Source organism: Numida meleagris, chromosome 5, assembly GCF_002078875.1.
Source record: "Numida meleagris isolate 19003 breed g44 Domestic line chromosome 5, NumMel1.0, whole genome shotgun sequence".
Lineage (NCBI taxonomy): Eukaryota > Metazoa > Chordata > Aves > Galliformes > Numididae > Numida > Numida meleagris.
In genome coordinates this window covers 23150133-23222221 of record NC_034413.1, presented here as the reverse complement: position 1 = coordinate 23222221, position 72089 = coordinate 23150133, and positions in this window count along the sequence as shown.

Genomic DNA, 72089 nt, shown 5'->3' with positions numbered 1-72089 from the left:
TAAAAGATAAGAAAGCTGACAGAACTACTGAAAAAGGAGAAGAGAGAGAAGAAAAAAAAATATATTTATAAAAGTCACTAAATTCAGTGTAATCATAAATGTTTCTTTTGTAGTGATTCCTTGCGACCTTTGAGATTTTGCAAATAAACTTGATGTTAGAATACAGGTAAAATATGGCAAAAGGAAAGGAAGGAATTTCAGAAGGAAATACAGAATTGTTCTGTGATCATCTCAGTTAGTGAATATACTTGCTTTTTTCTTTGCATCCTAAAGCGATGCATGACAGAAGTTTCCACTGGGCAGGATTTTTTAGAGTGTTTGAAAATATTGCAATCAAAGTGATTGATAGTCTTAGCTTTGAAATGCTGCGCTTATTATGTCAAGAGGAAACCAATGCTTCCAGCAGTGACTCTGGAGCAGTCAAAAGGTGGAAATGTCTGAAGAAAATATTGACCAACAACTTCTTTCCCAACATTGCCAATGATATTTAAAATAAAAATAATTCTGTAGAAGTACCATGGGATGTTATAAACTATCATCTCACGAATTATTTTTCAGTTATGAAAAATATGCCAAATGTTAAAGAACACAAATGTGGAAAACAGTTGAAAAAGTGACAATGAGAAAGTTATACATTTGTTATATGCAAAGTCTATTTCTAGGTGTTATTTAATCAAATTGCCTAAGAGTTAAATCTTAGGATGATATCCAAGTCCCATGTAAAAATTACAATGAGTACAGATTTGCAAAATGGAACCTGCTCTGCTTTCCACATCAAAAGAGTTGTCAGTGGAGATGGAACCAATAAATGTTTTTGGTGAAAACGTCCAATAATGCAAAGCAGTAGGTTGGTTTTCAGACACTTCACGAAGTATGCAGAGCCAAAATCTTTGGAAAAACTGCAATAATTGCATTTTAGTGTAGAGTGTGGAATCTGACAAGCCATTTGAATAGAAACATACGTTAAAAAGATCCTTTATAGCTCTTCATTTAAGCAATGCCTGAGAAATCTTCCTATGTGCTAATTACTGTGGTTTTAGTCCCTGCAAATGAACATATTTTGGAAGCTGAAAATAGATACATCCTCTAGAGTACCACTAGAAAAACCCACACCCAGTTTCAAACTTAGAGGGAGATTTTAATTTAGAGGGTCCTTTCTGCACGTAACATTGAGTGTCTTCTGCATCATAACAGTCCAGAAAGTACACCAAGATCTTGATGGTCATGCACATGCCATAAGATTAAAAAAACATTTGCCTTAAAGATTTTCAAACTTTTCATGGATCATCTTTGCACATTTTTTTAGTATCTATTTGTTTATCCTCTCTGAATGCAAATGAGTACTTACATGTGGTAATGTGCAGTTTAATGAAAAAAGATGCATTTGGGGAGCAGCAACAGATTTTGTGGGCATATTTAAGAATATTAATTTGAAAATGTGTGCTATAAACTTTGATAATTTCAGAACAGACCCTGGACAACTGGTAAGTGGCAAACACAGAACACCTACTCAAAAAGGAAAAAAAAAACCAAAGAGCTCATCAATTCTGTTACAGGAAAGCAAGATAAGAAGAGCAGGAAAATTACTGGGATGTTTTTGCAAACCTGAATAGAAGAATTCCTTGAAAGCCATCACTTTATCACCAGTCAAGATTGGACTGTGGTATGTGAGGCCACGCTTAGCTAACATAGAGGGAAGTTTTGTTTCCATTGGTCACTGCTAGAGAAAACAAGGAACATATACTGGTCACTGTACGTCTTTATTTTCCAGAAACCTCTGCCACTCAGTCCCAGATCAGAGATCACTGGTTTTGGTACTGAGACAAGAGATAAAGCACAAAACTGTCTGTTGGCCAGGAAGCTGCATTTCGCAACAACTGTCCCAACAGAAACCTCAAGAAAAGATAACATGGGATTTAAGAAAGCATCCCTCCTCTTTGGGATAAATGCAAATGATTGAGTCAAGGAATGACACAATGAACTATGAGCTAATGACAACTATAATGTTACAAACAAAAGAAACCATGTCCCAGAATATTCTCCCCATCGTGCTAGTTGTACCAGGTAAGGAAATGCAATACAGGACTTCAAATATTTTATGTATTCCTTCCATAAAAAAAAAAATACTCATGCATTTTAAAAGATGGACAAAGCAAAAACCTTATTCTTCCTTGTAGATATTGAAACAAAGTTCATGTAAATAACAAAGCTGAAACTGAAATACAATAGAGGCTTTTCTGAGTAATCCCATCTATTCTTCATGGAATCAACATACCATTACTATTTCCCTGTTAATGCAAATAGAGACTAGAGCCATTTGTCACATTAGCCACATAGACTTTACAGTATTTTCAAACTGAATCCACGACCTCCAAACTTTCTACATCCACTATCTTTGTAGAAATCTTTAAGTAGTATGAATGTTAGATGTAAGTAATACAATCTTTCTTCTAGAGAAAATAGAGAAAGAAAATCATTTTGCTTCTCTGAGATCATAGAAGAGGGGATTATAGAAAGTCAAAGGCTTTTATCTTGACTGCTCTGATTATGTTCTAATCTTTTTTTTTTAAATTTATTTTATAAAACACAGGAGTTGTATCTTGAATGTTTGTTACTAGTAAAATAAATTATTTAATTTAAAAAATGAGAGGTATATCTAAGATAATGCCTGCCTTAAAGGCACAGACTATTTATAAATCACTGTTATAAAATATATCTCAGGCTATTTAGTTGAACTTGTAGAAATTCTCCCAGGAGTACTTGCTCTCAGAGTACCTTTTCCTCGTGCATAAGTAGGTTATTCTTTTACTAAGCTGCTAACTGCTTTTTGCCTCATCAGGAGTTACAGGCTGCTCTCTTTCTTTGAGGGGGGTTTTAACAAATACAGTCTTTGAGTTCAAAGTTCCTCCCCACCTTTTTTTCTAAATCTCCGTAACATTTATCAGCTCTTTCTTTTCTTACTTTCTTTTTTTTTTCCCTATAGAGTCAGATTTTATTTTTGCTCTTCAAAACCCAGAAAAAAAGGGAAAGGACAAGTTCTTATACTACAACACAGAGGATTTGGGTAGAGATGAAGCATGCTAGCAGATGTTAACTAAAGCGCTTTTCAGTATCTCTAGAAGTCTCTCATTTTTGCATCGAAATGTAAAATCAGCTCTGCTCTCAAACCCCCATCTCATGCACATTGATTCTAGGCAGGCTCAAGCAAAGACAAATGAAAATTTACTTAGGTTCTCTATGACCTGAAGCCAGGAGAACCGGTAGAGCCTCTGCTGACTGATGGTATTTCTCTGCTGCGCTTGGCTCCATGATAAAGGTGACAAGTAGGTAGTCATCCCTGCTTTCAGTACTTTCCTAATGATCTATTGCACACCTAGTCAACTGGCAGAGAAAGTAGAAATTTCAGATGATCTTGCCCCAGGGAGTGAGTGCAAAATATACTCAGCTTGCACAACATTAAAGAGATGCGGAGACTAAAACATCTTCATGGAACAATACCATAAAGACAAACAAACAAACAAAAAAACCCAATAAAACAAACATAAAAGCAAATGTTAGATTACTCTCAAAATCAGTAGCTGATCTGCTTCTCTTTTCACAACTAGCATAGCTCCTGCTTCTTTGAGTGTTTGGATTGCACCATTGTCAGGTATGTATGTGTCCCAATAAGTTTATGCCTGTGAAAAGCTTGCAAAAATTACTTGTTATTGAGCACAATCCCTCAAAAAGCTTTTGCTGAAAACAGAGCTAGCAGCTACTTGAGGCCCCCAAGACCTGTGGAAATAGCCCAGATCCTGACCAAATGTTGAAGCTGTGTGGTGGAGCTACACTCTTTTAAAGGATCATTGCCTTACAGGCATCCAAGAAGACACTTCAATACGTGCATGAAATTGCACAAGCTTGCATTTCTGCCATGCCTTTCTTTCTGTGCTCCATAATCATAGACAAATATCAAACCTTCTCCCACTGGAAGCCAGATGGAAGTCCAGGTAGTGTAGGGTAGTACCTAACAGTGCTGAGCAACTTTAGCATGGCAGTAATACAGGCTGGAGGCTCAGGGAAAGGTGTCAGAGAGGTATTTCTGGATAGACACAAATGTCCTGACAGCCAGTGTGCTCCTTGGAATTGCCAGAGAAGAAATAAGACAAGTCTGGGCAAAGCTGTGGCTGAACCAGCTGTCTGAATGCTTTTAAGAACTCAGGAAGAGTGAATTGCTTTGATGAAATCACTTAGCTGGATTTGTGAAATGTGATGCTCAAAAGCAAAATGAAGGAAGAATGGGAGGAACTGATGTGATACTCTCATCTAAAGAAGAATCTGTCAAGGGTGTCCTGGAGCAGCTCCTGAACTCCAGCAAGTACTTGGTTGAAGAACAGAAATCAGGAAAAATGTGGATCCACTGCTGGTTTTAGTTACTCCAGCCGCTGTATGGCAGTGGGTCACTACCAGCGTCAAGTCAGAGTTCAGGACCTACTTTGGGTCAGGCAACTGGGAGAGTGCAAGATTTCTCACTATAAAGAGAAAACTAAAGGGCTTAAGTAGCCACCTGGATCTGTGCAGAAACACAGTAACTATGAAAAATCTACCATAACAGACTAGAAATATAGCTTCTGCAAGGAGGGAAATTCCAAACTACAAGGTCAAAAGCCCATCTCCTGCATGCAGTCTAATAGCCCCAAATCAAGCAATTTAGCTGCCACAAACTCATGCTTAAACATTTACATCCCCAATGGACAGCCATGTGCAACTTCATTAGATTCTGACATACCATTTCACCTTAAAATTCGTATGTATATAAACAAAAGGCACTACAGGAAGGAAACTAGAGAGATCTAATACCAGGCAGCAAACCAAACTTGGCTTACAACCACTAATGCAGAAAGCAGTTTTAGATACATTCTAACCAACTTGTGAATGATTAAAACGAACAAATGAAAAAAAACCCACACCAGCCAAAGAAAACACACCTCTCCAAGCCTGTTGAGACTGATTTATTTCTAACAGTGTGAAGCAGGTGCATTTATCAAAATATGCTTCTTTTATTTCAAACTAAGAAAACTTGCACATGATGCAAGAGTATTTAATACTATCAAGAGGATGAATACAATGGTAATATGATTAAGGTTATAGCTGTTCATAATTAAATGAAATGAAAAATAGCTGGTCAAGATACTTTCTAGAATTAAAGTGTGAAAGTCTATGAACATACTAATCTTGGCCAATTCAAAGTGAGAGATATTGATCGCACTAGGAAGAGATGCCATTAAGGCTGACATCTGCATTGTATACATTTAGCAATGTGGAATCAAAGAAAAAAATACTTGCTAACATTCATTTTCACACACACACACACACACACACACACACAAAGAAGAAAAAGTAGCAGTGCTTTCTTTTACAAAGGTCTGGTATAATTAATCCAGAAACTTAACCAACTGCCTGAAGACCAGTTAAAATATCCTTTAGAAAAAATAACACACTGCTAACTTGCTGCTCTGGAAATCTTGTCTAACAGTAATCAGGAGCCTAATGAGCAGAGACAAGCAACAGGTCCTGCTCCATCCTTCTGGGTTACAGAAAAAAGCTACTATTAGACCTTTCACAAAAAACTAGTACAGTATCAAGACATGACAGAGAAGCTTCAGAGTCTGCGTTATACCTCCTACAAGGGGTGTGTCTAGTCATGCAAGGGCAGTATGTTGATCTTTTGTTCTGACTGTATTTCTGAGTGAACCAGACCCTGACTTTTGAAGGCATTATAAAGCAGGAAGAAAGAAGGCAAAGATGTTCAAGTAAAGGACTTGAAGTCCATACCATGGCAACCCTTTCCCTTTAGGTAATGTCTGAGCAAGCTCTTCCCACGAGCACGTTACCAGCTCAAATCCATTATTCCTGCCCAGATAGATACACTCATATCTCCTCTGACATTTCTGGGTCCATTGCTTGTCACTAATAGGGATAGTTCCGCTATAGGGATAGATCCTAACATAGCACACTGAAGTAACAAGTTAATGACTCCCCTTCCTGACACACGAGATAGAAAAAAGGTACTGATAATTTGTGTTATAAATGACTAAAAGGAAACCACAGCAGCAATTTCTTCTTGTGATATTATAAGGCTTTAAACATCACATCTGTTCTCAAGATTTACCAACCCTGCCACCAATAATGATAATGAACCTTCTTTGGAAACAACAACAACAAAAAGATCATGACCTCATAGTTATTCCTAAAACAAAAAGATTTTTTGGTGTGTGTTTTCACATTGAAAATACATGGTATTAATCTCACACCATAAACAATGCATCTACTCTACTCCTGCATCACCCAGTAGTTTCTGTATCAGTGAGAACAGCAATAATCTTGTACAACAAGTATGCGAAGCAGTATTGCTTAGGCTCTTGTGTTTCCAGAAAGCTTTTCTTTTTTCAGAAGCTTGATTTTAATACCAGGAGTTGAGTAAACAAAGGAGAATAATATTTAAACTGGAAGAATATAGGATCAAATCTGCGGTAGGTGGAAACTAGTGCAGCTTCCCTGGTATTTCTGCATTCAGATCCTGGAGAGGGAGCCTGTTTTGCTCTGTTAATACACAAGAATCATCATGCCAGATGAGAAATATGATCCATTCTAGACTTCAGGCCATGGAATTTCAGGGGACAGTGTAATTGCTTTGCATTAGGAACTTGGAAACTCCATTCTCCTCAATCACTACTTGTTGGAAATCCTGGGGAGTTTAAAGATTGTAATGTCGTATCTGTTACATTTTGGTGCTTCTAGGAGTTTATTTGACTTGTTGGAAAATGTTCCATGTGAAAAAATAATAATTTCTTGAGTAAAGATTTTTTTTCCCTCATAAATAGCTATTAGCTAGATTATTCTGTTACTCATATTTTCATAATTTCATAACTGAAATTAAAATTGCAGCACTTATTTCAGTGGTGAAATTGAAAATTCTGTGGCCGACCAAATTTAGACAGAAAGACTACTATATTGCTGGCAAGAAGCCTTTTGATACAATTGAAAGCCACTGATGAATTTCAGTGAGGTAAAAAAAAAAAAGAAAAGCAGATAAGATAGTTCATACAATATGACAGTCTCTCAGGAAAAGCCATATAGATAGCACAAGTTGCAGAAATATATTTCACCATCACCCATTTACACAGTATCTTGGAATTTGAACGTGAAACTTGTTTTAAGGAAAATATTGTCATTGATAAAAATATGGCATTTTACAGCAGACATCCAAACAACATCACTTATATTGATATCTTTTTTTGAGTTAATGCTTGCTTTAAATGATTTTTATGTTCCCATAGACTAAAAATCTTGCTAATATATTTTTCCAATATACATTCGTTCGCTTTCAGTAAATGTAAATTCTGAAAAAAGAAAGACAAAAAATACAGCTGATGAAAAGATAGAAACCTACAATTTTCCCTTATGATAAAAGTATTTTTTCCTGCAACTTCTGATGTCAGTTTTGAGTGGAATAAGTTATCAATGTACATCTTTACAAACGTAATAAACATGTCAGAGACAGAAAAGGTGATCTAAAGATTACTAACTCCCATTATCTTTCCTTAAACTTCAGTTTTTTGACTTGGTTTAGGCTATACACTGTCTGTACTCCATTAGCTTTCTATAGATTTCCTTGCCAAGTACTCTGCTTCTGTATGCTGTGTGGTACATGGGGACTAGCAACACTGTTGAAGAAAAGGCAAGGTACAATTAATTTCTGTTTCAGCCTTTGAATTCCCTCAAATTAAAACTTATCATCAATAACTTCAAAGTATTGCTCTATTAATGCTTTATTAATTCAACATTAATCCAATTTTAGCACTAAAAAGGCTCCTTATTTGCTTGAAAGAGGCTTTCAGCAAGATTTGGGAGCATGAAAAAGAGGAATAACATGATGTAATTTATAACTAGCTTTTCTCAAGGACAATTTCTTAGACTGTTTGTCTTAGCTCCCAATTTATTTCTGAGGGTAACTAATCCTGAGGAATTTGAACTGTATTTCTTTGACTGAAACAACAAGGCTGTTGCTTCTCTCAAATGGAACTTTCCCTTTTGTTCAGTTACATATACCTTTGAAAATGGTTCATAACAAAAGCCCTCGCATACCAAGTCTCACAGTACAGTTCTACTTATGGCACTGCTGTAATCCAATTGTGAAGGATGTTTAAGAGACCTATGGACTAAATTTTGTTAACAAAATAGATCTGATTTAATCACATTGTTGGAGGTCCCCTGTTGTGCCTTTCTTTCAACATAAAATACTCAAAGATGGTATCACAATTTTCAGAAACCAAAGAGAGAGTAGAATGAACTCTGTATTCCTAGCACAGCAAGGAAAAATACATAAAGCATGATGACTCTTTCTTCTTTCAAAACCTGAACATACAAAATCAGTAATTTCAATGTAATTCTAGTGTTAACTGACACTGAGAAATAAGACCAAGAATTTAAACACAGTACACAAGCTCAAAAGCAGCAAATCTGTACCTTCAGTGTAGTTGTCTTGTGTCTTCTTTACTAGACCTTTACCAGAAATGCAAGAAGTACTTTACCAGTGTTGGGTACATTTTTCCCTGTATCCTTTTTCTCCTCCTATGCATCCTACTCAGAATTCCTCAGAGTGGAAAGGAAGAGACCTCTTGCTCCCCTCTTGCCTCTGTCTTTGGGTTTGAATCTAGTCTTGCTAAGGAAGAATTTCTGTTTGGGACAGATGTACAATATCTAGAATATTGTGATTTGAACCCCTTAGAAATAAATCCCACAGCAACAGAAGGTTCTGGATTCTTACAACTGCCTTTGCTGCAGAACACTCCCCAAACATGTGCCTCTTTTCAAGCAGCTGCCTCTCCCTCATACCCACCACCACAGGACCACCTCCATCTTGGTAACTTCAGCCTTGTTCTGCACAGTTTTTCCCATTCACATTTCATGATCAGTAAACAACATCCAAATTGATGCAGCTGATGGAGTACTTCTCCTTCATGTCCCCCGTTTCCGACTTTTCCTCAATAATATTCATTTCCACAGCCATAACTGTGCCACCCTTGTAATGTGCAATGAACACCAAGTGGTGCTGCAGTTGGCTCTGAGCAGCGAGCTCCTTAGCAATCAGCGGTGCTCATGCTGACAAGTGGTGTGAGTCATTTCTGAGTGCTGGTTAAGGCAGGTCACTTATTGACAGGGGACGGAAAATGTAAACTCTTAACACCCTGCCGTGTGGAAGAAGTAAAGAATTATATAAGAAAGGGAACATTTCTCTACAAAAAATTTCTTTAGCCAACACATGCAGACAATCCTCTGCAAAGGTTCAGAGCAGGCTGCTGGAGTGATAGATTTCAGGAGTGGGTGGTTCATTTAAAAGATTCAGTCTAATTTCTGTTAGCAAATCCTCTTACATAAGCAATATATTTTTAAAAGCGCTTGAGGATTTGGGTATTCCTTGGTCTTGAGGTTCCCATTATAGTAAGCTTTTAAAAAAAATCATTTTTCACAAGAATGATTTTTTTCCAGCACTTTCTGTAAAAAAAAAAAAAAAAAAAAAAAAAAAGAAATAGGCCACTTGGATTTATGTCAGATTGGGAACAGAGAAACAGAGCTTAAAACTTCCTAAATCAGGCAGCTCTGCGGTGTGCGGCATTGAGGCAGCAGCTCCAGCCAGCATGGTGGGAGTGCACTGCAGGAAGGGCTGCCAGACCTGCTGCCCACTGCAGGGGATGGAGCTGCCATGGGGCAGAAGCTTTGGGGCAGGACTGGGAGAGCTGAGCCTGGTTGGAGATGTCTGGAAAATGACTCATCTTCTCCTGGGTATTACAAATCACCTAGGAACCAGCCCCTTCTCTCCTTGAAGGGGATGAAAATTTTGCCATTCACAAGAAGAACTCGATATGTAGGTCACATATTTAACTTCAAATGTGTAGCTTCATTTTTTTGCTCCACAAATAATTTACACTACTACATTTTACCATTTGTCATCACTCTGGTAAAGTGAGCTTAAAAGCAAAAAAATATAATCACTTCTAACAAAGTGCTTATTTACACCTCCAGAGCGATAGAAAGTAGCCTTAATGCAAGTAAAAATCAAGTCCCACATATTGGCTTATCTTTTTTTTTTTTTTTAATTAACAATCTCCGTAGCTATAAGAGAGAAATTAATTACGCCTGGCCTTACATCATACTCAATGTGTGCCGATGCAAATGCACCCTATTTTAATTCCTCTGAATGTTAATAATAGAGTAAATGAGCACTAGATTATGTTATACAAAAGCAATGGAAGTAATTAAACTTCATTTAATAAAATCATCAGGGATACGGAAGCATTAATGACTTCTATTCTTCCTCTGCGGGGAGTGGAAGATGTGTTGGTACATAGAAGCCTGAGTAGCACTGAGATGAGAGCAATGTAAATATATAAACAGGAATGCTAAGGTAAGTAGTGTATCATACATGAAAAGTCTCAGAGTGAAAGCCCCAAGCTACAATAAATTATTTACTTCAAAGCACCAGGAAATAGTACTATCTCAGGCAAACGACAGCAAAAAATATTTTCCATCCTCTGAGAGGCAAAGCATCAGCACTGAATTACTTTTTAAGTGCAAAGCTGGTTAAATGTTGTGCTAACAATGTTTGAGAAAAATTGTTTGAACTGCGAACGGCTGTTCGCTTTGTGCAGGCTTCTATCGCTTTCTGAATTTATATTCACAAACAGCATTGTATTTGTATGACTGTCTGGAATTGCTGCTAGCTCTCTGAATGCTCTCACTTGGCCACAAAATCATGTATTCATTTTTTATGAACATGAACACTGGCTGATCACCATTTATATTTCTCATTTTCACACATCCCCAGTCATTATTTTTCTGTTAAAATTATATATATAATATAATAGGTAATATTATATATGAAAATATTAAAAAATGTATAAATACATATTTATGTTATAAATTGTATATATACAATTATATAACAACTATCTCTTGGAAGGAAGGAAAAACACCGTCTAACTTTGTTGATCAATAGCACATCACAATAACCAATAGAAACTGCATATCAGAAAGATAATTTCAAATCAGGAGGTAGATTTGAAACAAAAAATGAAAAAAGCAAACCCCACACATTAACAACAAGTAGCATTTTATCTTCATTGAAGTAATGGAACCCAATACTCCACCACAAAAGCATTTCTTCAAAGCTTCCCATGGATATAAAACCTCCAATGAAAGCAAGAATCTGCAGAAGATAGATCTAAGTCATAATAAATATTTATTTTTCTTCACATTATGTGGTTTTATCCTAAGTGTCCTGTCTGCATGTAAAGGACTAATGACAGCTGGCGGTAGCACTATTTCTGTATATCTTTTTTCCCCACAGAAAAATCTTCCCTTATATATGAATCATCCATGGGAGAGAAAGGCCTAGCCAGGCAGAATTCAGCACAATGTTTCAGCTTTTTAAAGCTTGTCCGTAAGTCTGCTTGCAAATTATTTTCATTAAATTTCCAGACAGTGCAATACAGTCTAATTCAGTGCAGGCGCAACTTAGCTGCTGTGGCTTGCCATTGTGCTAAGAAAGAGATCTACTTTCTGACTTTTCATGAATAAGATAACCACTGAGATAACTGATGAGAGAATCTGCATTTTTTTTTTAATTATAGAAAAATAGCTTCTAATATTTTGTACGTCACCATTCTGTAGATCATTGCATTAATGGACGAGATTTTTAGTTTCTCCCATCTCCCCTATTTCCTCCCTTTTTTTTAACGCATAAAGTTTTTGATGCTTATCTCAGCTCAAGTTTAATCCATATTTTCAGCCGAGTATGTTCAAAAACCCCAAACAAGATTTTGTGTGGGGGAGGGCTTGTAGGGATTTGTCCTGAGTTTAGCTATGTCTACATCCGGCACTTTCTAAAAAGTCACAAACTGAGCATAAAGCATCTGTTGCAGAGTAAGTGATGGCTAAGTTATGAAATGAGGTTTTATGTGATTTCCTAGAGAAAAAAAAAATGCTTTTATGAAAATTAAATGTTGGTATTAATGGTCATAATGTCTAGCAGAAATATCAATACATTTGGCATAGATATGACCATTAAGAAAATGTATTGAGACTGTGACATACATCAATGTTTTGCTCTATAAACATCGACAATAAATAACAATAAATTTTCACCTCTGCCAAGGGGCTCAGCACTCTCCAGCAGTGGTGCCTTAGATCTGCCTTTCCCCATTCCACAAGAAATAAAGCCAGGAGTCAGTGGCTGCCATCTGACCCCCATTTCACAGGCCAGAGTTCGGTCATCCCTCCGGTTCCCAGGAGTTACTTTTAGTCTGCATCACTGTGATCAATATCTGTCCCCACAAGTACAGCAAGGGGTGATTTTCCTTCACTTGACGTGCAAAGAAAAAGGGGTCATGCTAGGAACACCATTCTCTTGAGGAAAGACAACAGCAGAAAAATAACAGTGGGGAAATGTTCAATCAATCCAGCAGCATTAAGGTGGCACATCAATTTGTGCAGCACTGGTTGTCCCCATGTGGAAGCTGGCATCTGTGCCATTGCTTATCCAAACAGTTTTCACTCACTGTGTGAGCAGCAAGAACTCACAGCAGCTAGGACCCCGCTCTCAGCTATGAGCAAGCTGTATTATTATTTCTATGACAAGAGAGATCTATTTAAAGCTTAAGGTAGGCTGGATAAAAGTAAGGAGCTCAATCAATAACAGGATTCCTTTCCACTTGTATTAAGAAGTGATTGAGGAGCTGTAAAAGGCAAGCTGGATAAAGACAATTTCAACAACATTGCTGAACTGCTGAGAGACAAAGCCTAGCTCTTTCAGCTCCCTCTGATCAGGAATTAAGCATCTCCTACTTTGTCAAACAGGCAGTGCAAGAGACAAGATCGTGGAAGTGCCTGAGAACTACTAATTAGTCTTGTAATTGTAATGGTGCTGCAGGAAACTTGTCCTGACTAGCCAGCTTCAGGAGTTACCTCAGATTTACAATGTGTGTGTCAACTGCATTATTATTAGGATAGTGCTTTTATATTGCTGTTCTTCCCACTAAGGGGCATCTGTTTGACTAGATATAGTAAATAGCACCTATTTTGAGAAACTCCTTACATTTCTCTACTTGAAATATTGATGAGAAATTCTTATAATAGCATATCATACTTCATGAAAGTATTGCAAAACTACTCACACCTAAAGTGATCCTCAAGTTAAAAAATTACAGAGGTATTCTTAAAAGAATAGCAAGAAATAGTACTTAAGAGAGCTAGTGCCATTGGTATGACTCATTTCAGAGTCTCTCTGATGAAGTTCTCCTCCAACACAGGTTGTCCTCAGCTGCCCTGGTGCTGCAGCACACCTGGTGCATAAGGTACCCACAGCTTGGGGAACCCTTCCAGTTCTGTCCAGCAGAGGAACAAAGGATTCATTGTCAGCTGCTCGGTCTGAACGAGGTAATTCTGCATTTCTGAAGGTTTAACACTCCCATCTATTATTACCTCATTTGTAACTCGTGAAATTATATTGCACTACTGTATGTTTCAGAGATCTTGAAAGGGTGGGTGATCTCACAGACCATATGTGCTCTAATCTATGGACACAGCATGACATATTATGGATAGAGAACTAGATGCAGTCCTCACATGGAGCTTTTGGTTGTCTTGTTTTTGTGGGTTGAAAACAGATTCTCCATAAAGTGAATTTTACTTTCATAGGTCTTTACGCAGATGGGCAAGACTTCTTTCATGCAATTTGTCAAGAATGACTTACAAAGGTGAGATAGCCAGCAAAGAATTGTTCAGATTTCAGCCAACACCAAGCTAAATCATTAGTTCTTAAATCACTTTGAAAGCTTCCTCTTCCACTTTGCCACCAGAGTACACAATACGTAGCAGATGTTATTAATTTCTATTTTTGTGCATCCTGGCATGCATCATTGGCTCATGAAGCGATTACTGTTTTAGACTACAATATAGAAAGAAATCAGTGTTACAGTGAAGACAACCTATTTTAGAAGCAATCGGTAGCCAAATCTTTTTTGAATTTTTATAGAGAATCTCAATTTTAAAGCATTATCACAATTTAAAGAAATTCACATACATTTTAGTGAACTAACTGAACCATACAGGATTCTCTGCATGGATCCCGGCTCATTTGTTTTCATATTTGGATGTGCATAATCAAGGAGAATGGCATTTTTCATGTTTTGTTTTTATAGATCTTCATAATAAAAAAGCAAAGATTTCTCATTTAATCAATTTGAGGTAGTTTTTTGAAATCTCTGTAGATTTCAAGACGATATTTCTGTAGGTTTAAAAAGGTACTGCTTGGAAGATCCATGCATAAAAGATCTGGTAAAGACAAATAGTAGGTCATCTTCTAACAATTTTGCAAGACTGTTTACTATCACTATTCTATTACAGTAAGCATGCCAATGCCATTCAGACACAGCCCTATCCTTCACCCCAGACCAAAATACAGAATGTGAAATATTGACCTTATAGACGTTAATAGTCTCTATTTGTCTTATCTTTTTGGTTCATTTTCATAGCCTTTACTTATCTAAGCAGTTTTTTTCCTGCTTTCAATAGGACTGTTTCCAGAATACCAATTCCAGTGTATGAAATGTTAAATGTGTTCTTCTAAGACAATTAACTCAAAACACTAAAAAGCCAATTCAAGGTGAAGACACACAGAAGCAGAAAGCTGTGAGAATATCGTAAGATTGCAACCTGGGAGGATTAAAGAAAGCAGATAATTTTCATATAGAATAATAGAACAGTGAACTTGGAAGATCATCAAGTTCATCCCCTTGTTGAAAAAAGGAGGCTAGATGTGATTATTTAGTGCCCTGTCCAATGGTGTCTTGAAAACCCCCAGTGATGAGGATTCTGCCACATCTTTAGGGTGGTTGTTCCAGCAATAGATGGTTCTCAGTGTAAACAATTTCTTTGTCATATGTGTGTTTGGAAGTGGGGTCACTACTTATTTGTACTAGAATCTATCCACAGTAGGCCTGAAAAAAAAAGCTAAATAACTTCAATTAATACAAACTTAACTGGGATAATTGTAAGCACAAATTTAAAAAGTGCATATTGAATTTGTTCAGCAAGTTTTTGTTTTTTTTTTTGTCCTTCAATCCTTCACCTACACTTGCCTATTGTTAAAATTACAAGTGACATAACTTTGATAGCCCTGTCAAATTACTGACATTACTTATATTGTCTTTAATGATTACAAGTGCAGTGGGGTGAATGAGGAAATTACATCACAGGAATATATCCGAACTAAGTTTCTAAACACATATGTCTGAGTGACACAGTGAGTATGCATCCTCTGTTGCAATGATTAAGCTTTAGTTATAAGACTAACTTTAGTTTTAGGCTTTAGTTACAAGACTTTCTTTCTACTAAGAAATCATGAACAGAGTTGATTGCATTTATGAAAACCAAAACAAGCAATCAACAGAAAATGCCCATACAACCAAATCACCCGTATGATCACCTACTGCTTCTTGAATTGCCCTGCACATGTATAAGCAAAATAGAAAAAAAAAAGAGTGTAGGAGACCTACTCAGTGTTTCACATCCACCACTGTAATACCATTATTAGTACTTGAGCAGATGTACTAGGGGGAAGGAACTGAGCTTTGCTCCTTTCACTGAGATATAAAATACTGCCAGCTGAGCTACTCTTGTACACTGAACCAGGCCATCCATTTCCTGCTAGATGATAAGCACACACATATTCGTGGACAGAGATCTGATGCTGCTGTTCCAAATTCCAAAAGCCAGCACTACTAAATGAAGTCTTTAAGCAGTTTTTACCAATAAAGACCATGTGTTAATGATCTTACCCACCAAAAATATGTGAATGTAAACAGCATCTATCTATTTATTATTGAACACAGGGAAAGTGGTGTTAAAAAGCTTACCAAATCTGCATGTGAATGGCAATGATCTAGGCAACAGCATTTCTATCCAGTTTAAGTGTTAATAAGACATCCATTACCCTGGTACACAAGTGGTACATAGACATTTGTGAACCAGTACTATTTACAGAGGCATTTTTGCTGAATGCATGCATTTGGGCAAGACAGTTCATAGATATTCTGTATGAGAGTTTTCCTGACTATGCAAGAACACTTATAGGAAGAGGCACATTTATATCCAAGCAACATGAACTGATGCAGCTCCTTCCTGCATGCTGCAGCCAGGAGACAAGGCAAGGTGTACAGCCACGGATGAGAAGGCCTCACTCACTCAAGCTATCTGACGAAGTTACAGAGTACCTGTCAGCTTTGAGTTGGTCAAAGTTAGCTGGGTTTAATGAGACATCGCTAACATCACTTATATCTGATTTTTTGTTTTTGTTTTGCTGTTATGCTCACAAATACAAACTAGTATTTGTATTATATACATGTATATACTTGCATATATACAAGTGTAGCTAGCTGAGATGATGTTTTTACCTTTTAATGTTATTTTAGATTGATAATTGAAAAACTCAGGGTATAACTATTTCCTCCCTGTTTCCCATTAGAAACAAACTAGATGCTAGGTCCTAAATTTGTACATTTTGAAACTAGGAAAGGTAAATCAGTGAAACCCCATATGGATACTTTTATTTTATGCTAAATACCTTTGGAATGGGTTTTGGCTAGAGTAGGAGAAGCTACCCTTTCAGTATGATCCAGGGGATTTACATCTGCTGAATCGATTCCACAGAAAAACATAAAACTCAGCTGATGAAACAGTTGACAAAAGCCCTTAGCGCAGCTATTTTCATGACTTCTAGTGTTGGTTCAGGTGGTTTCTCACAGTGTACCTCTTGTCCCAGAGTACATATGGATTTAAAAGCTTTTATTCTGGTGGTGTGAAGCAAAATGAAGGTAAAGAGGAAACTTCAGAAAAATTTCAGGAAAACACTTAGGCTAGACATTACGTGGTACGGATGCCCCCACTACATTTAAACATATGTTTATCTATCATTTGTGAACTTACAGGAACAAGGGAATATTATTTACAGCATGAAAAGATAGAAAGAGAGAAAGACAGTCATCATGAGCCATGCCCACAGTAAACTAGACCCACCCAATACACTTGCAATTATTAATTACCTTTGCAAGTGCTCCAGCAGCACATTCAAAAAATAGCAAGGCAAAAGACCATTCCCTTCAGACTTGTATCTCACGGTTCAGTCATAGGATTCTGAGACCCACAGATCCAGCTGATACTTTAATAGAAACTGAGCTGTGAGTGTGTTTGAGGACTTACCCTTGTCAATTGGCACTGGAATTCAGAAATAATGTGTCTAAAATCTGGATTAAAAAATTGGAAAGAAAGGAGGAAGAGAGGAGAATACCAGTAATAATCTATACTTGCTTACACGTACGGATTAGTCATTCTATTGAATGCTGCTAATCTAAAAAATATATACATATATACATGTGTACTTGGAGAGAAATATACTTAGTCCAAGTCACAGATATAACATTTTAGGAGGGTGTGGAAGTCCGTGATCAAGAAAGTATTGTAGCTTATTAGTTTATGTTTACAGTGATCAATATTTAGCAAAGCTTACTGTAACACATAGGAAGTCTAACTGACATTAATACAGACTTTGTCAATCACTCATGATCTGAGCATGTATTTAGCTGACCTGGATGCACAGAAGGATGAAGCTTGCAGATGGGCTTGGGGAATATATCTGTTAATGGTTTGGCATTTAAGAACAAAAGGAGATGGAATTAAATTTCTGTTCAGCCTTAATATTCTTTTTTATAAAACTTAAATACAAGCTATATTCATGTTAGAAAAAAAGCCACACGAGAAATTTCCTCCAGATTTCATTCCTTAGGGGTAGGTTCTTTGCTGGTGCAAATTTTCATCATTCAAATGAGTTACAGCTGCTTACACCAGCTAGAATCTGTCCATTTATCACCTCCATTATCTAGATAATATAGAAAATAATTTGTTTAGAATTTTCATTTCCAAAACAACGTCATGTTACAATCCTCCCCAGAGTCAAAAGGCTTCCCAAAGCCACGCTAGAAGAATAAGCTGTAACCTTTCAAGATTTCCAAGCTATGTGATAAATAATACTGAACTAATAATAACTCAGAGAGCAAGAGAAGCGCTGTTTGTCTTATTTTTTTCTGCTTTAGGGGAAATAATCTAGGTAGCAGATCTTGTTGTGATTTTAGTGCTCATTTTCAGTTTTGCAGGTTTCTCTGTTTGTGCTTATGGATTTTAATGACTCTTGCAAGAGGAATAAATTGTATTTCCATGGGAGCATACAGCCAGGGCATTGGGCAAATTGCAAAAGATGATGATGAAATCTAGACTAGGCTCACAACATGCTCTAGGTCTTGATGTTTTAAAAACATTCCTTTAGTAACAAAAATCAAGTCCTTAAGTTCAATCCCTGCAGCCTACGTGAAAACAAAAACATACACAGGATTATTCTGGTTTGATTTATTGTGCTTTTGCCTACTGAAAAACTTAATGTGAGAAGCTTGCCACGGTCAGTGCTTCTGCTTTCAGATTTCTTTATGGAGAAAAAAAAAAAAAAGGAGAAAGCAAGCTGCATTTTCAATTTTTAAAGGCTCTGGCACAATGCCAGCCACTAGGCGTACAAGAGGTGTTCTGTAATGCATTCAACTGGAACATAAAGTTTTGTTAAAGGTATGCTAGCGTATTCTGTGCTAGCTGTGTTAATCAGTAATGTTCCATTAAATTGGCCACTGTCATATTAAAGAAAGACCTACACACTCTGTGCTCCCTTGTAATAATAACATTCGACAATAATTATAGTGATACCAAGGTGTAGATGGTCCAGTTGGCAAGAATAGCACAATATTTCTCTTTAAAAGTGACTTGACCAAACATGTATGAGCGTTTTGTTGAGGCTTGAAGGGGATAATGATAGCCGAAATAAGATGAGATAATTTGCTGACAAAGTTTTTCCTTCTTTAAGAGAACACTTATCCTTCTGTGCAAGTGTGTGTGCACACATGCAGCCTCCTCCCAGAGAGAGCCCTCACGCAGCCGCAATGAGGCAGCAGGGAGGCAGAGTGCTGCGGGGTAAGCAGAGTGTGCCAGGCTGGGGCTGGGAGGAGCCCTTGCAAACAGGAGCAGAGTGAGGCTTCTGCCTGCAGCTGGAGAAATGGTAGCTGGGACAAGACAGATGCAGCTGTTCTGTGCTGTGGGTCCAGCCCCACCTCTGGGCCACCATTCCTTCTGTGCAATATGATTTGCCACACACCACTTACACAGTGCAGCAGTTAGCAAAAGCCAGAGCATGCCAAAATGATCCCATCAATGAGGCAACAAGCCTCCTCATCCCCACTGCCCCACAAGAGTGGGGCTGAGCCACCAGCAGCAAGTTCCTCATGGTGTTCATGACTGAGTGTGGCATGAAAGGTCCTTCTGCATCCCTCATCTGTATCAGCATGGAAGGTGATGCCACTAGCAACTCGAAAGAAGGTTGCCACTGCCGTAATATGAAGCACAAAGGAAATGGCACAACTGGTGGGAGCTGGAGTTATGTTCTTGATGTTGTCTGGAGTTATGTACTTCTAAAATGAAAGAAATTCAGGGTTTTTGAAGATTTTCCAGAAAACAAACACCAGGGTCTGGAATCTCAGGAGATCAGGTAGTCCAGCCCTACTAGAAGCGGGGCCAAGTAGAGCCAGTTGCTCACTGCTGTCTGGTTTTGAAAATCTCTGCTGCAACATCTCTGAAGGGAATTCTATTCTCTCCTTGTCCCTCTTCTCTTTTCCAGTATTTCCTCTGGCCACCTTATGAGGGAAGCCCAGTATGGACATCTGCACAGATGATATCTTGAATAAACTGAAGCATGTGGAAGAAGTGGACATGGTGGCTTAATGCATTAGTGCATAATGGCACCAATACTGGGTGCGTCTATAGAGATGGTGGGTTTTCTTCAGCCGTGCATGAAAGGTAAATCAAATCACTGCTTCAGACTTGAGCTTTTTCTCTCAGTTCACAACCTAAAAGTGATCTTGTATCAGACTGAGTTAAGTCAGTGAGTATTTACTTTTTTCTATGGAAGGAATCAAAATTAGTATTCTGACCATTTTCAGATGCCTTTTCCTCTTTTTGAAACAACACTATATCTCAAACTAGCTGCCCTATTTCAGTTATGTCTTGTATTAAATCAGTGATAGCGTGGATCTACTGCCTCTAGCGTTTTGCAACATAAAACAGTCATTATTAATCACCACAGAAGCCGTAGGAAAGACTCAGTAACTGGTATTTCCCATTGTACTCATTGATGCTCAGACATTCTTAGAAATAATGCACAATTTCCCCCCCCTCCTTTTCCTAGTGTCTCACATACATACCCTTTGTGGTATTTAGAGGACAACACGTTATCCAAGTGCACACAGGGGTCACAAACATTCACATAACAAAAAAAGCTGCATCACACACTGTAAAACATGATATTGATTCAACACATGCAGAGAGACCAACGTTTCTTCCTCCAGCAGCACCATGCCCTGCAGCTCCTGGGCAGCCAAGTAAAGTCTCCAGTCCAACTACTGATCTCCTTACTGGATGGAGTACATGGGGCCATGCAAGATCACAGCCTGATGTAGTTCAGCCACAGGCACTTTTTTGTGACTGTTTTCCGCCTTCACTTCATGCTCTGAATACTTTCCTTCAAGACAGTGAGGGGAAAAAAAAAAAAAAAAAAGACTGTTTCCAGAAAGTCACCTGTTAGGGTTTCTGCTCTATCTTTCCTCCGTCTTATCCCAGGCCTGATAAGACATTCACTATGGGTACAGTCCTCTTCTCCCCCCCTCTCCTAAGATCTGGAAGTCTTTGTCCCAAAACATGCTGAAACAAGAAGACCATACTAAATAACTAAGTTAAATAGAATGACAGCAGCTACTAGTGAAGGATAATGCAAGTTGGTCACTGGCTAAAACAAACAGGACACAGAACAAAGCAAAAAGTACTTCAATAATGTTATTATATTATCAATAAGACTACTTCTGGATATTTCTATGGAGGATAAACTGGACATACAAATTCTTATCCCTTCCTTGATATCCTTGGTTACCCTTAATAGCCATGAATTCTGAGCAGGCTTATCATTAAAGCTATTTGAAAGCATGGAACTGAATTTTAATTAGATGAGGCAGTGATTGTGCGCTACTTTTGACAAATAATTTGGTGACTTGTTTTTCCAAAACACTATAAAAGACTGCATATTTTGTTTCCTTTAAGCTTCAGTGTTTTGGTACAGTTTGTCTGCTATTGCTCAGTAACTCCAGCTTACATTCCTCTCTAGATGAAATACCAAAGATCACATGAAAAAAGTAAGCATTCCTTTTTCACAGTTACATTCATAGAACTGCGTGAGAGACATCTGAGTCATATCAAATGAAGTTATTTACTCTTTTGTGAGATAACACACATCAACAAAACAGTCCATATTTATAATCTGGAGGAAGTATTTGGGGAGGAACCTGATTCAGAATAAAAAGACATTCTAAATCCAGTTCTTTCTTTCTTTGCTAAATGTCATATGTGCTTTAATAGGCTAATTTTAAACACATCTTGAGACACTATTCAAAGTAATGAGATCAGAAAAAAAAATGAGATTTTCATGATGGGTGATGAACCCTTTAAATCTGTTCTTAATGGGAGCATAATTTTATATATTATATATATATATATATATATATATATATGGATTTCTGTGCTCCAAAGAGCAGCAAACATCGAGCCTGAAAGAATAGCTGGTTTCCATAGAGGAGGAGACAGTCCAATTTAGCCCATCTGATTGCTGAAAGCATAGGACGTCCTGCTCAGCTAAAGGATGCTCCAGTCTCCACTTTTCACAGCACCAGGCATCTTGGTTGTGTAGGTGATTATCTGTCAGACGAGGGTTGAACAGCCACCAACTGAGGCAGTCTCTGTGCGTAAAGCCTCAGTGTGATCATAGGGAGCACCTTGCATGTGCCAGCAGAATTTGCTCTTTGCTGGAAAGCAGGAGAACCTTGGCAAGTGCAAAGCAAAGCATCTTGCAAAATTTACACTGGCTATCTTAAGGTGGCTTGCCACCATTACTGGAACCTGAAGTCAAATGTGCACTTCAAATTGGATTACAGGCAGAGATTTAGCTGTGCTTTGTCTGTAAAATGGGGATGGTATTTAAAAGTGCAAGCTGTGAAGTATTGTGAGACTGAAGGCCAAAATGAAGTGCCAAAGACTATTACTATGAAAAAACATGAAAACATAAACAAATGGTGATGTTAGCAAAAACATCAGCTTCCAAATCTTTTTTTCCCCTTCCCTTCAAAGTAAATTAATTTTCGTATGAAATACATAAACTGTATTTTCTTTTGATAACAGCAAATTATCTTACTACCAAGAAAGAACAGATTGCAAAAACCTAATTGGACTTCAACAATTTGTGAAAATTTCTGGATACCACATCTTATACATGTAAATGTTTGATTTTGTTTAAAAAACAGTTCCCTACCCAACAGTTCCAGAAAGCTCACTACATTTTATGTAAAGGAAGCTAAACATAAATGGCCCTATTGTACCCTCAATTTATATCTGTAACTTCCATTGGCAGAAATGGATGCTGTGTACATATCTGACTGAGCAAATCATTGTGCTAGCAAGAATCTCACAATCACAGACAATTACCTTAGTTTTCTTGCACCTGGTGCTTACAAGGATTCTTTGTTGCATTTCTTGAGGGAGGAAAGATTTTCTGTATGTAAAACTCTAATTTCTCCTGAAGTTAAAAAAAAACTAAAGCAATAAGAAAAAAAAACCAAACAACCCTAGTAACAGAAGAACTACAAGTGATAAACAATTCCTGAAACACAACCATGATGGAACAAATTCTTAGCTGACTTTATTCACGTGAAAGTAGAGGAGCTCTAGGAGAAGAGGGCTTGTTTGTTCAGGGAAAGAAAAAAAACAATATTACTCAAATACTCTGAGTCTCTGGCTTATGCAAGCACATGCGGCAGGGAACTAGTTCCTGCAATCCTTCTGCATCCACCCTTGGGCACTAACGACCCATATGGGGGTTTCATGTTGAGTTTCAATGCTCAGGTAACAGCTACCCCTGCTCTTCAAAGTATGAAAGAAAAAGGCCTGTCCAGAGATAATGACCCTTATCCCAAGCTGCTGTGATTTGGGAAATGCTGGTAATTCTGACATCCAAGTTGAATAATAATTTCTCTTGTTAAAGAAACTTAGTCTTCTCTGAAAGTCTGCAACACTTCCATTGCTTAAGGCAAAGTGCTCAATGTTGACAGTGACAAAATGCCTCTGATTAGAGACATGGTCTTTGCTCAGCCTATATATTTCTCTTTCTATTTGGATCAGTTAATATGTTTTGAAATTTGCCACTTCATTTCATGCATTTGCAATACTCTAGAAACCTGGGATATTCAGCCAAAACACTAACATCATAATGTTAAGCTTATGCCACTGCCAAAAGACCAGCAGTGCCACATACTGAGCTGGAAACACCTGAACACTGATCCAGCAGAGACAGACACAGTGAGAAAGGTGGTAGTGGTGCGAAGAGGGGTGGGAAGTGTTCCCCTTGCCATATCTCGCTGTGGGATAAATTATCTTTATCTCTCTCTCCCACAGATAAAAAGCCTTCTTTGAATTTCCTTGATCAGCATCCAATGCTAGACATCCAGTCCTATAATTTAATAAGTCAGTTTGGAATCAGTTTCTTCTACTGCAAATTAATTTCTGTTTAACTGAACTAATTGTAGTTGAAGAAAATATCTTCTATTGAAAGAGTATGAAGTTATATACCCAGAGCCATATTTAAAATAACTCTTCTAAACTAAGTTTACATACTTGAAACCTACAAAGTGGCAGATGAATCTGGCTCTTGACCTCAGCTCAGCTGCCTTGCATGTAGAAGGTATAAGGCAGTCTTTAATTATATGGTTACATAATTATATTTCCACAGAATCTCAGATTTCTTCAGTGGAGTGAGATATAGAATGAAAGCATATGGCTTTAAAAATGTATTTATGGTAATTTAAAGAGATTAAAAAACAACCAGTACTGAAAAGATCATTTATCTCAGCAGTAGCAGATGGGGCTCCTGCTGAGATCAGGACTTCATTGTGCTCTGCTCTGTACATGCACATTAGACCAGACAGCAGTTGTTCCAAAGACTTTCTAGTCTAAGTAGGGCATTCGGGCAAAATGAGGGGAAAAGGAAATAATTTCTTCATGCTACAAGAAGGGAAGTGGACATACGAAAGCACAAATAAGTTTAAAATAAAGTCAAATAATTAAATTTAGTTTTGCAAAGCCACAAACTACTTTTAATCCATTATCACTGGTCTTCTGCTCTTTAGCTAATCAGACTGGATCTGTAAGAGGAACTCTTCTAGGCATTCATAGGTTTTGAGTTTGGGAAGGATTATTATCATGAGCTGGGTTAGTCTTGGCTGTTTCTCAGTATCCTAGATATGTTGCTGCACTTGTTTATCAATGCTAGAAATCAAACTTCTTTGTTTTTCCCTTCATGGCCAAGTAAAGCCAAGCTGCTCAATTAACACTGCCCAAGTAGACATTTTCATTTCATTACATAAAATTAAAAATTATCAGCTAACACCTCCTAAGAGAGAAAAGTTCAGAAATGGGCTTAGCAGTCTTAAAATCAGTACATTGCTTGGTGAGCATATTAACACTACATAAGTACGACATATTTTAATTGAATTAATAAATTGTTTGCATAGCAGAGGCAAAGCACTGTTAACAGAGAGTGCTACAGGCCAGGTCCAGGGATAATTTGTCTTTGCTAGAATCAGTAGTGCCTAATGAAAGTACAAAGTGGTCTAGATCTGGTACACTGGATTCCAGAACATTAAGACCTGAAAAAAATACACTGAGAAAGGACCAAAGTTCTTCCCAGGAAACAAAAAAAAAAAGAAAAAGATTTGTTAAAGAAAATGATATTCCCTCTATGCCACTAAAACTCTTCAATTTGCAACTTGTACACAGTCTGCCAAAAGATGTCTTAGCTCTCTTTCATCTGTTTCCTCTCACCTGAATAGGCCGAGGAACAGTTTGTGGGAGAGAGTTCATCTGAAAGGTACATGTGGGCAAGAGGAAGCTCTAAACAGAAAATGAGCTAATAATTAGTCATTATGCTTGGTTGCTTACATCAGACAATGCAAGGTATCATTTTCTGCTTTGAGAAGGTTGCAGCTATAGTACTTTTATCCAGTTTTAGATGCATGTTCTAGGTAATTGTAGAATCTAGTAATTACAGAATCATAGAATCATTAGGGTTGGAAAAGACTTCGAAGATCACCTAATCTAACCTTCCACCTACCACCAATGTTACCCACTAAACCATGTTCCTTAATACCACATCTACATGTTTCTTGAACATGCCCATGGACAGTGACTCCACCACCTCCCTGGGCAGCCTGTTCCAGTGCCTGACCACTCTTGCTGAAGTCTAGATAGACTACATCTACAGCCTTTCCCTCATCCACCAGGCTGGTCACTCAGTCACAGAAGAATATGAGGCTAGTCAAGCAGGACCTGCTTTTCATGAACCCATGCTGGCTGGGCCTGATCCACTGGTTGTCCCACACGCGCTGTGTGATCTCACTCCAGATGATCAACATCATAACCCTCCCTGGCACTGAAGTCAATCTAACAGGTCTGTAGTTTCCCAGATCCTCTTTACAACTGTTCTCGTAGATAGGAGTCACGCTGGCAAGCCTCCAATCCTCTGGGACCTCTCCGGTTAACCAGGAATGCTTTCCACTATCTAGGTGGAAAGCTACTTGGCAATCACCTCTGCTGGCTCCCTCAGCACCCTTGCGTGGATCCCATCTGGCCCCATGGACTTGTGATAGTCTAGATGGAGCAGAAGGTCTCTAACCTTCTCCACCTGAATCATGGGACATTTATTCTGCTTCCCATCCCAGACTTCCAGGTCAGGGGGTAGAGTACCCCAAGGATAACTGATCTGACTATTAAATACAGATGTAAAGAAGGCATAGAGAACCTCAGCCTTTTCCTTATCCTCAGTGGTCACCTTCCCCGCCGCATCTGCTAAAGGATGGAGATTCTCCTTAGCTGTCCTCTTACTGCTATGTATTTGTTAAAAAAAAAAAAAAAAAGTGTTGCCTTTTAATACAGTGGCCATATTGAGTTCAAGCTGGGCTTCTGCCTTTCTAATTTTCTCCCTGCATATCCTAGCAACTTCTTTGTACTCTCCCCAAGTTGCCCATCCCTTCCTCCACTGGAAGTAGATTTTTTTCTCCCAGGGTCTCAGCAAAAGTTCCCAGTTCATCCACGCTGGTGTTCTCCACCTCTGGCTCATCTTATGGCACGTGGTGACAGCCTGCTCCTGTACTTTTAATACTTCCTTCTTGAGGAACGTCCAGCCTTCCTGGACTCCTTCACCCTTCAGGATCCTCCGTATGAGTGTCCTGAACAGTTCAAAGTCCACCCTCCAAAGTCCAAGGTAGCAGTTTTGCTGGCTCCCCTCCTAACTTCACCAGGAATAGAGAACTCTACCATTCTGTGGGCAATCTGCCCAAGACAGCTCCTGACCTCCATATCTCCCACCAGTCCTTCTCTGTTTGTGAACAGCACGTCTAGTTGGGCACATCCCCTTGTAGGCTCTTTTACCAGCTGTATCAGGAAGTTATCTTCCACATATTCTAGAAAACTCCTAGACCGATTTCTCTGCGTTGTATTATATTTCCAGCATATATCAGGGAAGTTGAAGTACCCCATGAAAACAAGGGCAACTTCAACCAGCTGCTCATAGAACGTCTTTTCCATGTCTTCATCCTGGTCTGTAACAAACCCCCAGCAGCATATCAGCTCTGTTGGCCTTCCCCTTGATCCTTATCCATAAAGAATCAACCTTATCATTGCCAGCCCCATGCTCAACAACACCGAAACATTCTCTAGCATAGAGAGCTATGCCACTGCACCTTCCTTGCCTATCGCTTCTGAAGAGCTTATAGCCATCCATTGCAGCACTCCAGTAGTGGGAGTGATTCCACCATGTTTCAGTAATAACAACTAAGTTACTAACAACTAAACTAAGTTGTTTGCCTGCTGCATGATGGCTTCCAGCTCCTCCTGTTTGTTGCCCATGTTGCATGTGTGCATTGGCATAGATGCACTTCAGCTGAGCCACTCAGAATCACAGAATCATAGAATTGCTTAGGTTGGAAAGGATCTTCAAGGTCATCAAATCCAACCGCAACCTAACCATACTGCTCTAACAACCCACCACTAAATCATGTCCCCAAGCACCACATCCAAAAGGTTTTTAAACACATTCAGGGATAGTGACTCAACCACCTCCCTGGGGAGCCCGTTCCAGTGCTTAACAACCCTTTCTCTAAAGAAGTTTTTCCTGATATCCAACCTTAACCTCCCCTGGCGCAACTTGAGGCCATTTCCCCTTGTCCTGTCACCAGTGAGAAGAGACCAACCCCACTCTCACTGCCATCACCTTTCAGGTATTTGAAGAGAGCAATGAGGTCTCCCCTCAGCCTCCTCTTCCCCAGACTAAACAGCCCCAGTCCCTTTAGTCTCTCCTCATAGGGCATATTCTCCAAGCCCTTCACCAGCCTTGTTGCCCTTCTTTGGACCTGCTCCAGCACCTCTATGTCCTTTCTCTACTGAGGCACCCAAAACTGAACATAGTACTCAAGGTGGGGCCCCACCAATGTCGAGTACAGGGGCAGGATTACTTCCCTAGTCCTGCTCACCACACCATTCCTGATACAAGCCAGGATGCCACTGGCCTTCTTGGCCACCTGGTCACACTGCTGGCTCATATTCAGCCGACTGTCCATCAGCACACCAAGGTCCCTTTCCATCAGGCAGCTTTCCAGCCACTCCTCCCCAAGCCCATAGGGTTGCCTGGGGTTGTTGTGACCAAAGTGCAGGACCTGACACTTGGCCCTACTGAAACGCATACGGTTTACCTTGGCCCATCGATGCAGTCTATCCAGGTCCCTCTGTAGTGCCTTTCTACCCTCTGGCAGATCAACACGCCCTCCCAACTTGGTGTCGTCTGCAAACTTACAGAGGGTGCATTCAATCCCCTCATCAAGATCATTGATAAGCATGTTGAATAGATGAGGCCCCAGCACCGAGCCCTGGAGGACACCATTCGTGACTGGCCACCAACTGGATTTAACTCCACTGACCACAACTCTCTGGGCCTGGCCATCTCATCGTGAGTAGTGCATGGCCTATTCTGTTCCCCATCCCCATCTGCCAGCTCAAGGGGCTGTGTGTCCAGGGCGCAACTAGTCTTACTATTAAAGACTGAGGCAAAGAAGGCATTAAGTACCTCAAGAAGGCATTAAGTACCTTTGCCTAAGCCCTAGTCCCTGCGTTGTTCTCCCAGGCTCATCTCTAGTGAGCCTTGTTTTATCCCTTTCCCCTCCATGCCTAATTTAAAGCTCTCTCAATGAGCCCTGCCAGCTCCTGACATAGGATCTGTTTCCCCCTTTGAGATAGATGAGACCCATCTGCAGCCATCAGGCCAGTCACCGAGTAAATCACCCCATGGTCAAAAAAGCCAAAATTCCTGTGATAGTACCCAGACTCTTCGCCATGTATTTATCAGATGGGTTTTCCTAGTTCTCTCAGTATTCCTTGCTGTTGAAAGGATAGAGGAAAATACCACCTGTACTCCTGCTCCATCAACTAACTGCCCCAAACCCCTGAAGTCCCTCCGGTGGCAACAACAGGCTCAGGCACTCCCTGCAGCCAGAGACCTGAAATCTAGAGCTCACGTTTCATTTGCAGATATGAGATTTCAAACAAATTTTCATCTAAAAATGAATATAATCAACTACAATGCTTGCTTTTGAGTTCTCAGTGATATAGGTACTATAGAGACTATAGCTAAGATCATATGCTCAAGCAGAAAAAAAATAAAATTAGTCTCATATTCTGCATGCTCCTAGCAGTCTGTATGACATACTTGAAAAAATCTTGCCATTTTAATATTTTCTAATTTGTAAATGTTACTGTATCTTTCAAAAGTGGAAACCTGACTCAGAACATGCCTGTAGTCAAAATGGACTTATTCAGACCATTTGTAATCATTCCTATCGGATCTTGACTCAGAAATGGCATTCCTGATATGAGTACCTTACTGAAATTGTTTGAGGATTCAGGGCCAAGATTTTGAATCTACAAGAGAAGCTTGAAGCCCAACTCTGTTTTTTTTTTTTTTTTTCTACAGCCCTTAGTTGTAGTTGATAAAAGTGGCAGTCTTCCTTTAGCCTCACCCTGCATAGCTCTGAAAATGAGAGTAGCTGTTTTAAATACAGTAGGACAGGGAGTGGGGAATGTAAGAATTTACAGTGTTGACAATGTCCCACTATTTATAAGATGGACATAGAAAATTATTACTCTCTGTGAAAAGCCATGCAATCAAAAGCAGAACTCTAAGCAAGCTCAAAATGACAAAAAAGTATCTGAAATCTGGCAGTTCGTTGCACAAATTAATATAGAAGAAACAAAGAAAAAGTGAAGAAACTTACAGATGACACTAATTTCAAGAATTCTCAAAACTGAGTTATCTTCAACACCGCTAACAAATGAACAAAAAAAATCCATGACCAAATTAAGTTCTGTATCTGTGTCTTCTCATGTTTGAAAAACTGAGCCTAGGATTCTTGTGACAGATCTTGTTTTCTGCAATAGTTTTATTTCATCTTAGAATGGCTGGGCTGGAAATGTCTACAAAATACCAGAAAACTCTGCTCAATAACTAAAAATTGCAGAGAATTACTGTGCAGTATGCTTATACACAATGAGGTTTGGTCTACAGTGCATTCCTGAATAAGAGTATTTGAATCTGCTCATCAAAACTAGAGTTAAGCTTTAAGACCAGGTCATCAGTGCAGCAATGAAAATACGAACAAAGCCATACAAAGAAAACAGATACATCACTGTCTGCAAGAGTTAGTCACATTAACTCTTTTTTTACATTCTGTCAATGTAAAATAATCTCCCATGATGTAGGCAGAAAAGAAAAGAAATTCTACTTTGAAAGCAGCACAGTCATTGTCTTCAATCAATGTGGGGTCAAATTTTGGTACATATATTTATTTTAACTATCACAGTGAAACTGATATAATCATGATTCCTAGTTTTGTTTTTACTCTGAAATTTCTGCTGATTAAGAGACTTGAACGACTATATTTGTTTTCTCTACATCTTCTGCCTTACAGAAAAAAATAAATATCTGCCCATCATTCACTTCAGCATTTTATTCAGAGCAAGGCAGCTCCTTAGCAGGTAATTAGATGTAAAACAATAAAGGCTGCTCATCTGGCTGAAGTAAGGAAGATATTATACTGAGCAGTAAGGGATGATTAGCTTCTTTAATATCAGTAAAAGATACAAGCCAAGAAAGTCAGCTTTAAAAAAATAAATGGGCAAGAGAAACATATCATCATAACATACAGTTAAATCTTTAACAGAAAAATAAACCACTAAGTCACACATCATCTATGAGACCAAAAATGGTTTAAAAATCACTTACTATCTTTAGCTTAACATTGCTTACTAGATAACCCTCAGCACAGACCCTTCCTTTTACAGACCGAAAATTTATGCCACAACTGTACCACAGATGGGATTGTAACCCCACATTGTTTTGACCATCCTCCTTGCTAGCCAAAATTTGAGATGATTTCCAGAGGAACACATCTGTTCACAGGAGACCAAGTCACATCTCATGCTCCGATGGGGACAGTTGCTTGGCTGGAACCTGCTAAGCAAGTAATAGTAAGCAACTGCTACCAGCAAGTCCCCCTTTTGGGGCAGTCATGCCAACTCGCTGATCACCAGTGAGCAAACTGAGCACCTTTTCTTCTGAGGGCAGCAGGAGAGCTGGGGGCTTGATGCTGTCATCATTAGAGAAGATGATAAGGATCATTTTCTAAATACCTCAGTCCATACTAGCCATGCCAACAGCCTAAAGGTGAACTGACAAAGCTTCAACTTAGACTATCTTTGGTCAATTTTCCACCCTGCTACATTTTTACATAGGGCTTTATTCAATCAGTAGTGTTTTGATAGCTGGCTAGTGTATATGTTTGCTTCCCCTAGATGTCCATTCCTTCCCGTGTGCTGTCTCTCCCTCACACCAGAACAAGCGTGCAGCTGATTTTCTTAGTTTCCTTTACAGTGCAATCTGGCAGAAAGTGAACAGGAGAAATGAGTTTTTTGGATAAATCACTTTCCTGAACAAATTTACTCTGCATATGTGGGAAGGAAGGGGGAAAATGCAAAAATGAGCAGTGATACCGGGTGCCTAAGTTCTGCCAGACTGCAAACGGAAAGGTCTTTTTGGTTCTCTCTCACGTGGAATATTCCAAATTCACAGCAGCAGGCAGCTTGCAGGCACTGACTCCTGCAGCCCTGCTCCCATCAGGAGGTGCTGAAGGCTTCCCCCAGCGGGCCCACCTGAAGGGAAGGGGTGCTCATTGCACACACTGTGAGCTGCCTGGTGACAGCGCTGCTGCACAGTACCAGTTCTAGATCTGGCTCAGCATAAGGAGAGGGAAAGATTAATCTTTGATTTGTTCTGGCTTCATCAACCTGCCTGAGCTTTCCCAATTCAAAGAGGATCCTACAAAGAAGTGAAACATCATAAAAATGCTTAATTCAAACACTCGCATTCCTAATCCACACTGAGAGCATTAGTTAGAACAGTCTGCTACAATTAGTTATGTATTCATCCTCACTGTTGGGAGATGGGACACATGGGGGCCTTCAGCAGCGAAAGAAGTCCTTTCTGTGCTTGGCCTGTCTTTTATCTTTTACCTCTACTCTAGGGATCTAAATTCTCCAACTTGAGAAACAGGACTACAATGAGGCAGTGTTTTCCTTCAGCTAAAATTCATTTTAAAAGCAATTCTCTGTATGTAAACTCTAGCTAGATTTATTTTTCTATTATAAATTAAAGTTTGCTCTTGGCAGATGATGAGGGAGAAATGGCTTAGTGGAAAGCAAAGATCTATTCCTCCCTTAGCTTGCTTTGTGCAGTCATTTTTCCTCCATTTGCCAGAAATTACAAAGCAATGGACTTCAAAGGCACCACACGCAGTGCGTCAGAAGCCAGCATCTCCGGGTGTGAGCACACAGGCTGCGACGGGTGCTGCAGTGCACTGGGACTGGCCAGCCTGCAGCCTTCCCACACCTGAGGAAACAGGAATTCCCTGCTGGGTGGGGCTCCATGAAACCCCACATGTTGCGGAGAAATGCTTTCCCATTGATGTAAAAGATTCCTCATTAGTACTAAGGACTGTTGAAATGCAGCCATGAGACCTGGGGCTAGACAGGGAAGCTGGGTGGACACCCTCAGAGACCAGGCCTGTGGTGCTCATGATGGCTGATGGGCCTGGCCTTGTCTGCAAGGCCCATCGCAGCCACTGCCACAGCCTGGAGCGCAGGGTGCCAGCGTGCAATTAAACCAAGCTAATGATGAGCCTCACTCTGCTCCCCATCCTTGGCACACACTCCTGTCACTTCCCCTTTAGCCAGGCCTTGCATTTCTCTAACCCCATGGTGAACCTGCTCAGAGCATGGAGCCACCAGAAGACTTGAGCTGCCAAATGAATAAACAAAGCCTTAGTCAGCTTTTGGCCAGATTTCCTCCCACCACCATTTCAGCCTAGTGGCGCTGCTGTGGTGGTCACCCCAGGGGCAAGAAGAGCAAGGCAGTTGTCATTAGGCTGGCCACACTTTGTCAGCACTCATCGGTGGATCAGGTGCCACATCACATCCTGATGAGAGCCCCAAATCCTTGACAGCCTGCCATTGTACTAGTGGGGGGATGGCCAGAGGTGGCCTTGACCAACACGGAGTGGTGTTCTAGAGCAAGGCTTCCAGCAGAGACAGCTGACCTCACAAGACTTTCACCTGTACAGCTAGTTAAAGCCAGCAAGTGAACTCTGTCACTTTCTAAGCAAGAGTGGAGGAAAAAGAAAAAAAAAAAAAGTAAACAAAAAAGAGAGTTAGAAATAGAAATAGAGGAGTGCCTCACACAACACAGTAGATGCTGTATCAAGGCCTGTTTGGAAAGCTTGGGTAACCCACCAACTTCAGACATGGAATTTTTACTGTCCTGCTGGTATCCATATGGATATTTGAGGGAGACAAGACAGCAAGAATGGGGAGAAAGCATCAGCATGAGCATGACCCCAGAGAGAGCAGGAAGGGGGAACTATGTAGCATCAGGCTAGCTGAGATGGAAAGCATGGACTGAAGAGCACAAGACTGTTTTGGGAAACTGGTTGCTGTCTGTAGTTGACAACAAACAAAACCACACTGGAGATGCACCCACTGTGTGCACAGAGACCTCTCCTCTCCGTTTCAAAGGTCAGCTCTGTCTGGGCTCATTGCTCAAGTCTAAAATGTCAATGCAGGTAGCAGGGAGACAGTTCCCATGTCTTATCATCCTATGCATTCCACAGGTTGTAAACACACAGATCCCACAGGCAGAATCTGATATTTCAAGACTGTAGGAGAGGGTAAATGAAGCTCTGCTTCTGCCATTTGCCATCCAAGGAAAGCTGAGGCTCTCCACCCTTTTCTGGTTGCGGGCAGCTTCATACTAACCAGCTATCATTATTTCAAATGGAAAGAGTAATGGGCAGGACTGGTGACTGCTGCTGTCCTCTGTCATCACATTATCTAGCAATAGTGCCTGCAAATAACATGGACATAAATATGGCTTTTCACAAAGTACTGTATTAACCTGAATTCTAAGTACTAAAACAGAGCTCTGTCTCTCCATGAAAGAAAGGAGGGAAGAAGTAAGGGGGTGAGAGGGCGGAAGTGATTGTAAAGTCTCTCTTTTCCATCCTGACAATCTTGTGTATAAACTACAGTAGCTTTTTGTATTCTTGAAAACTGGCTGCTCCTAACTGATGAGCTCAGTGCTGTTTGTGTCCTGAAGAGACATTAGGGCAGAAACTCAGCAACAGCAAATCAGTGTAGCTGCACTGAAGCAGAGAGCACAATGCTGATTTATGCCAGCTATGAGTCTAGTTTCATCCTGTTTAAGGACGTGGCTTATTCCAGTAAAGATCCTCACTCAGCTTACAGGCAGGAGATGAAGCAGCATTTAACTGGTGGTGGGAAACACAAAAAACAGACCTTTCCAAATGCACAGAGGAAAAAAACTCAGACTAGACAGATTTGTATTAAATAAATCACTGTTTACGTGGATTCACTGGTCCTAGAAATTTTTCAAGAGAAGACATACAGGCCAGGGTTGCATTTGATTGTTTCATGAAGGGAATATAAAAATGTACGCCCAGGAACAGCAGTAAAGGCATATCTCCTCAGACAGCAAAATGCCTTCTGGAGCTCATTAGTACTGGTAGAGTAGGCAGTACAGGGTGGAGTGGCTGCAGATTTCTACATCTACTGAAGAGGCGTAGTACATTTTTCCCTATGGGAGGAAAGGAATATATGGAAGTTGACCCTCCTCTCATCAGCTGCCTGCTGCCCCTTCCCTTTGGAAGGAACTCCTCATTACCAACTCCAGCTCCCTCTTCACAAAATGCACATGCTGCAGTCTCTACAGATGCCATGTGGCACATGACATAATATCTAGGGGGAAAAAAAAATAATACTCATTTCTATTGCTGAACAGATATCAGCTGTGTGCACTCGCTGCTCTCTAAAGAACCCTTTCTGTGATCAGCTCTCCCATTATTGCAGATGTCAGTAGTACTGTAACTGTAACGTATTTTATCATTCTTTCCTGTCTTCAAATTTCATTTTGTACTCATTACAGCTGTTACAGTTTCTGCACAAGTCCAGAAGGCCACAGTTAGTTTTCATCATTTTGCTCAATACAGTTATATTCTAGTTTCTAACAGTTCTAGAAGAGCAAGAATTTTTTGCTGTTGTTTACCTTTTCTTTCATCGCTCTTATAGATGCAGTTATTGGTTCAGCAGTTGACAGCAGCATGGATTTTTTTTCCAGTATTCTAGACATTTATTTCCCTTTCAGAATTCCTACTATGTACAAATCTGACTGCTCACTACTGCTCAGTTATTATTCACCAAACCCATAAAGTATGCAGAAATAGACACTATCAAATAATCCAGGTTAGTAATATATATATCCGAAGAACATCAATTAAAAACTCATGTTACTTACTTTGAGTTCAAAACAGGTCATATTCATAGCTGGCTAACAGTGTGTTTAATATTGCTACATTATGAAAAGACTTTCTGCATCTACCCCACTTTGCAGCATACTGAAGTGCAGCAGCACACTGACAAGCAGGCATGATACACTTAAAACTTTGTGGAAAGTTAGTTTCCAGCATAAAGCTTGCCATTAAGTAGCATCCTATTTAATTGGGCTTTAAAAATCCATTTTGAAGTTTATCTAGTTAGTTGTTCTGGTTGAAATATTACGAAACAGGAAAAGCTACCAAGTGGAACTGTCCTTTAAGTGAAATGGAAATCTTTTCTCCCATGGACAGTAAGCATTTAGTCAAGGTTGGGGAGGTGGTAATTTAAGAACACCAACTCATTTTTCCAACAATCCAGATATGTTTTGTCTCTATTCATGTAATTTAAACATGACTATCAAATAAAGTAAGTCTGACATTATAAAAATGAATTGTTCCACAGTATAAACTAACCTGGGAGGGTAGGTGGAAAAAGAAGACATTACCATGTCTTTGAAAGACATGGTTTCTCATTCTAAATTAGAACAAAACCAGAAAATAGAGCATTCCCAGCATAATCATTACTTCCTTACTGATTATTAGCTTTTAGTGCTTCTGCATTTTTTGCTCCAAGACTTATCTGCTGAATGGCCTTGTAAAAGTCACTTATCCTCTTTATGCCTCAGAGCACATACAGCTGAGAGAGATATACACAAGCTATAAACATATGTCATTATGCCAGTGCAACACAGTGTGTCAACTGAGTGTTATCTTATTCTACCTACACTGAGTACATCCATGTTGATTTTGCTTACCTAGACAAGTCTCCCATTTGCAATTTGTAATAAATGGTGTAAGGAAAATTTACTGGAACTGGTCAAAGTTTAGAGAAATAACCCCCAGTCCTTCCCCCAAACAGCAATCATCATCTTTCCCTCCACCTCACATGAGCGATGCCTGGAGCCAGAGCTGTGCACACACTGCTCAAGGCAATGAGTAGTTGTTTTCAAATATCTGACGTACTGCTTTCAGCAACATAGGACTTTGTGATCTTTTCTTTGGAGACAAAAAAACAAACAACAAAACAACCTCAACAAAAGACCACTGTTAATTATGCAATAGAAGAGAGATGTGACTGAAAAGGTAAATACACTAAACAGGCCCTAGAGAGGGTAGGGTGTACATGAATGGGGGCAGCAGTCCCATGGGTGGGCCTGAGCAGTAAGATCAACATTTTTCAGGTGTATTGTTTCCTGCTGCCTAAGAGATTTTGAAAATGCTGCAGCTAAAACACACCCTGTAGTTATGATGCCTCCATGCTGGGGAAGCTGGAGGCTTAGATGAACTTCCCTGCTTGAATGACGACCTTTACTACTAAGTAGAGATCAATGTATGTGTTAGCAACACCACCACCCTGAAAGCACTTCATCTATTAACAGAGCACAAGAGGATATTACTGTACACAAATTCAAAGTCAGGAAGATTATGCTTAGTGCGCATTAGTATACCTGACATTAACTACAGCATGTTTACACAGACTCTTCTCTGCTGTAAATGCCTTTGCTTAAGTGGCAGGTTTCCATTCTACTGCTGCCTGATAGAGATGTGAGCAGGAAGAGACTCTTGAAGCAGCAGCTCTGTGCTACCCATATGTTACTTGCAGATGCAGAAGACTTACCTATTAAAATTCAGAGCAGCTGTGTTCAATGATAAAATGATAACTACATAGGACTAGTACCAGCCCATCCTCCTGGGAGCTGAGCCACCATCATCTATATGGAGCAAAACAGCAAAGTCATATGCGGCCAGAGGAAGGACACAGAATCCCAAGAAGTGGTTTTGGTTGCAGCATTTATTCATGTCAACTTAACAGTTGAAGACTCCTTAAAGAACTTGTACACCCCACAAGGTCAGACTTATTCTAGCACACCCTCAGCACTTTCTTCACTCTGTATGCATAGAAACGTCCCTTTTAAAATTGTCACTCCTATTTTAAGCCTATCCCTTTCAGTTTCAGCCTCAGCTTGGCACCTACTATTTAACCAGGGGCTGATCCTCTACAGCTGTATGAGCAGCTAACAAATGACTTGCTGTGTTAATTCTGCCACTCCTTACTATAACAGGAATGGAAATATGAAATAACATCAAAAGATTCTGGCCTGTATTTCAAATTTCTGTCTTCAGGGTATTGCTGGTTTGCTGGGTTTGGATGCAGACCACTTTAGGAGCCAACAGATCATTTCAGATCTGGATCTCAACTTCCCTCATCCAAATTCCAAATACATTTGTGTACATGGTTATTGTCCATTTTACTCAAAGGTCATCTACAACATGCTGCTTCTCACCATGACAACAGGTCTCTGGTAGCATTTGGCAGTGACTCACAGCATTTGCCCTTGCTTTGCTCTCACAGTTGTCATTGCCCTTTCCACTGAGCCAATAAGAAGGTGCTGTGTGGGCACCCAGCCCTTTAATGCTGGGCTGCATGTGCACCACTCCTGATCCATCTTCACTTGAGTGATGTTGTTCTCATTAAGAATTCAAATCCATTAGCAGAAAGAGGTTAGGGATGTAATGCATCTTCAACGTACATATATATATACATAGAGAGAGAAAGAATGCTTATTTCCTTCCTCTCTTGTAATTCTTCAATTAAATTAAGCTGTGAAAGAAAACCATTCAGGTTTATTCAGCAAGCTTGACTGGTGTTCCTAAGCTGAATCCTCTCACCAATAAAGATATTAGCAGCCATTCTGGTGGGCATGTATGTCTGCCTCTTGCCAGTGAGCAGGTCATGTGCTGAGCACATGGAGATATGTGGGCATGGGCTGCAAGAGTTTGTTGGGTAAACAAGAAGGTCCTTTTTTATGCCCCAGCAGAAGACAGTATTGTTTCCTCTGAAAATTTTAGCAATTATTTTGTTTTTGATCTCCTTAGGCAGAAAGCCCAGAGTGGGGTAGCTAAAAAGCAGTATGAGCTCTCACTCTTCCTCCATGCTTTGGGCACGGCATCTATACCACCCCAATGCATAAAGCAGCTCAATTTAGTTTTATATTAGATCTACTCTCTTGTGCTGTGGGAGGTCTCTGCTGTCTCTCCCACAGATGCTTTCGAATGTGCCTGGAGAACTCTAAGTCACAGGTGTTTGATCAGGGATTAACCAGCTGCAAAGCTAACGTCTGGGAAACAAGATCTTTACTGTAGATTTTCCTCACATACTGGAATTTTCCCCACAGTTACCATTTGTCCTGGTTTCAGCTCAGACTGTGTTCGTAGCAGACTGATGTTTTGGTTGTTGCTGAGCGATGGGAGCACAGCCGGGGCTGGGCCAGGCTCAGCAGAAGAGCCACCGCCACGGTGGAATGGCAGCAGGGTGTGAGGTAGAGCCAGGACAGGTGGCCGGAGTTAGGCCAGGGGTTATTCCATACCAAATGACACTATGAGAGGGCCATAAAGCTGTGGGGAGGTGGCTGGGGACTGCTTGGGGATTAGCTAGATGTTGGTTGGTGGGTGGTGAGACCTCCTGTTGCTAGCAGAGCCTCAGTCAGTGATCACTTGTATCACTAGCTGGGTGTCAGTCAGTGTGCGGTAATTGCAATGTGGACTTACATGTATTGTTATCATGACAATTTTGTTTCCATTTTCTTTTTCTGTCTTTCTTAGTTTTTATGTCAACCCATGAATTCTGTTTTGCTTCCAGTTCTCTCCCTCATCCCACCTGGGCAGAGCGAGCGAACAGCTGTGTGGCGCTGCAGTGCTGCCGGGTTAAATCACAACATCCCATCCCTGCAATTTTTTCCAGTCTACATACTACTTCACTTCTACCCTTGATTCTCTTATAAAGAAAGAGCATTTTTACGAAGCTTGTCTCATAAAGCCTTGTACCAGCACACAAACTGACAATGAGAGTTCCATGGCTTTTTGGTTTTCACAGGACACTTAATCACTTTGCTGTGCCCTTCCCCAACAAATAAGCAAAGCTTCACCTGTTCTTTACAGACATTTCACGCAATGAGCCTTTATCTGCTCAGAGAAACTGTAGGGAAAAAAAAGAGCAGAGCAGAAGAATTAAGGGACCCAAGTGTGCATTTAGAACCAGGAGAGAAATGAAAAGCCCATCCAAGTGGATAATTAGGACTGCTCATTACAGAGCCTAACTCAAATTTGTGTTTAACTCATTTTTAACACATTTGCCAGAAAAAAACCACATCCATTTCTAATGGTCAGAGAAAACTCCTCTAGCTGTTAAATATTTGGTTCACAAGGTCTTTCTCTTTGCAGCTTGGGAATGATTTCCACTCTTGTATTATTGAAATCTAAAGCCTGAGAAATACCAGACTTTTTACATTAAGATGAATCACTTTGGAGGCAGAAGCACAATACACCTAAAACCTGATAAATCTGTAACAGCTAGAACAAACTACAAGCACTTAAGAACTAATATTCACAAGAGGAGGACATTTTTTGTTGACATAAATAAATGGGAACTTAATTTTAAATTAAAATCAGGTTTCCAGGTAGAAGGATTTATTTTTATTTTTATTTTTTTGAGACAAAGCTAGCATGAAGATGAAATTTAGAGGCAGCAGAGTGGGAAGGAAGATAGGCTTTGGGAGCAAGGCTAACTGTCCTAAGTGCACAGAAGGAAGAAGAGGAAACAGAAATAATTGGAGTAATTTATATTTTTTGTTTGCTTTCTCTTATTTTGTATTCTAAGGACAATCCTCACAGACAGTGCTAGAGATGGATACATTTTTAAAAATGATGAATTTAATTCAGCAAGCGTTGAATGTCAGCAGGTGCTATTTTTCCTGCATGGAGGAATTCAATGACACATTTTTGCCTCATACATGATTCCATGTCAGACTGCTCATCTCCTGCCATCTGTCACACAGCAACAAAATGTAATGGAATATTGGGGGAAGGTTCAACCTGTGCTGCCATACCACCAACATCCACGTCTGATGTTGTGGGCCAAACTAATAAGATAGAAAGCATTACTTTAGGAGCAGCCAGCATACATAGTTATCACATTTTTATTTCCATTTTCTTTTTTTCTCTTAGTAAATAGTTTGTCTCAACACATGAGTTCTAGTTTGTCTCCAGTTTTCTCTGTCATCCACCCGGGGTGAGGGAGCAAACATCTGCGTGGCATTTAGCTGTCTGCCAGGTTAAACCACAACAGGGGGAGAGAGAAGGAATTAAATTTTTCTCTGCTCAGAGTGTCCAGGACACCATCAGAAGATTTGGCAGTTCAGATACACAGAACAGTCTGGAGGCAAGTATTTTATTTGCACCTGGGGTTAGTCTGGACTATTCAGGAGGAGCAGCTCAGTTCTGGCACACAGAGGATGTAGCTGATTTTCCATTATTCACTATTACCGGACAGTAGAGTTGTGAGGAGATAAAAGATTTGACCTCTTCTAGATTTTGAAGAAGTTAACTTCAACCTAAGTATCCGGAATTGTAGGCTCCCAGAAGAGAATAACAGCCTCATCCAGCCTTGCATCCCTGTTTCCTTGGGCAAGGGAGGAGAGCAAAAATTAAACTTGTGGGTTTTTTTTTTTTTTTTTTTATAATGGAGGGTGAAGAGCAGAGGGCAACACATAACTACAGCACAGAGAGGGATACTTGGATTATGGAACTGGGAAACTGCAGGCACTGCATACAGGATACAGCACAACCGACTCTGTTTTCCTCTTTAGAAGGAATGAAGTCTTTTTTAAAAGAATATATGCATCTGTTAACAGTACTAAACTCAGGGAAGGCCTTGATGGATCGCTGATATTGCACTTGTCCCTTGAAACAACAAGGCACGCTGCAGACCCTCAGGTGGAAGCAGACCAGATTTTGACAGTCTGGTGAGCCAGTATCAGGTTCCCAGGGAGCAGTCAGACTCTCAAACCTGAGGCAAATCACAGATGTCTGGCTTTTCAGACCTCAGCTCCCACTCAGCCTGAAGACTCTCCTCCTCTAGATATGTAGTAAAAATAAATCTCTTCAGGATTTGAAGTCAGAGACTAAAATTATTGTCTGCCACCAGATTTTTAGTACAGGGAAAGACTGTGGAAAAAGAAAAGAAAACAAAAAAACTACCTGTTATTCCCTCAACGTGAGCCTCACCAAGCTGTATTTTGCCCCAGACCAAGAGGCAGCTGACCAAACCAATCACCACTTCTAAATCCATGTGGGTAATCAGTCCTTGTATGAACTATTCCCTCACCAGAACATGGTGAGAAAACATTATTTCTTATATACAATCTGCAGTATTCAACTGAATTCCTTTTTGAGACCTTTAGTCAATTAGAAATGCTATACTTAGCAAAACACTGTAGGAGAAGTACCTTAAATCTCAGTTTTTTTTTTCTTGAATTTCTATCTGATCTTAGACCTGTGCATTTGCAGAGCAGTAGTCTATGGTCACATTAAGCACAGCCGGTAGTGATGCTTGGATTGTCCTATGGCCTCCTTGCTCAAGTCACAGAGCCTACACTTAACTTTTTCACTGACCTGACTATGCAGATAGATACTTTCTGTCATTGTGAGAGTTTTTACAGATTCAGAGATGTGTTTATTAACCCATATGACAAAGTTCATTCACAAAGGAAAGGGTACTAAGACAACTGATGTATACCCAAGCAGCACAGAAAGTATATAGAGCTCTACTCCCTCAATCGAGGGCTCTAAGATGAAAGTTTAAAGTTCCACAGGCTTGTCAACCCATAAGAACATCAGCTGCTGAACATACTAGCTTCATGAGTTTAGAGAAAAGGGGCACTAACATTATTGAAAACTTAAACATAGACATTTTATTCTTGTACATAAAGTCCCCATAAATCACAGTTTGCGTAAGAGCACATCTTGCATCACACATAGAGCAGTTTGAAGTGGTACGTGCAGGTTAATATACATCCTGATTTTCATAGGTGCAGCAGATTATGTCTATGAACACTACAAGCTCAAGTCTGCACAACTAGGGTTAGAACTGTTTTGTTAGCTCTGGTTCTGTTAGCTGTATCTATAAGCAATGACAACTATAAGTCTAGAAATCAGCTGAAGATGTGAAAATGGTAACATACTCCCCATACTATAAGGCTTGGGACCTTTTGCACCATCAGTACTCATGGCTCAAAGTCTAGACAGCTGTACTACTCCCAGTGCTCACTCCTACAAATGCATCCCTAAGATACGATCCAAGATGCTCCACAGGAGCATAAGCATGATTCAGCAATACACTGACACTTTCTCCTATTTATATTCCAAATTCTAACATTGTTATCAAAAGTATCAAATCACATACAAGAGAAAAAAATAATTACTAAGAGTTTAACCAGTTCCAGGTAAATCTATAGTCAACTCTTTTTTTTTTTTTTTTTTAAATACAGCCTGGGCTGATAAAATACATGCTGCTTCTCCTGGTGTCAGTAGGGGATGTCAATAGAAAACAAGACTGTATGCAATAAAAATCCACACAGAAGACTTCTGTACCTTATAAAAACAGTTCATATCTATTCTGACTTGAGTGCATATTGCTCAAAGATAGGGAACAACAACTGTTCAGCAGAGCATACCAAGGCCAAGCAAGTTTAAAATAGATTGAAGAAACTTTGACTTTTACTACCCTCCTGTTCTCTCAACTTGAGTTATTTAATACCTGAGGAAAAAACCCAAAAACACAACCCCCCCTCCCAACACTTATGACAATGCAAAATATATCACAGCTAAACATATTAGCAGTCCTACTAGAAATAAGACAAAATAAGACAAAAGCGACATAAACAATTTGATGTATAAAACAGAAATCATGTCATTTGCAGCCCTAGCAACTCTCCAATAAGTTCTCCAGTTACCATTACGTATGTGAACATAGTAAAGTTTGTAAATTGTGTTAAACAAATCTGCACATACTGAAAAAAATAAAAACAAAACAACCAACAAAAAAACCCAAGCAAACCATCCAGGTTTAAACCCTACCTTCAAGGTTACAGCAACTAAAGATTTGCAACCCCTTGCTAAATACTACAAGGCTCTGAAGAGCAAATGAGCTGTGTCACCTCTCTCCTATTCAGGGTAAACTCATGACATCTGGCTAAGCAATAAGATCTTCTCGCATCAGAACCTCATCATGCAAAGCTCTTGCAATTAAGCCAATCTGTTTTACCTTGATACAGCTGTAGCTCAGCCCCACTGTTATAACCCTTTCTTGCTTTACTCTTTTTGTGTGACTCTTAATTACACAATGTAAATATACATTTTTCAGTCAGTGAGGATATCTATTTTTTGAGAACGGATGGGATTAATATTAGATAAAAGTATAAATATGTGAAATGAGCACAGAGGCTAAAAAATTGAAATTACATATGAAAGCATGGATTAGAAAGAAGTGATCAAGTTTGCAAAGTCAAATGCTTTAAAGTTATCAAAGTGCTAGAATTAAAGTGTGCAACTTTTTTTGGCCCTCTTGTGGATGTATGATATGATACAGACTTTAATTACAAGATCACATTCATTTTCTTACTCTTAGACTCCCGTTCCTTTCTCTGTATGTTTGCTTAGCAATAATCTTCTGTTCATTTTTTTTCTTTTCTATATGGCCCATGCCTTACAGTCACCATAATAGTATAGCCCTGCTCTCAGGACAGAGTTGTTAATTTCATCCTGGGCTTTATTTAAGATAAGCATTATCTTGCTTATTACACTGCTATCCACATGTCCTACTGAAAAGAGGACTTTAATTTTAAAACATGCACCTGATATGAGAGGGAAGGAGCCAGATTTTACAGATGCAAAACTGGGACAAGAATTCTTAAATCATAAAATGCCCCGTACTTTTAGGTCTGTTTTGTGATGAACATATACTGATTTTTTTTTCCTTTCTCTTTCACAGCCACTGTTTACACACATTAAACAGGAGGTGGTAAGGACAAAAAGTCCACGTGACCATCTGCACACTGAATGTGAAGTTTCAAGTATTTTTAATTACTTCTGTAGTAGACAATACAGTGTTCTTTTTAATTTGCACCTCAGCTTTTTTTTTCAGACCACTATAAGAAATGTTTAAATTGGTACTAAAAATTTCCATAACTGAAATATAATAAAAATATTGCATAATCAAGCTAAATTGATGTCACTTTGTGTACATTCTGCAAGATCATTTACTTTCAGAAATCTCTTAGGTCATTTACCAGGTTCACACCTAAGGTGCTCAAAGAAAGCTGTTTCTTTTCTAGCTGTCTTAGTTTGATCATTGTTACCTCAGTTAAATGTAACTGAGCTTGTAGTTCATTTATTCTCCTCTTAAAGCCAGTTTCTGATATGAGACTGTTGCCAATATATCAATCACAGTGTTTCTATTCCAAGTTCTTTCGGAGTAGATGGTATTGGAAGCTCCTGTCTCGTGGGATCAGGAGCTCAGGTCAACACTGCATTATCTACCTGCAGACTAGATTGCTGCAGTTCAGCCAGCCTCGTTAAGACTTGTGTTTGACGCAGTCCTTGATAAATGGGAGGCTGCCAGAAAGAGCCCAGTGGAAATCAGAACACCAGCTGAACACAGAATTGATAGTAAGGTAGGAGATTGCAGAGGTTTCTGGGGATATTTTCCAAATGAAATATTTTCATGTCCTTTATCAATCCAGCTCACCTCCCTGTTGCTGAACATTATGACTGGCTTTAGTCACCACTGAGCTAGGTGGTTTTATATTGATCCAAAATCAGCAGCCTGGAGCTTTTCCTTGAAGATCAGTTAAGTACCACAACAATGTTTTCATCCCTGCCTTCGGTCCTTGCTCTTTTCAGACAGACAGTAACAGCTTTCAGGAGAATATTCTTCAGGTAATGGAGGGAAAAAAAAAAAAAAAAAAAAAAAAAAAGAGAAAATACCTTCTGTTGTTAGGAGTGGTACAGTTTCAAAGTTAATGGTAAATAAAGTAGCTTGTGCAATACTTTAGAATCAAAAGATGCTTTGTCTTTTGATCTTGTATACTTATCTGATCAACATCTTAATTATGATATATTTGTTTTTAAATGAATTAACAGAATCATTAGATCAAGTATAATGTACAAGAACATTACCAAAGGAGCAAGAGGATAGATGGAACGTGGGACAAGGTCTCAGGAAGCAAAATTTCTGTCTTGACACTCATTTCCCCTTCTCTGCTGTTTCCTTTCACATTTATTGGTTGTCTCTGTTCCTGAGTCTGAATATTCTTTTCAAAGTTGACTGATCCTGGACATGGATGCAGCTGACATTACTTTTGGTTCAGCCCTTGAAGAGCAAACTGCATTTAGGCAAAGTATAATCAGGGGTAACTCCATATAAACCCACTGTAATTACTGCTAGTTATCTTTAACTTAATGAGTTACAGACATAAAAGGGGAAGTCATACAATTTCCAGTGCACTGATTTGTTAACGAAGGCAAGAAAGTAAAAGTCCACTAAATGTCATAACAGCGTATTGTTTTAAACACCACGTGGCAACATCCACATCCACCATGAATGCCATATCTGTGTTTAAATTGTCATGTGGTAGTAGCATAAGAAAACCATGTAAAGCTGCCAGACTCTGGGAGCTAACATAGCAAAGAAAATTAACTGCCTCACAGCACAACTTGTTATACAATTAATTTGATCTAGAAACAGAGTATTTACAGGGTAATTTGCAATACGTAAACTGTTAAGCACAAAATGGCACTCTTTAAGTCATTAAACACAATTCACCTTCATTACAGGCACAGTTGGGATCCAGGGATTTCCTTTTGTGAGTGTGTGAGCAGAAAAAAAAATGCTGTTGTCAGGAAGATGACTTCTGTTAAATTTAATCAAGTCTAATACCAAGTATAGGTGATCAAAATGGTGTTTGATCAACACAACTCACAAATACTCCTCCTCAGCAAGACTCTGATACAAACCAAGCTTATTAATGCACCCAGGAATTCATCTTTAAAGTGTAACTTTTGAAGCACAAAGCAGTTAATGTGATCACAGTCAAATAGCAATTAGGTTTCATCAAGACTGATATAATGGTATTTTCCTTCATGCAAGATAAACTGTTAGTTAAGGGACTATATCATTGTTTCACATGCTCTCTGGTTTTAATAAGCCCACAGACTTGAAAAAGCCTAGTAGCGGCTGCTTTTTAGCATGTTTAATCAGCCCAAATAGTAATTTCTAAAATGAACTCTAGAGATACACACAGATTGAACTGTTTCACTGTGTGGCTTTTAAATTCAGATTTTCCTCCTCTGACATATACCTCTAAAAGCAAGCAACGTTTTCCTCGGTATCCTGGACTCTATTATGTATAAATTGTTTTTCCTCTTGTGAAATCCATGCCATTTCTGTCTGTCATTACTGGCAGAAAGTCTGAATGCAACTGTCAAACAGTACAGTCCTTCCTGCAGTCCAGAAAAAATGCATAGGCCAATGCTCAAGTTCATTTGCGTGTGCAGTTTCTAAGAAAGCTATCTCAAAATGGACAATTGCAAGCTATATATGTGATTTCTCATCCGTGTAGAAGGACTAAATTTAATGTCTTCATGAAACTATTGTTTAGTACAAACAGTAGAAACTCTAGTGTCAGTACTTTTTTACAAGATGGTTGGTCCAAGAGTCCTACTCATGTAGATGACAAGACAAGAAACAAGAGAAGTGGTGGGTTTTAAGCAGCTTTGATAACTTCTTCAAGCTTTCCATCTACAGGAAACCTCAAAAAACAGCTCAAGTTAGTCTCCTGTAAGAACTCAGGATAATTCCACTCTGAAGTACACAAGAAATAACAAGGAAATAGAATTTTCTTTTCCTGACAGTTGTGAAGGTGGAGTCATTATTACTTTACTTTCTTATTTGAAGCAAATATGATGGAGAGAACCTAGAATTAAAATCTCAGATTCATAAATCAATATTAGACAAAGCATTTTCTTGCAAAAAAGAGAGATCTGACAACAAGTTCTGATAAGCAAATAGGATGAAAACTTATCCGGCACTCAAGACCATTTTTTTTAAAAAGATTTTATATCCTAGCTTATGGAATTATTCATGTATTTGCAAGATTTTCGTGTGATGTATAAAAATGAATGGAGTGACCCAGATCTTTTCAGACAGTTCCATGTAAATTAAAATCACAGAAACATAAGACTAGAAGAGATCTCGAGAGAGCACTTAGTCAAACTCCCTGCATGAAGGAAGAATCAAGAATACTTAAATCATCCCTAATATATTTAAACAGTTCTTAAAACTGCTGGTTAAAGAGTTTACCAGAACACTGCTATATAATCTGTTACAATTTCTGAACAATCAGAATTCAGAAGTCAAGCCAATTTATTTCTGCTATCATTCACTGGCCACTGAGTATAATTATTCTTAACTTAGTATCGGGATAATATTAGAAAGATCTGTATTTTATGTATGTCTTCAATTTTCTGTCATAGTTCATCAGTGTTTACTCAAACTTCACTCATATGCTATGCTTTCTAAACATCTTACTGCCATTGTTGCTTCCCTTACTAGTTTTTCTAAATCTTGTGTACGTTCTAGTGTCCAGAACTGTGTACCAGCTGAAGCCTCAGCTATGCTTAATAAAGCAATACAGATACATTTCTGCCAGTATAGCCCAAAAAGGTCTGTCCTTTCTTGCTGCAACATCGCATTCCTTGCTCAGAACTTAGACTGTGATCCATTATAACTCTTATAATGTATTCTGAACTTCACAACTTCTCTGTTTTTGGCCGCATGTATTGATTTTAGTCTTGTTGATACCAAGCCAATTCTCCAATTTATCAAGATGACTTTGAGTCACAGTTTTGTCTTTCAAAGTGCATGCAGCAAAACCCTTGTGTTTTGGTGTCATCCACAAAAGACGTAAATATATTCTGTAACTTCACTGTCCAATAAACTAGTGGGAAAAAAAAAAAAAGAGTTGCAACAGTTCACTGTAGAGTTCTATTTGAAATTCTGTAGCATTTGAGAGTTGTACATTCCCATTGGAGTCATTGCGTCAGGACCACTCTTTTCTAATACACTTTGAGACAGCAATACCAGAAAATCAGTTTATAAAAAAGATATCCCATCTATTGTTTTTCTCCAAATCACTTACCATAGTCTGACAAAGGTGGAAAATGGATTGGTTTGATACAATTTCTTTTCCGTAAATGTTTACCTATGTTTTAATCTCAACATGGTCTTCCATGAAGATAACGACTCCATATAAATACATAATTATACACAATTTTGGGGGTTGAGTGAGGGCACAAATTACTCAGCTCTTCATTTTTACACATTTTATTTTTGAAAGGCAGGTTCAATGTTCACTCTTTACCAGTTTTCCACAAGTTCTTGAAAGCAGTCACTAATTGCTTAGGGACTATTTTGATTAGTTTTCTTAAGTACTCAGGAGTAAACTTCCTCTGTCAGTTTGAATCTTGACTAATTATTCTTTAAAGTGTTATGCTCTCTTCTGCTTCTCATGTTAAAATGTTTTTGCTAAAAATCTGGTCATACTCTCTGAGAAGACATAAAAGGTGGCACTGAAGGTTTTATCTGCTTCTGCCATTACCTATTTGCTTTCCTGTTCTGTAAAAGATATATCTTCCTTTTCTCTTGAAGTTTTCTTTTTTCACCTGATACTTTTTAAGCCCTCTTTTAACTTTTTTTATATCTGTTAAAATTTACATTCATTCTAACAAGTTAATGAATAACAAAAGCAATCCTTAACAAATACCATTTGCTATCTTCTGGGTACATTAGAGAACTTCTCTTAAAGCTGAGTTTACTTTCTCCTTGTCTGGTTTTGAATAATTCCTCCTTCCTACAGTTTGTGTCAAGGCACTTTCCTTTATCTGACTACACTGAAGTAGCCTGGCTAATGTTGAATCCTTGCTCTGAGCACTTGCAATGCTGTGAGGGTTCGTGATTTTACACACGCTACGTAACACACAGCATTTGTCTCGAAGCTATGTAATATATAAGCTAGTGATTATGAGAGTATCTTTTTGTTTTCAGTTTTTCACTAGTGTCTTCTCCTTTGTGGTTCTGTAAAAATCACAGTCTAAATAAATAAGAAATGGGAAATTGTTCAGTACTTATATAATTATATGTATTTACATTCATGGTTCATGTGAACCTAAGTAAGAACTCAGGGAACAAATTACTTACTCTTCAATTACTACTGTAGTGAGAGAACACCACTGTCTGAGGATCAGAGATAGTTAAAAGTAAACTAGAAGTCAGGAGGACAAAGTGTGGGACCAAAAAATGTAGTTCTTACTTTTGCATTGCAGAAACAGTGGAACTGAAAATTTTAAACATGACTAGTTTTAAGTTCAGTTTATTATTTTCTAGTAATAAAAATAGTTACAGCTCATATATCTGTCCTAGAGTTCCTTGATAAGTTTTGGCCTGCAACTACGTTTTTGTTGTCTATGTATGTCTATATATGTATAAAGAGATTTTTTGAAAGAGAAGGGGAAAGAAGAGGAAAGCTAGAGGTGATAAGAGGATGGACTGTTGTCCTCTGTGTTACATAGAACGAAGAGCAAGAAAACTATCTCTAATTTTTTTCCCTCAAAAACATGGAAATGAAAAAAATCAGAGACAAAGACACACTGTCAGAAATGTTTGGTAGAAGTCTTAAAGTAATTTAGTACCAAAATTATCTGCTCACTTTTTACACCTCTGATTCAGCAGTCTTTTCTTATAAAGTAAACAACATATGTTTAAATTTAGACTCGTATGTAAGGCCTAGTGTTATCAGTAAGCTTATGCTTTTTGTGAAATAGTAGTCATACTACACACAATATTTCTTTCTAAAGGTTTTTAATTAGGCATGCTTTTTCAAAGCATCTAGAAACTGCTAGCATTTAACATTAACTGTTAGCATTTTCCACAGCCATAAATATATAGTTCAAAAGCCTAATTCCTTGTCTAGTCAGATGGTAGTTCCAGTCATATAATAGCTTGTTGTCCTATCCCAAGTTTATGCTTACACAAAGTCTATCTGGCTGCGTATTCCCTGAAGTTATTAATGGCATGCCCCTACTTCCAGCCCTGAAATCCTTTGTGATTGGCCATAAAAATGCAAGTTTCACAAATCTAGAAGAGGCAATAATTCAGTGAAAAAATCTAATATAAATGTAATTGTGTAAGGAAATTTGGGTTCTTAGGAATATAGAAAGGAATATCAATGTTAGGAATTATTTCAAGGGCTAAATTCACACTATCACAGATACTGTAGATACTGCAGACTTTAAAAATGATTACCACTTGAAAAACCTCTAAATATTTCATGAACCAGATTATATAATCTGGTCAACACTTACGGTAAACCAAATAAGTAACTAAGCTGCACATTAATTCACAGAGCAGAGTGTGATAATAAAACTGCTCTTAAAAATGGAAGTCATAGTGAATGACTGCTTTTAACATTTTAATAAGCATCATTAACTTCATCTGAAAGGTTTATAAACATTTACTTTGCAAAACTTCTCTATTAGCAATAGGATAGATTACATTGCCTGGTCTTATAGAGGTTTCTTAATAGCGAATTGAAAGTAGGCAAAAGGGCAGCTCAAAATTCATAGCAAATTTTTAGACAGAAATATTAACTTCCCATTCCTGGGATCTAGTTCCAGTGCATGCTGTAAGATGGTCACTTAGATTCAGCAGGTTTTACTTTGCTTTGGGTATTTTCCTTTTTGACTGTTCCACATCAGGCAAAACCCTGTTTCTCCCCCTTCTTAATGGGATAAACCTATTAGTAGTCAATCATTAACTCCACTCAGTGAAGGAAAAATTACCTCCACAGTTGCCTGCTGTGAGATCTCCCGATGGCTCTGCAGCTGAAGTCTGATCAAAATAGCTTTTGTGGAATTAATAAAAAGAATACATTGCAGTTAAATGGCATGTTCTTATTTTAGAATCTTCAAGTATTAATTAATGAAGCTTCACAACACCCGTGTGAAGCAGGTAAAGACTATGAACATTTCATGAAAGAATAACTGAGGTATACAGAGTTGAAAAGCACTTCCTAGGGAAAACCGAAAATTGTTGCTAGACTGGGATTGAAGTTACTCAAGAAGTCATTTGATCTGTAGTTTCTTCTAAGACACTGCATTTCTGCAGCTAAAGGTTTTAACTGTACAGAATTCCCTTTTTCTTCTGCCTGACAAACCTCTGCTCTTTCCTGATCCTGCCCACATCCTCCTTAGGGCAGACTCGGAGCGCACCATCCTCTATGACCAGAGGAGAGTCACCGAGCGTGCTCAGCCTGTAAGTCTGCACACCATGTATCCAGCATATCCTGAGGAGTTTCAGGGAAGCCTTGCCCCTTGGCAGAAACTTGGCACCCATACAGGGTGGGGGAGGGAGAGGGCGGGTGGATGACCAGCTGGAACACAGATATGCAGGAAGGGTCTGGAGGTCCTGGTGAACAAGCTAATCATGAGCCAGTCGCACCCTGGGCTGTTTCAGGAGCACTGCCAGGCAGGGAGATAACTTCCCCTTTGCTCAGCACTGGCAAGGCCTCACCTGGAGTGCTGTGACAAGTGCTCCCCAGGACAAGAAGGACTGCAACAGGTTTCCCAGAGTGTGTCCACCCCTAGAGATACTCAAACCCAACTGGACGTGGCCCCCAGCAGTCTGCTCTTGGTGACAGCTTGGAGTGGGAGCTGGACGAGATCTCCAGATCTACTGCCAACCTCAGTGCTTCTGTGAACAACAGATGCTTTTGAGGTTTTCCCACTGCTGTGGAAAAGTAACAAGGAGATAATGGCCACAAGTGAGAGCTACAGACTTCTCTTTGGATTGTGGGCAATTTGTATCCTTGTTTAGTATTACTCTAATGGCTGCTCTTCGGACAGAAGGATGCCTTCTGAGGAAAAGACAGAAACATTCTGTGGCAACCGCAACAAATTCATAAATCTAGCACTTGTACAGCACAGAGCTAGTGGTATAAACTAATTATTGCATATTAACAATAACAAATAGATAAATTCCTTCTTTTTTTTCTTTAGATATAAACTTACCATTTTATATTAATGATCACAAATTGCAGAACCTTCTTCTAGCAAGAAGTATGTGAGCAGTCACTGCCCTTATTTGTTTTCTGCAGTGCAGGTTGTTGCTGCTAGGCAGATATTTCTTTCTGCTGATCAGAATTAGGCCAGGAATGCATTTTTGCTGGTACTGAGGGCATAATCCTTTAATAAAATTCTGTACTGGCAGAAGTCTTACTGCAGACATATTGCTATCAAATTAAAGGTACTTTTGTTAGCGTGGCCTGTTTTGCTCACAAACCCCTGTGTCAATTACACTGTAAAACCCACTTTTTTAGCCGTGTTTCTAAGGGAAAAAAAAACAATACAAAAAAACCGCAGCCATGCCACCAGGCTGTCTGTCAGTCCTGACCCTAATGATCTTGAACCTGCTAACCAATTGCAACCACATCTGACAATGCCTTCAGGACAGAGGTCTCAAAAATTTTCCTCTCTGAGAAGTTTAATGAAAATCAGGAGTTAGTAGAGGAGGGAAAATGACCGTATTAATGCTTTCTCTGAGGAAAAAATGGAGAAAGGAGGCTTTATTCATCCTGTTGGCAGTGGCTAGCTAAGTAGTTGCTAGTGTGTGTGCCGTGATTGATCAGCACAGCTTGCAAACCAACACAAATATATGTACTCCGGACTCATCACAGCAGAAACCTGAAACATAGAGTAAGGACACAGGGAAGGTGGGAGGGGTCATAAGAACAGCAAGAAGCAAAGGTTAAATGCACGGCATTGTGATAGGAAGTGATTTCAGGAACATGAGAGTGGAGGAGTAGAGCTGGGGGTTCATGAAATGGGGAGGGGTGGGAGGAAATAGCAAATATCTTGTGGGAGAAATGGGGCACTGGGTTTAGGCGGGAGACATACAGATATTGTTGTCAGAGCTGTCATGGGCTGGCTTATTGTAGTGGGGAAGATGTAGGTTAATTAATCCTGCTGCTTCTGGAATCATTTATTAAATTACATGCAGCTTCTGTACTAGAAAAGCTGGCTGGTATATGCCTGGATAGCATATCGTGTAGGGCAGGCTTTACACTGGAGTGGCTTTGAAATACAAGAGGGGCATCAAAGGACCTTGCTTTTTTCTTTTCTTCATGGTGGGCAAATAGGCAATGAGTCAGTTCAGCTGAGAATGACTTAGTGATTGATCTAAGTGTCAGGTCTGAAATCACTGCTGTAGACTCCTTGAAACTACAAGGTCATCTCAGCCCTTCATTGTTCCAAGGAAGAAAAATTGAGTGCCATGCAGTTACCACATCTGCTCCTTTGACTGAGGCCTTTAAAAATGAAGGCCTATATCTTCTAAGTGGATTTGAAATAATCTGAGGTACCTGCCAGAATGGTGAAAGCCTTGCTCATGTTTTCACACCCTCAGAGTTACACAGCAAACTGCATGCCAGAGGTATGAGCATGTACCTGACTCCAGCCAATAAATATATTAGAAATAGCTCTGTAATATATACGTTACATTACAAAGGAACACCCGTGCTTTACACCGAAAAATGAGAGGCGCTGTTAATATCAGCACTAAACATTAGTTCTCTGCTCTCTGTACAAATAGATTTTCAAACCACTGACCGTTCACTTCTGCCCTATGCACATATGAGAGTCTCTCCTCCTGTTGCTTCTTTTCTGGTAATCAGAGTAAGAGGAGGATGTTCAAGGCAAATATCAAAATAAATTAACTTATGTCAAGCTCCGTGCCACAGTGCTCATCACTGAGGTTCAGCTGAACTCAAATGGTAATGTGAGCTCATCTAAAGCCACACATGTATGTTTTCATGAATTACCATGCTCAGAGAGAATACCCTGGCTGAAACCACCCAGACAGCACTGCTCGTCAGCTCTGTGCTGGCTCGGTGTGTCAGAGTGAGCTTCACACAAGGGCAAACAAGGAGTCAAAACAAATCTCTTATTGCTGAAGGTTACCTTGCCACTGTCTATTCCTGTTTCTTGTCTGTACAGTACACAGGTTACAATGGGGTGCTTTTCCATGGCTGAGGCTGGAATGTACTGCAGCAACTGTACCTGCACTGTGGCACTAATAACAGCCATTGGCTTCCACAAGTGTCAGTGCATCAACTTCCCATCCCAGCGGTACATTCGCTACTGTCAGATTCTCAATTTTAGAGAGAAAGAGAAGTCAGATTCAACTATTTAACACTGAAAACTAACAAAAAAAATAAAAGTGGAAAAAATTATTTTCATGCCACTTTTAAAATAAACTTAAGAGAAAGTAAAACAGCTAACTTGCTGTGTTTTCTGTAAGGTACTTTGACAAGAAATCAAAGCAAGTCGGAGAAGCGTGTTTCTCCAAAAATGAGAATGTAGCTATAATAACTGTTACATTAGCCAACACAAATTGAGAAAGCCTCCAAATGTGAGATTTGTCTCCACATGTCAAAAGAAGCATCTGCTCCTGTGATTTGCTGAGAATGAAAAATACAGCTTAGTGTAGGGGGAGGGCTATAAGCGAATTGTGAACAAAGGACACAGCTATCTGAGTTCAGGGGGTGTCTGATTTCAGTTCAGTTTAGTTTTTACTCTTGTGCTTTTTTTGTTTGAACATATTCCTGCACAGGGGCAAGGAAAAGCTAAAAGAAAAAGAATAGGTACTGTTGAATCTCATTAATTTGCAATCTGCAATGGATACAGACTTAGACTGCTAATATTGTTGTAGCATCCGAGGAACACGTAGAGAGGAGCCTCAGTAAAAATGTGTGTGGTTTGATTCCAGATGAGACCTGACTTTTTTTTGCTACACAGTCTGTGCTCTGTATTAAGGAAAGCATTTCTGCTGAAACAGAGCAGTAGCAAGGAGCTGAGCAAGGCAGAGGGCAGACAGGGAATGTGCAAGTTCCTCCACGCAGCCCCACAGGAAACCTGCACCACCCTGCTCTTCTGACCCAAGGATTTCTTGAGCTCATCTGAGCTTCCCACTCCCTCTGAGGGCAGGGGTGATAGATATTCTGGGAGAGCATGCACATGGAGATTTACTCTGGAATAGCTTAAGTGCTTCAAGGTATTGCCAGTTTATGCACAGTTTGCTGATATCTTAAAACACATTCAAAATTGTCTCCCTAGTTTTCAAAACCCATCTTGTACTGTTTCTGCATCTTCTTTCCAGCTTTGTGTCACTTCAAGACCATATACCACTGTTGACCTATTCTTTCTTTGCCATTGTGGGACTCCCATGGTTAGTGGTTATTTCTTGTTTTCATCCTGCTTTTTTTCCACATATCTGCAAAACGCTGTCCCACCTTCCTACCCCAGACTACTACACTAGTTCTCATGTAAAGCTTTCCTGTTTGCTTTAAGCTGTGTCTGACTGACACTATTCATCTTCCACTTTCCTTTAAAACAAGCTTGCAAAAGTCCTGATGGCTTGCTTTTTTTCTTTTTTTTCTATTTGAAATGTTAGTTTTCTTTCCCTGTCCTTGGCTCAAGGATTCTCTACTTCTGCAAAGTTGAGCTTTGCTGTATCCAGCTGTGCAGAAGCTGTTTTATTTATTCATTTATTTATTCATATATTCTATGAAGGAATAAGAGATCTCTGTTCCATACAATGCTGGTGGGATAAAAGGTGAAAAGCAAGGGAAAGGTAGTACCATCCTACATGGAATATGAAGGAGTAATACTGCTTGCAAGGAAAATGAGCCTGGAGAGTTTACCAAGAAATCAGAACATGTGCAAAAGGCAAAGAATATGGATGCAATTGGCATCTTCAACAAAGAGCACATTCAGTTTTACAAACATGGACTCTTTTCATGCCATTTTCAAGGAGGAGCAAAAAGGAAAAACTGCAAAAGATGTTTAGCTGCATCCTTATTCATTTTCAAATAATCTTTTCACATCCAGCTATCTTAAGGCATGCATTTCCCAGCATATATAATCTCTTATACTCCTGTATTTCTGACTCAGAACTATACTACAAGTAAATTAAATGTATGTTACTTTTTTTGTTGTTGGTTTTGTTGTTGTTGTTGTTGTTGTTGTTTATTTTGTTTGCTATCATCATTTTGCTGGCTGAAAACCAGCCTTTTCATGGACTCTTAGAGGTCCAATGTGAAAGCTTTAGAGCTTAGCTGCAGCCTTGCTGGAGGTAAGGATTTATTCCCTGCAGCTTGCATAAGAACAAATTTTGATTGCTTTTAGGCTGAAAGAGACTAATTGGAAGAGGTTAGAAACCTTTCAATGATTTTTATGTAGTATTTCCCCCAACTTTGTCCCGCTATCCATGACTTTTAATAAGCAAACACGTGTATTTCAGAAGTACTCTTATACTGTTTCTCCATCTTGCAGTTCATAACGATTTCAAGCAAGAGACTATGCAAAACGGGGAGAGGAAGTAATGGAAAGGAAAAAAGTATATGCTAAGCTGTTCGTTAGGTAAGAGAGAGGAGGTTCACTCTTGAATTGGTGTAAACACCTATTGCTTTACTGAAGTTGATAAAGATATACTAATTTGCTCCACATGAGACCAAAAATGCGCTCAGCATTCTCAGCTGAAGGGCACTGAAATACAGGTGTTTCTGGATGCGTGTTGGTATGAATAGAAAAATATTTTATGCGCAGTGAAGATATCACGGCTTGAGCAAGAAGTACACATAATGCTTTTGAGTTTAGATATGATACCACTTTGTAGCCTCATTTAGTTAGATTTATTTCAGTGCTGCCTTCCTTCCTGTACATTCAAACTAATACTACAAAAATCAAAACCATCTTACTGGAAGAGTTGATGTCCTTCAAAAATACTTGAAAAGAAATATGGTTTAAAAGGTCTCCCCTCTTCCTAAAGCAAAATACTAAATGGAGCCTATTTTTTCAAAATTGTTTTCCAGTCAGCATCAGCTCTACTGGTTGTATTTATAGTATCTTTTGTGAATAGTAAATTTTATAACAGCAGGTGGTTGTGAGCCCATGTCTGTTATAAGGAGAAAAGATGGCACAATGTGACTACCAGTAAGTTACCAAAAAATTTCCGTGCAAAGCAGAAAGTAAAAAAAATTTAAGCAACATTTCTATATCCATTTTAGATATGTATTACTTTGTCCATACATTGATTGCCTTGAGACAATTATCCTACACTATGAGAAGCTATGCTTCATACAGGAACATTTTGTTCACATGTCCATATGATTTAAAAATAAGGCTATTATTTCTTCATATGTATTCCCTTCTTTCTGATACTGTCTGGACAAGGAGCCTCTCATACAAACAAGTGTCCACTGACAAAGCAATGTCACTTCTTCAGTAAAAAGTGCAATGACCCACACGCAGCAGGGCATTGCATGTGCTCCGCAAAGCACGGTTCTGGCTAGGGAGAGTTGGGTAGAGCCACAGAGGTCTGGAGAGCCCAGAGTATCCAAGCTGACAGACCTAAATGAAATAATTATCTCCCACCTCCAATACTTCAGCACTATTTTCATCAAATGCATAATTATGCACAGAAGTATAAATTTAAGTATGAAATGTCACTCTTCTCTTGAAGCTAGTGTGTTTTGCCATTCTTTGGAAAAGGACATGTCTCACATTGAGCTATACTTAAAGTTTAGTAGCTACTGAAATCAGTAGATGATGAAATATTTTGCTGAATCCTTGCCATTTTTAGGAAAGTAATACATTTTGCTTTTTGCATTAATTATTATTGTGATTTTTTTTTTTTCAGCAGATTTGTTTCTGCAGCCTGTGTCATGATACTGTTTTTCTCATTTTCAGGAGAGAGTTCACATTTATCTGGAAAGTAGCTAGCACTGGGACTAACGAGAAACATCTGAGAAATGCTGCTTTGTTACTGCAGTAGTGCCAAAAAACCTGAAACAAAATAAACCAGATTCTTTCTTGGGCATGAACTATTCTGCATTATAAGAGGTGCTTCACACTTTCTGTGTTGAACAGAGCTTGTAAGAGAATCCAAGCAGATCATCTTCTGCTTTTCTATATATCTCATTATTTGTCATTAGTGAGACATCAATCAGCTGCTGGTTTATTTGAGATGACCTTAATAGCCTACAGAATATAATTTAATTTATTTTAAGTAATTTTGCAAAAATTATTCCTAAAATGGTTCAAGAGATATTTAAACTTTCCTTAGTCACTAATACAGTATTTAAAATGTTTGAATGATCAGAAGATAAAAAACCATTTGACTCCCATGACCAACTGAAAAAATAATTTTTTTGAATAACCCAGAGATAAAGTTTTGTGACTTGTTTAACAAATATAGATTAAGATCCATATTAAAAGGGGAGGTTGTCAGTGTTCAAGAGACATTTGGATAATGTGCTTTCACACTGAGAGAGAAGCAAAATCACTTAAATGTCTAAAATTATGAACATTAAACAAAATAAGAAAAATACTATTTTTCTTTGTTAATTTAGTATGGAGAAGTTAGAATATTATATAATTGAAAACAGGTTATTTTAAAAGGACTGAAACTACACAGAAGATACTGAACACTTGCTGATCCCAGCAAGACCACACCTCACTATTTCCAGCCCACACAGTGCTGTTATCTCAGTTCCTGTATACTTTAATTCAAACACAGAACAAAATAAGCTCTTCCCGTATCACTGTGCTGCTCTAATTATTCTTCTAAAACTACGTTCCACTAGAGCACCCCTTGCAATAACCTCCTTAGCCAACACTGGCCCAAGGGGATCTTGCAGGTTTGTGTAGACACAAGGACAGTAAAACCTTGTTTTGGCTGAGGTGTCTCAGTATGGCAGCAGCACCGTCCTGCTCTGCTACCAGCTCCGAGAGGGTTTGCCTGGTGCTGCTGGGCATGAAGAGCTCTCCCAGCTGCAAAGGGAGTGGGCAAGAGGAGGCACAGGCTTTACCCAGCCACCATGTGTCTGTGGTCCCAGCTCGCAGCAGCAAGAAGGACTCCCTTGGCTTCCTACTTTTTTCCCTTTACTGCTAATGTGATCACTATAAAACCTGTGCACCAACATTGGTCTGATCTTCTCTGGAAAATCTGTAACCTCTTTTATTAATTACTGAATCAGCAGATTCAGTATTTTGGGAGAAAGCAGAAAACACACAGAGGGATCTTTACTCATCTGTACTCATGCTTCTGTTCTCAGATTACCTTGTTAAGGCTAAAAACAGATGACACAGGAAAAGTTAAATGAGCAGTTTAATGAGTTAAATGAGTAGTGTTCAGTGCAAAAGCAATGAAGTTCCCACTGAGTTCAGCAGAGATTGTTCTTTCCAGAGGAAGAAAGCCTACAAAGTTTGTACCCTGCTAGACAGTTGTCTTCATTCATGATATAGCTAAGTACAAAGAATGATCTTTGAAAAAGTCTTAATTTAGGAAAATGTCCAAGACTTTGAAATAATTTATATATTTATTAAACTTATTTTTGGATTCTTATGTTTACAAACCCCAGCATTTTTCCCTCACCCAGGTTCAAACTTCTCCACCTCACACAATGCGTATATGAGCATAATGGCTTTCTTTTGAGCATTACCTGAGGCCATTATTGTGTATAACAATTGGCTGAAGTCAATGTGTTGTGTGATTCTCATTCTTTCAGTAACTGAGTTTAACTTATCTGGAAAACAAGGAAGATTTTTATTTTACATTGTCTAGTCTCTGATGCCATCGATTTGTCCATAGAGTGGAATGGAAAATGCTACCAAGCTCTGTCAACAGAATGGCAGTGGTGATGAAAGATTGTCCTGATTTTATTCTTTGTGTTGCACCATTCACTACCCTTCCAGTGATGATTTGTTGGCACTATCATTTTATACTGGCTGTGATGCAAAACACAAGAATACTGTTCTCAATTCATAGTCTGAGTGGAAAAAAAAATCCTTTCCCTCATGGAGTTTCCATATTTAAACTGGTAGAAAAGGAAACTCCTCCCAATTTAATTTCTGTGGAATCCCTTGTCTGGCTGTACAGGACTTAAAATGTAAATGATGGCCAAAGTTATGGTGAGATTAAGCAAACTGAAAACAGGAGATACAGAGAGAAAAATATGAAAGGGAGAACAACAAAACAGTCTGTTCACCATGCTCTTATCAAGAAGTTCTGTACACAAACACTGGGACTGTTCTTCAAAACTTGATCAATCTTCAATTGGAAATCAAGGTGAGATCCTGAAAGATTCAACAGGAGAACATATGTTTCAGTATATTTTTCATACAACAGTAGAAAGTGAAAGAGTTGAGAAGTCATTCATAGCTGTTGCAAGTAGTCCATACCCACAGGGATCAGCAATAGTCTCATTGCCTAGAGCTTGAGCCAGAGTTGTACTTTATTTCATTCTTCATCTCCTCCAGAAATGAACCTCTTACTGAGCAGTTGAGGAATGTAACAAAGGCAAAGATTTTGGAATGAATTTGAACTCTAAATTTGCTTCCAACTCTGAAAAGCTCTTTATTTCTTATTAAATTTATGAGTTTTGGGGGAATGGGCAGGAACATTGTGCTCAGTATGAGAACGAGGAAAGATGGAAAAAATGTGCCATAGGCAGGTATTAGCGTAACTCACTGTTCTATTTCATGTGCTTAAAACTATGGGTCTGTTGTCTGATGCTGTCAAATAAGAATATAGGCACGAAGCTTTAAGGTAAGCTAATGCACAGAAAGGATGAGCTCAGAGGAATTTTTACTCAGGAGAGCAATACCAGTGAAGGCAATGGACCTGCTCACGGAGTACAGCTACCCATAGTGCTGTTCCTGTCACTGGACTCGTGCAATAGGGTTCCCATGTCAAATAGGTGATAGGACAAAAGCGCATATGCCAAGCAATGACTGATAGTGCTTAACGAAGACCATGTGTATCAGTAAGCCTGAGCACAGGAAAAGAGAGATTTCCCCCTGCTTTTCTAATGATATCTGAGAGCAAGTCCTGTGTAAAGAAATATTTCTTTAGGAAATAGCTGATCGGAATCCTTAAGAAAAAAAAAATGAGTTTTCCATTACTACTGTCTTGGGTTAAAGGCAGTTTTGATTTCCGCTGTTTTCCCAGATTTCTTAAAAAAAATTTCCAGACATTCCCATGGTGCTAAATTTAAGCCAATATCTTGTAACATTTGTCTGAACTGTTTATATCCTAAATACAGTATCTTTCAGTTCAAAGGGTTTAAACCAATTACATTACACTCCCAGCCAATACTCAGGACGTACAGGAAAGTATTCCCACTTCCAGCTAGGAACAGATGTAAGTTTTACTGTGGGCTGAGAAAAAAGCCTCTAAGTGCTAATAAGTTTTCATAAGTTACTGATGAATATGTTTAAGTTGTGGAATCTAATCTGTACAATCAGCTTATAATGAAAATTCATGGTCAATCCAAGATTGGTAGTATAGAAAATTATGTTTATCACTATTTGTAGTTAATTATTACATAAAATTTGGAATACTTATTCCTGTAGAATTTTCTGCTAAATCTTCAAGCCTAGTAATATATTTTTTTAAATTTTACTGTCATTATTTTACTGTCCTATCAACATATACTTTCTTGAGATGTGTCATAGCACTACCAGGCATTAGATATAATTAAATGAGGGGGGGAAAAAAAGCAAGTTATTCCCGGCAGCTTGTATATTAGACAGCACATCAACTTTCACTAGTAAATGAGACAACTTATTTTGGTTGAGCAAAGCTATGTACAATATTTATAACCCTGCTACGTACTCAATTTTAGCCTACCTGCTAATAATAAAGAGATCTTGAGGGAATCCAAAAGCTCGTGTAGCATATTCTCAGATGTAAGTGCCATCTATCTCAGAACACCTTCATCTGTATTAAGATAAAGTCTGAGATTTGTTGTCTGCTTTTCATACCAGATTCATCAAGCTCTGTCTCTATTTATTTCTAAGAGGTCCAAGAATTTCATGCAAGATCCTAGTTTAAATCAGGAACAATATGCATTTTCTCTTCAAATTGTTTTTTATGGCTAGGAATTCACACTTTTCCCGTATAACACTTCGCAGATAACATGAGAAAATATCTCCAGATGGTAAATATTGTGTCTTATTAACGTGACTCTTCATTGAACTTCAATTGTAAACTCAACTTCTCATTAAATAAGGTGATTTATGTCACTTTCAGGAGTTAGAAATAAAATGTGCATAGCAAAAATGAGAGGATGCAATGGATATAAAAATCTTTTAAAAAGAAAATAATTGTTGCAAAGAAAAGCTAAATCAACTATGGTGATTTTTAATTTTCTGTTGCCAACTGTTAGAAAAACAATTGAAAAAATAACCTAAATATTCCTGTGGAATACAATGTTAGTCAAAATAAATCACACAGACAAGCAGTAACTGATTCCCAAAGCAGTTTTGAAGCTACTCTATTCAAGCATTTGGTCATGTCAGTTTCAATCTCTTTGCTACGCGAAGGTCCTAATACCACTTGGCTTGCATGATCTTGATATTATACCAAATAAATGGCTGCTCAAATATATCACAGTTATTAATTTGATTTTTAGTTCTCTTCATTAAAAGGAGTTTCTAGACTCTTTGTCATATCTTATCTTCTACACTAATTCCAAATCTGGGGAGGGGAGGTATCCACTTCCTTTGTAAAGCGAACCTTCAAAAGCAGGTAGACTTGCTCTTTGGTGGATAACTTACCACTTGCTTGTTAGTTTCAAAAGAATATATTTACTATAGAATGCCTTGTTGGAATATTTTTTCAGAAGGTGCTTTCTTATGAAAATAAATAATTTTGCCTGAAATTCCTTCATCTAGTGTGGGGGAAAAAAATACGAATTAACTTCTGAACAGCGGTACTTTATGTCACTAACGGGAGAAATCTCCTTCTAAATGAGATCCTATGCCTTAAACTTTTCTGGCAAGATCTCTGAAAGCTTATTCATCAGAGCTAGAACTAGTTAAAGGGCAGTGAGGTTCCTAAAATTCACCTCTAGTGTGTTAAATACTTATCTGCTGACAGTCCTATACCTAGTAGGTCGCAATGCTAAGAACTCAAACAGGAATTTCTCTGATTAGATCTATTCATGAGAAAAGTATTACTATGAGTAGTCCAAGGAAGAAATATTAAAATAATGTTGAAAATGTTAGTGTAAGAAAAATTATATATTGCTAGCAGCTAGCATTCACACAAACAAGTAACACCCAACTGACATCTCTAAGCTAATCCTAAACTTCTAGTATTCTATACAAACTATATATAGAATGAACTTCTACAATTTTTTAAAGAAACAAAACATAATAATGCCTCAGATTATACTTTAAATCAGTTTCCTGCAAATGTATTTTTCTAATTGCTTAATACCATCACACCCTGTAGAGCAAGTACTGTTTCTCCTCCTAAGTCCATACCAGCTATCAAAGGAAAGGTAACTTTATGAGTAGCTTTGAATGCAGATTTCTCCTTTGCAAGATGAATGGCTCTGAATTTGTTTTTGTTTGTGTAAATACTTTCAGACCTCACTTAAATATGAAGCCTGAGGTAAACACGCTTTTCACTTTGTTATGGTTCAAAACTAATTAATCAGATTTCCTAGCCAAAACCATATACTTTTAATGATGTGTTGCCTGCAAGTGACTTTGCCTGTACAGCTGAATGGAAAGTATTATTTGCTCTAACTGCTCCTTGCAGATGCTTTCCCTGTGGTTTCACAGCTTGGTCATAAGGCAAACCTTTTAAATATTTATTTTATATTTTTACAGCTGTTTAATTGGGGCAGTCCCCACTCTGGTATTTATTTGTGATGTTTGTTTACTCAGAAAGCTTTTAGGTTTGTAGATGCAGGGTTTTGCATGACTGAAAGGGCCAGGTACAGTGTTTGTACAGCTGATTGCCAGGTAACCCTCCCAAACACTGCTGGAGACCACTGGGATCAAGTGGAGGGGTCAGAGTTGGTGCTGTCCCTCCCTGGGACTACTTGCAGCGCAGCACAAGCTCAGTGGTGGTTTTGTTGTTGCTGTTGCTTTTCAACAACAAGTTAAAACATCATTCTACTTGTAAAGATAAAAACTGTGAAGCAGAAAGTAACTCTCTTCCAAAAGTGTATTTTAAGTAGAATAAAATTGTCTATTAGTGAGTGTGGCTAGGAAAAACCACAATGGTTTACTAACAGAAGTTCAGTGTATGGCTGGTCCCTTGCAGCCAAAAGTCACAAGTCAGACACCAAACATCAAAGGGCTAAAAAAAGAAAAAAGACCTTCTTTCTCAAACAATGAGTTTGAAACTCTGACTCGGTATTAGAGGTTTTAGAGTTACATTGTTTTTGAGTTTTTAATCTCTCTAGATGAGGCAGATAAGAACATGGTCCTGATTCGGAGCACAAATTTTGTCCGCTGTCCCCAGCATGAGACAGTCTGAGTGCAACTAGCAGCCAGCTCTGTCTGAACAGTGAGGTCCTGCTGGAACCCCTGAAAAGCACAGCTGCACAGGCTGCCCAGCATCTAAAGCACAGTGCTCAAGTCCAATTACCACAAGCTGGGTGATAGAGATCTCTAAAGCTCACAGTTCTGCAGACCTATGGGAGCATTCACAAGAAAAGGTTTGATGTTTATCCCCAAATGTTATAAAATATCTAGGAAGAAGCACACCAGTTACTGAAGACATCTTAACATGCCTAGCACAGTTTAATCTGGCTATGACCTTTTACAACTGTGAACATTTGTGGATCTAGACTGTTCTTAAGAAAAACTCAGTTGTGTAAAATTCAACCTCCCCTTCCCCACTGCATTATGCATTTTCTACGACTACTTTATTTAACTTCTGTCTGTATGGATTTAATGCAATTCTACATTAAAAGCAGCTTGTGTGCTGTGCATGTGTGCACACCGCCAAGGCGAGACAGCAGGAAGATCCTGTCCTTACTGAGTAGGACATTCACACTCCTTACCCTGAATAACCTACATGGTGAATGATATGAGTCTAAATTTCTATTTTCCTTTACTTCGATCTATTACTGTAGGCATTTTTCCTTTCTATCTTATAGTCGTCTTCTGTGCTTTCATCTAAATATAACTTCAAGTAGTGGATTCCACCAGGGATTTTTTTCCCCTTTCTCCTTTTCAGTGTAGACAAAGGAGTTAAACAAGAAAAAAGGAGTTCTAGGCAAATCAATGAAGTTGAGGTTAGTGGCTTTTAAAAACAAAACCCCCTGTAGTACTGATACTAGTGGGTAATGGTAACACTGGTAACACAAACCAATTTGTTTCCATTCCCATAGTAACTACTCTAAGTACCATGGTAACAAACCTAAACAAACATAAACATTATCTCTCCTCGGTCCCAAAATTTTCACGTTTAATGTTGTTCTAATAAATAGCTAGAGTAGCAGTTCCCCAGCTATTGTTAACAAAGATGCACTACAATAAATAGATTCTCAGTCTGCCTGACAGTGCTCAAGCAGTTGTGGTGCTTAATAAATAATATGTAATTATACATACATAATTGCTTTTATTTAGCAGTATAGGAACATGTAACAGTAAGTAGCATATGTCAGTGAAACAACATTCTAGTGAGACAGGTTGGGTGAACTCACTGGCATGGCTTATCAGTCTTTTTGACAGTCTGAAAAGCTAGAGCTGTTTTCCACATTCATATTACCTGTCAGAAGCATATTATGTGATTAACTTATGCTTGTAAGGAAAATAGTTGCCTTTAAAAATGATTATTCTAATGGAATTCCAACTCAGAACTCATTTAGACAGTTAGTTCATTTCTCCTTGATCTGTTTCACAGTGTTCTGTACATATTTTGTTATTTACCCACAGTTCAATATTTGTTTGGTAGTTTGATTATGTCATACCTTAATTTTCTAATACAAATACACCCTGCTTCTGTTTGGAAACTGAGCTTTCCTGCATGCACACCCTAAAGGCTCTGTGAGAAGACAGAGCAGCTGCTTGCAGCATGCAGCAGCCTGGTGAGAACTGCCCACCTCTCGAGAGTGAGCCCCAGCACAGAGTGTGCTGTGCCTCCTGCTCAGGTGCGTAGGGCAGCAGCTGCAGGCAGTTGCCAGCATTTGTATAGGCAGCTCATCTCACAGGCATGCTTTGCCCAGGATTCTTCTGATCAGGTAACTTGCTATTTAAACAAAGAGCAAGACATCCTTTAGAAGAGCAGCTTGAAAGCTATAGTTCTCTCTCATTTATTCTTCCCTGAGAAATCCACAGTGCGACTGTGTTCAAAGACACTTGGTGCACCCTATTCTATGTGGCTCTTGGAACATCTGCACTACAGAACAGTAAAGTCCACCTCTGTACTGGAGCAGCTCTTGTCCTTTGCTGTGTTCCAGTCTGCCATCAGGGCTTGCTCACCTTCTCAGAGCAAGCACAGACCTTAGCACACAACCTTGCTGAGAGATGACTTGTAACTGTACAAATCCATTTTCCTGGATAAAAGTTTGCCTATTGTTTGACCCTATTTCATTTTGTAGGGAGAAAACTACTCTGCTCTTGTAATTTTCTGCCTCTTGCCTTTAGCGTTCCATCAAGGAGGTAAAACCAGAGAACTAGATATTCACAGCAGAGAGTGCGATCTGAGCTCTTGCAGAGACCTCATAGGCACAACCAGAAGATTTACACTCACTGAGGAAAATATTTCCTCGTCTGAGCAAAGGGAATGGGAAGAAAAGGCATATATGTGCAGGCTCATGTCAGCAACATTTCCAAGAAGATAGCTGATACTACACAAACACATTGGACCTCAAGTCTAGGCTTGTTTGGGTTGGAGGTCTAACGAAAAAGCTGTTCTCGGCTCTAGTCAGCTGCTCCTTGGCTTCGGGCATGACCACAGATTTGCATGACCTCATCTCATCTGGAAAACACTTTGAGTTCTGGACAAAAACAGCTTTGAAATGACACATTTTCTGCTTTAGATTTATACACTTCTTGCAATGTCTGGTTCACCAAATGTGAGCACAGTTACCTGTTGCCTGTCTTGCTTGAGCCAATCCAAAGCTATTGGAGTTGCAATGAGAAATAAATTTTTAATAAGGCAAACTATTATTTTTGCATAATATTTGTGCTAAACTACCGACTGAACTCCTACAAAGGATCCCATGAATACCTGATGTGAGGGAATAAAGAAGAGAGTCAGATTGTTTGATGCCCACTGGCAGCACAAGAGGCAGAGGGCACAAACGGAAACACGTGAAATTGCTTATGAATACAAAATAAGCCCTGTTTCACTCTGAGGCTGGTAAACACTGGAACAGTTGCCCAGAGATGTTGTGGAGTCTGACTCTATGGAGATATTCAAAATCTGGCTGGACGTGGTCCTGGACAATGTGCTGCAGGTGTCCCTGCTTGAGCAGCGGCTGGACTACAGGATCTCATGGGGCCCCTTCCAACCACAGCCATATTAGGTTCTTTGATACCTGATAAACCCAGGAGTGAATGGTTAACCTTCAGAGAGCCAACAAGTCTTTAATTTTCCGTGGTCAGATGCCAGGTAAAAATCTTGTCATTTGGTGAATCACTGTGTAGAATGTCTCAGTGCTATTCTCAGTTTTTTGACAGAGCAGCTGAAATCCACTGGGATTTCAAAGAGACATATTTGTGCTGAAAGAACATACAAGTGTCTCAAGAAAATTATTTTTCTTTCACAAGATCCTTAAATTGTTCCCCTCTTTACAAGACAGGTATCAGCACCTAAAACATTTGCTCTTAGCAAATGTTTTCAGATTTAGAGTCAGAAATTATGTCTGGAATGTCAGAATTTCTCAAGAGTTGATTTCATCCCTTGGGAATACAATTGGAGTGTCTACTTGCTTGTCTTAGAAGCCTGAAGCTCAGTTACTTCAGCAGCACAACTCAAGACTGCATTTGGGAAACCTTCCCATACACTCCCAATGTTTTTTTTCATTACCATTTATCTCTGTTGCTGTTAGCTAGCACCTCAAGAAAATTTCCATGTCCAAACATAAAATAAAAATATATCCTTTTCTCAAATCTAAGTTAATAGGATATGAAGAAAACATCCTAAACATATTTATCAATAGCTGATGTTTAATTCACATACACATTGTAATTATTCACACCATTTTTTTCTATAGTTGGAAATTAAAAAAAAAAAAAGGTCAGGTGTCTGATCTACTGTCTCCAGATATTTAGTAGAAAAATGCATTCAGTTTGTTTTTTTTCCATTGCAAGCTATCCTCTTTTCCTGGAATCTAGACTACACATGCACATGCAAGACAATGCTCTGAGGAGCACAAAGAATGAAACTGAAATATTTGTTGAACAAAATGCTTTAAAATTAACCAGAAGATCTGACAGACATATACAGAAATTAGTTCTCTGAGCTTATCTTTCAGGATCTTAAAGAATTTAACTATTAGTACAGTAGAAGCAATCCATATTTTACACCACTTAACCATAAAGAATTAATTTGTATTAGACTCCAATATACTGTCAAATCAGTTAAATGCAGTTAGTTCTGGAGATTTAACTGTAACTAAGTTGCTTCTAAATCTATGAAACCAAAAACTTCATTGGAAAAACTTCCTGTCAGCTGATGTTAGCAGACAGCACTATCTACAGAAAGTACTGTTCAACACTACAAATCAGCAGTTAAACTTGCCTCATCTGAGGAGCCCTTTCTTCTTTCCTTTTTTTCCCTAGGTGCGTAGCCAGCAAGAAGTGAAAGACCCAGCCCTGCTCAAGTCACAAGCGGGTGAAATACTGCTGACCAATATAAAACTGCTGACCAATATAAAACAGCGGTGCAGTTCTAAAGCCTTACAGCTCAAAAACTGGACAGTTGATACTTCCATGACTTCTGGACAACATCTCAGATTCTCTCATTCTTGCTTAACTGCCTTTTAAACATGCTAGTATAATGTCTGAGCAATATACTCCACCACTTATTATCTTTGTTGGGTCTTCTTCCTTTTAAAAGATTGATTAGCCATTAATGTTCTTACCTAAACTATGTGATATCTGAAAAATCATTAACCATCCTCAAAAAACAATCAACAAGTATGAAAGTGAGATATAATTCTCAAACTGTACTTCATAAAGTGCTCAGGCACCAAAGAGTTCAGGTAGTTTGAACATGGAGAACCTGTAGGACAGGTAAGGAGTGGAAATTTTGAGGCAGATTTTGTAATATTCTTATGGACTTTCATGAACATTAAGATGTTTATGTTGGTCAGCACAACCAGAAATGCTATGACAGAAATTTTCCCCGAACAGTTAAATTTTTATAGTAGTGTTTCAAGGTACACTTTTGCAGTGCTTAACTACAGTATTTTTATTTTCAGTCTCCTTGTTACTGAAGCTTCCAATAAGGAAGGTAGCCTTTCCTGTGTGCCGTTATTTTCATTAGCCCAAGGTTTCTACCTGTTGCCAGTCAGTCTGAACCCTAGGGAAACCAACCAGAGGAGGGAGGAGAAGCTGCTCTGCAGAACTTGCAATGTCCTGCCTCGCGGTGCCAGGGGCCCTGCTGTTGTGCCCCCACGCTTTGCAGTTTCCCGTTGCACCACACCTCCTTGTTACCTAGAGCAGCAACGACCAACAGGGGTCAAAAGTATTCATTCAGTATTCAGCTGCCCATTCTTGCAACTTTATAAGATCCTTTATAAGATCTGAAAGGTTTTGGTGATGATTCTCTAAGACCAAGATGCAATGCATTGTTCTGAATATTGGTTTGTATTTTATGTACAAACACTACCACAGGAAGATTTTTCTTGGTACCCACTGTACTACTGAGAACTAAAAGAACAAAATGCTACTCTCTCTTACCTAAAACCAGATGTTAAAATGCCCTGTTGAAAGGAAAAGGATGAAATGAAACTTTATTCTGCTGAAAAGGGATGAGGGGTTATAGTCTGACCCCTCACAGAGATACATGTCCACAGCACACCTACATTTTACAAGGGCACTGAGAGAGTATTTCATGCTCGTCTCCCTCCTTCTTGCTCAGACCAGCAGCCAAGAGAAAAGCTGAGGCTCCTGGATATTGTGGCAATCTGGAAAATAATTGACCATAGAAGGCAGAGGTCAGCTTTCATTCACTGAGTCAAGGGCAAGGTTGGAAATTTTTGGCCTTGTAAAGTTTGTATTTTTTAATACCTGTGGGATTTGGTTTATCCTGTAAGTATTTCTGCCTGACGATGACTGCAGTCATTCTAACTGGTGCTGCAGGGAAGGGGCAGAAAGTGACAGCTACAAGAGGGCTGCTTTCATTGCAGGAGGCACAATGATAGTCACAGTGTAAAAGCAAGCTCTGCCTCAGAGATCTCTCCAGACAGGTCTAGGAACAAGCATGCTAAAGCACCTAGAATAATAGCCACTTGCCTCTGGTGAGCCAATGCTCAAGAAAATGGATAATGTAATCTTGGATATTAGCTTTCACTGCTGCTCATCCAGCAGCTACAGCCCTGCATTAGGACATCTGGTACTTGAAGGAAAGCAAAAGGAAAAGTAATCCCTATGACTATGAGGCAAACTCTCCCACTCAATGCAATGCTTCTCCTCACCCTGGGACAGCACCCCGCTTCTCACATCAACAAAACAAAAACAAAAACATAACCGAAAGAACAGTAGATGTAGGTGAACACATCGGTATATATTGGAAACTTTCATTTTTGCTTTTTGTTCTACTTTACATTGATGCAACAACGTACGTCCCTGCTGGGCTTTGATCCTAGCTTTAGATTATTGTATCAGTTGAGACATTTTGTCATACAGCAAATTGAATGCAACTGCATTGATATTAGTAGAGATTTACCTGTTCTTCGCAATTATTCATTCTCCTCCCAAATGAAAATACAAACTGTCATACACTAATATATATATATTTCCATTAACAGCTCTTTCAGATTTATTTCCTAGAACACATTGTGAACTCTGTTTGCGCTCCAGAAAGCACTAAGAAAGTGCGCGGAGTAGCAAAGAAGACATGAACCGTACATTTGATACATTCTCCAGACCTATCTTCCCACAGAAATAAAACCTCAAGATTATTGCTACACTCAGCTGTATTAAGTATATCCAAGAAACCAACAACTACAGAAGACTACTGGATGACTATTGTTATGCACAGTATCAGAGAAATCCAAAACAGGGAAGATTGCCTAATGGTTATCCTCCAAGACTAGAATTAATCTTGGATTGTCACATAGGAAAATTAAAAAAATATTATTTTTCTTTGTCTTGTATCAGTTCTATTTGGTCTGGAAACAGTCAGAAGTTCTGGCATGCCAAAAGATTTACAAACATAATGAATAAATCCAGCTAGAAGCACACTGGCTTTGAAAGGCTCCAGTATTCTACAGCTATCGGTGTTTAGGGCACGAGATTTGCTTTTTTAAGTGCCGTGGCACAAGATAAAAGCAGATGACTTTCCTCAGCTAGCTATAGTTTTTCCCAGTCATTTTGCACAGATGACTGTACAAATTCTTTAGCTATCAGCACCTAAGCATTCAAATTTTTTCTGGCAACATTAGCTCAAGTTAAATTTCGGCTGTCACTCTGCCTTGTTCCTGATGCCTGGAGAAGCATTTTGATAGACCACTCATTTTCCTTGCCTTAAACATTCAGGAGGTGCAAAGAAAAAACCCAGTCTAACAGAGGTTTCTGCTTTGGCATATAGTTTAAATTTAATATATCAGATATTCTGTGACTTATTTTCCATAGCACTGCTGCCACAAGCCTTGCTGCTGCTGCTGCATTTGCGTTTGTGCAGAGGTTACTTAGAAATGCTCAGCTACTCTGTATTTGGCAAAAGTGCAGGAGGTGGCACGTGAATTCTGCAGCCAAGAGTGCGACTTTCAGCCTGCAAGCAGCCGGAGACCAACCTGGGGCTGCCCTTGGCACAAGCATGTGCTCAGCGTGCGT